Raw genomic sequence first — 71,494 nt, forward strand, 5'->3', positions numbered from 1 at the left:
CATGTTGGATCAGGCCAATGGCCCATCCAGTCCATCACTCTGTCACATAAGAGAAGCCATGTTGGATCAGGCCAGTGGCCCATCCAGTCCAACACTCTGTGTCACATAAGAACATAAGAGAAGCCATGTTGGATCAGGCCAATGGCCCATCCAGTCCAACACTCTGTGTCACAGAAGAACATAAGAGAAGCCATGTTGGATCAGGCCAATGGCTCCTCCAATCCAACACTCTGTGTCACATAAGAACATAAGAGGAGCCATGTTGGATCAGGCCAATGGACCATCCAGTCCAACACTCTGTCACATAGTGGCCAAAAAAGCCCCAAATGCTACCAGGAGGTCCACTAGTGGGGCCTGGACACTAGATGTCCTCCCACTGTTGTCCCCCCAAGCACAAGAATACATAGCATCAGTACCCCAGAGTTCCATCTATAACCCGTGGCTAATGGCCACTGATGGACCTCTGCTCCATATGCCTATCCAATCCCCTCTTGAAGCCATCTATGCTTGTAAAATTCCCCTGGGCCATTCCATCTTTAGTCTAAACTGCCTTACAGGAGTGTTGTGAAAACTGAAACGAGAGCCATGTACAGGCCCTTGGAAGGAGAGCTGTGGCAGAAACTGCTCTCGAGCAGAACAGCTCAGAGATTTGTGACTGACCCAAGGTCACTCCAGCTGATGCTTGTGGAGGAGTGTGGAATCAAACCCAGTTCTCTCAGATAAGAGTCCGCGCACTTAACCACTACTCCAAACTGGATCCAGTAGAGTTTCATGGAAACAGAGCTGGAAGGAACCCCGTGTGCGGTGCACACAGAACGCTTTCCTACTGAGGTGGTTCTTGTATCCTAGAGGTGGTTTCTTTTGCTTCTGTGCCATTTCTGAGCATGCCTTGTACTCTGTAATCTTCACCTAGTTCCTGCTTTTGCAGATGGACCGATCAGATCTTCAATGGCAACCACTGATTTATTAGACATCATACTTCCTTTATACTTCACTTTCCTCCCCAGTGGGCACCCAAAGCAGTTTATTTACGACGCCGATTTACGATTTACATTATCCTCACCCTTTATCCTCATACCAACCTGGTGAGGTAGGTTCAGCTTTGTGACTGGCCCCAGGTCACCCAGCCAGCTTCCCTAGAGTGGGGATTCAAATCCGTGTCTCCCAGACCAACGTCTAGCCGTTGCCCTATACTGGCTTTCACTGGTTTGCCTGGCTGAGCGGACGGCTTGGCTTTAGACTCCTCTGGCTGTTGCAAACTGGGAGCTCCCGTGATTGAATGTACCTCTGCATAAATTCCTTGCAATACTGAAACGCAAGCAGAGAGGAAAATCGGGTTTAGGCTTGCCTTCTGGGCAATACCAGTCCTTGCAAGAGTCTGCAGTGGCACAGTTCAAGTGCAGATGTATTTTTACTCGGGGACCCAAGGTGGCTTCCATAATTCTCCTCCCCTCCACGTTATCCTCACTACAACCCCGTGACTCCATCTTGATTAGTCCTCTGTGTGTGTGTGTGTGTTTTACCACACCTTCCTTCCAAAGGACTGTATATGGCTCTCCTCGTTTCAGTTTTCACAACACTCCACCCAAGAGTAGCACCCCAACCCGCTTCCCTAGAGCGGGGATTCAACTGCCTCACAGGGTGTCTGTTGTGGGGAGAAGCAGACTGCAGATTTATACCCCGCCCTTCTCTCTGAATCACTCAGAGCAGCTTAGTCTCCTATATCTTCTGCCACCACAACAGACACCATGTGAGGAGGGGGCAGATTTATACCCCGCCCTTCTCTCTGAATCAGACTCAGAGCAGCTTAGTCTCCTATATCTTCTGCCACCACAACAGACACCCTGTGAGGTGGGTGGGGCTGAGAGGGCTCTCACAGCAGCTGCCCTTTCAAGGACAGCTCTGTGAGAGCTATGGCTGACCCAAGGCCATTCCAGCAGCTGCACGTGGAGGAGTGGGGAATCAAACCTGGTTGAGGTAAGAGTCTGCACGCTGAACTGCTACACCAAACTGGGGAAAGGAGATTGTAAGCCACTCCGAGACTCCTTTGGGTAGTGAAGGGTGGGAGTACAAATCCAATCTCTTCTTCCTTCCCAGGAAATCCTAGTTCAATAGCGGCTAGCATGTTACTAAAAAAGACACGAATGGATGCTGACGTTAAAAGGTGCCACTGCAGTGTATGAAATAGAACAGCCCTATCTATGTCTGTGTCTTGGTGGAGTGTTGCCTTTGTCTGCTGAGCTAGGAAGATGCCAGAGCCAGCCAGGTAAGCAGGCTTGCCTGCCTAGGCCACCTGCAGCTCATACACTCTCACCCTCTACAGTTTGGTGTAGTGGTGACGTGTGTGGACTCTTATCTGGGAGAACCGGGTTTGATTCCCCACTCCTCCACTTGCACCTGCTGGAAGGGCCTTGGGTCAGCCAGAGCTCTGGCAGAGGTTGTCCTTGAAAGGGTGGTTTAAAGAGCCAGTTTGGTGTAGTGGTGAAGTGTGCGGACTCTTATCTGGGAGAACTGGGTTTGATTCGCCACTCTTTCACTTGCAGCTGCTGCAATGGCCTTGCAGCTGCTGCAATGGCCTTGGGTCAGCCATAGCTCTAGCAGAGGTTGTCCTTGAAAGGGCAGCTGCTGTGAGAGCCCTCTCAGCCCCACCCACCTCACAGGGTGTCTGTTGTGGGGGAGGAAGGTAAAGGAGATTGTGAGCCGCTCTGAGACTCGGAGTGGACGGTGGGATATAAATCCAATATCATCATCATCTTCTACAGTGGCACAGACTTCCACTGGTCATACTGTTTTGGACAAATGCCCCACAGGGCGGCCAAGCCTCTTATGTTCCCTAAACACAGCAAATCGCTATCAACTTTTCCCCTTTTGTTAATTTCACATAATGCTTGGCATCAGTGTTCCCTCTAAGTGCAGAGACTTGTGAGCAAAAAATTCTACTTGGTGAGCTCCTGGCATTCAAGTTGTGAGTTGCTGCATAAATTAGTGTGCTGAGGCCCTTTATCCTGAGCGGAGACAAAAACGTGTGAGCTGGAGGCTAAAAATCTGCAAGCTAGCTCCCGCTACCTCAGCTTAAGAGGGAACACTGCTTGGCATAGCAAGGGCCGACTGGGTACCAGAACAGGTGGATCAACCAGGAGCCGCAGGGCAGGGTGAAAGGCACAGAAACGATTTTAGGTCCCTTTGAGTCCCGAGTCAGTCCTTGTGCACACCTGCAGCTCTCTCTTGATTGAAATAGGCTGTCTCCGCTAGCCATCTCCTAGCACGTGGATCAGATTGCAGTGGGTTCTGTGTGGGTGTTTTGGAATTCTGTCGTTACATTTTAAGTTGTAAGGTGCCTTGGGCAGAGACCTGCCCCCTTGTGAGCTGCTGCCCCTGTGGAAATAAAATGGAGGCTTGTTTGGTGAGCTAAACCTTCAGCAAGATAATGATGGCATCTGTTCAGATGGACACATTGGCTTTTTTAAGGTAGAATATTTAGGGATAGAAAGTTTTGCTCTCAGAAAACGGGATTCTTTTGACATTACAGAGCATTTTGTGGGGAGAAGTTAAATATTATTTCATCCACACCCCACCTTTCTTTCTCATGGGGACCCAAGAAGGCTTACAGAGTTCTCTTTTATTCTCACAACCATGAGAATGAGGGAGGGTGGCTCAGTGGTAGAGCATCTGCATGGGAAGCAGAAGGTCCCTGGTTCAATCCCCGGCATCCCCAACTAAAAAGGGTCCAGGCAAGTAGGCTCGAAAAACCTCAGCTTGAGACCCTGGAGAGCCGCTGCCAGTCTGAGTAGACAATACTGACTTTGATGGACCGAAAGTCTGATTCAGATTAGATAATTTAGATAAGATTAGATAATTTTATTTGTATCCCGCCCTCCCCGCCGGAGCAGGCTCAGGGCGGCTATTCAGTATAAGGCAGCTTCATACATCCATATGAGGTAGGTTCGACTGAATGAATGACTGACCCAAGGTTACCCAGTGCAGAGTAGGGATTCAAACCTGGGCCTCCCCGGGGTGTCAACTGTCCATCCCGTGGGCTAGAACATCTTTAATATCTTTAATTTTGATCGTGTCCTTTATAAAGTTTATATCTTCGCTACCTCACATTACATTTTATGACGTGCAGAGCCCCATTTGCGGCAGATCCCGTCCCTCCTAACACGAGTTTGACACCCCTGCCCTAGATCCTAGTTTGACGCTGTAGTTCCTCCGGATCTCTGTCCTACGCTGTTCACTTAGGCAAAGGCTGGCTTACTGGGAAACAGGAAAGGGAAGAACTTCCACAGCCAGAGCGATCCCATTTTATTTACAGAGCAGCTGCACCACAGGCGGCGAGAGATGAACAAGCGCTTGAACATTTTGCTTGCAACGTAAAACCATTTTTATTTGTCGTCGTCACCGAGACAGGGTGCGTCAGCTGGGGCAGAACGGTCGTCCTGCGTGGAGTTTAGACCTTGAAGACCGGAGCGGGTAATGCAGGTCAGCTTCTATAGAAGCTTAGGCTGAGGCCCTAACGACAGAGAGGGCTGAGGTTGCTATCTTCCGGGCAGGCAAGCAGGGCCAACCCCCACCGCCGTGTATACATCATGCCTGCCCCTCTAGGGGTCACCGTCGAAAGTGAAGAGGAAGAGGGGGACCCCTTTCTGAATAGAAAAGTGTCACCTTTTGAGCAGGAGGGTGGGGGGGGGGAACCAGGGCAGCTTTAAGGCAAAGCCTCGAAGACAGGAAATGCTTCCTCTTAAAGAGGATCTGGATTGGCACCTCTTCACTGCAGAAAAACAGGCCGGGGAGAGAAGAGATCCCCCCCCCAACCGTTTCAAAGCTGGGTTTAGACTTTTGCCTCATCCCCTGGAGAAGCTGTCCCAGTGCGCAGCCCAGAGCTGCATTTACTCAGAAACCTTCTCTTTACTTCTTTGAACGCAGCGGCAGATTTCGTTCTACAACCAGGCTCACGGAAAGGAAAGGGATTGCTGGCAGCAGAGGTCCCACGCACCCCCTCCACTCAAGCAGCACCGGAACCCTTCCCGACCCTCTCTCTGCTGGTCCTTTGGCCCCTGCCCAGCAGAGACGTGGCACCGATCCAGCAGCAGGAAAGGGAGACTCGCTTTCCTCCTCCAAATCCCCTCTGCGCAACACCCCTCCCGGCAGAAGATGCTGGTTTCCAAGGGAAGGGTCCACCCGGCCGGGGATTGCACAGCTGATGTTCACGCGATGTAGGCAAAGTCCCCGCTGCGGCACCAGGTCGGACGAGGGCCGCCGCGCAGCCTGCTCTGCTCCCAGCCAGCTCACGCGTGCGCAGTCCGCGCAGCTGCTTTATAGAAAGCCCTCCTTCCGGAACTGCTCCTGCAGGATGTTTCTGTACTCGTCGAAGCCGCCGTCGATGCGCTGCACAGTGCCGTTGCCGCACACCCACAGCTCCTGGCACACCAGCCGGATGAAGCGCTCATCATGGGAAACGAGGATCAGGCCACCCTAGGACGAGACGGACAAAGGGCGCTTCAGGTTGGGGCTGGTGAACTTGGAGGGGTCAGCCCTGCATGTACTTCCGTCATTTCCCTGAAAGACTTTGTAACCCATCGGTCTCCCCTCCCTACCATGGGTACCAGCTGCTGGCTTCTTGTTTGACCCACTGTGCATTATAGAGCCCTAGTAATATAGGCCAGAGCTGGGAAATCTAAAGAAGAAGTAAGAAAATACTGGATGAAATTTTATGCTTGGTTAGACAACCAAGACTCTTAAGATTCTCTGATGTGAACTTATTTTTTTTCCTCCTTTCCCCCCCTGTATTTTATATTGCAAAATTTATCTTTACTGGAATTGTCAACATTACTAGATAATTTTAACAAAAGGGGTATGCGATAACATTTGAAAATGGATTCTGTGCAGTTCAGGCAAAATAATAGGGGACAATTTATGTAAAGAAACTATTGTAGAATTTAGCTTTTTGAAAGTATTCCTATGCAAAATAATACCGGAATGTATTGTGCTTTTTACTTGCCCATTCCCCATCCCTGTCTTTTTCTGAAACTAATAAAACTTGTTGAAAATGTAATACAGGCTAAGTCAGGGGTGGCCAAACTGTGGCTTGGGAGCCACATGGGGCTCTTTCACACATATTGTGTGGCTCTCCAAGCCCCCACTAACTACCCCACAGGCCAGCGTGGAGAAGGCGTTTCTCTCTTTAAATCACTTCTCCAAGCCAAGCCTCTCTTCGCTATCTGTTTGCCTGCCTTCCTGTCTTGCAGCTCTCAAACATCTGATGTTCATGTCTTGCGGCTCTTAAATAGCTGATGTTTATTCTATGTGGCTCGTACGTTAAGCATGTTTGGCCACCCCTAGGCCAGGTTCTGGGCTATCACGACAAAAATACACACGGTGTCACAACCAAGCTGTTAATATAAATTCCAAATATATTCAACAGGTCTTAAATATGATTGTAAGTTCACAAATTTCATGCCCCATCAAAATACCATTAGAGTCCCCTGTATAAGAGTGGTAAAGCAGCAGTACTGCAGTACTGTGGTCTGAACTCTGCTCACGACCTGAGTTCGATTCCGGCAGAAGCTGGATTCAGGTAGCCGGCCCAAGGCTGACTCAGCCTTCCATCTTTCCGAGGTCGGTAAAATGAGGACCCAGCTTGCTGAGGGGGAAGTGTAAAAGACTGGGAAAGGCAATGGCAAACCACCCCGTAAAAAAGTCTGCCCTGAAAATGTTGTGAGAGCAACGTCACCCCAGAGTCGGAAACAACTGGTGCTTGCACAGGGGACCTTTCCTTTCCTTTCCATTGCATAATGGAGATTCTCAAATAGGATCCAATCTCCCACAGTTTGAAACAGGGGTAGCCAAACTTGCTTAACATAAGAGTCACATAGAATAAGTATCAGATGTTTGAGAGCCACAAGACAGGGAAGAAAGGAGGCAGGCAACTAGATGGAGGAGGGAGGGAGAGGTGAAAAGAAAACAACTTTAACTTTAACTGCATTCGCCAAGCTGCCAGCTGGTTTGGCTTGGAAAAGTGATTTAAAGAGACAAATGCTTTATCTGAGCCGGGCAGTGGGGGCTTCTAGAGCCATACAGTAAGCATGAAAAAGCCACTTATGGCTCCCATGCCACAGTTTCGCCACCCCTGATTTATACCCTGCCTTTCACAGACTCTCAGAGCGGCTTACAATCTCCTTTCCCTTCCCCTGCCTACAACAGACAACCTCTGAGGTAGGTGGGGCTGAGAGAGCTCTGAGAGAACTGCGACTGACCCAAGGTTGCCCAGCTGGCTGCATGTGGAGGAGGAGTGGGGAATCAAACCTGGTTCTCCCGGATTAGAGTCCATGCTCTTAACCACCACACCAAACCGGCTCTCAGCCTTGTGTCAATCAGCCCTAATATTTCCAGATGCTGAAAAGGGGAAGGGAGGTGGTGTCCCTTCTTGCTGCATAGCCTAAAGAAGCAAAATGCTTTGCTCTCTCTACCATCACTGGGGGAGGGGCCCCCTTAAAAGCTCCGCAGGGTACAGGGCAGGGCAGGGCAGGGCAGAGCAGTGCAGAAGCTGTAGGAAGTGAGCCCCATCCGCACTGAGCTGAATGGGGGAAGATTTACCCGGAATTTATTGAGCGCCTTGGCCAAGGCCTCGATGGTCTCCATGTCGAGGTGGTTTGTCGGCTCGTCCAGAATGTAGAAGTTGGGGCTGAAAGGAAGACAGAGAGAGAACTCCTTGAACGTGGGGGTCTGCATGGAAGAATGCCGGACCCCATCTCGAAAGGCGCAGCTCGGCTCACAGATACTCAGCCTCTAGCACAGAGGCCCCCACCCTTTTTGAGCCTGTGGAAACTTTTGGCACTTTGACGCAGCTTGGTGGGCAGAGCCACAAAATGGCCGCTACAGATGGCAGAGCCGGCTGCAAGATGGCCGCCACAAACAGCGGAGCCAGCTGCAAGATGGCTGCCACTGGACACCTTCAGTCACAGAGCGAAGATCCTTCTGCTGCAAGGGCAGCTCCTGCCAAAGTGACGTTTTTAAAAAATCCGCACAGCCAATCAAATCTTTGACGGCCCATCAGAAGCCTTGCTGGCCAGAAGCTTCAGCCTGGGCCCTCCTACTTTCTAAAGTACAGCCTCGGCTGCAGGAACTGCACTGGCTGCCAATTGTGTTCCGAGTTCGCTACAAGGTGCTGGTTATTACCTTTAAAGCCCTATATGGCTGAGGACCTGCCTACCTTAGGGACCGCCTCTCTCCATATGTTCCTCAGAGAGCACTGAGATCTAGCTCTCAAAATCTTTTAAAAATCCCTGGACCAAGGGAGGCTGGATTGAAAACAACGAGGGAGCAAGCCTTCTCAACAATGGCTCCCCAATGGTGGAATCGACTACCAGAGGAGGTGCGAGCCCTGCGAGACCTAAACCAGTTTCGCAGGGCTTGCAAAACCGCCTTCCTTCAGCTCGCTTTTAAGATGAAACCCGGGATATGACAGCTAGCCATCCTATACATACTCTGAATTGTAGCACCTTAATTGATAAATCATAATGGTTTACTGTTGTATTTAATTTTTAGCTTAATCTATGAATGTAACTTAATCTATCTTAACTGTTTTATAGCAATGATTGTATTTTATTGTAACCATGGTACTTGCCATGCCTTGTTAACCGCCCTGAGCTTGCCTTTGGCAGGGGAGGGCGGGATACAAAAATAAATGTATTATTATTATTATTATTATTAAAATGCTTGGCGTGCACCAGGAATGGTGTTGCTGGGCCCCACTTTGGGGATCCCTGCTCTAGCAGTAACACATTGAAGTAACTGAACAAGACCATGAATAATTACTGGTGGCATTATCTTTAAATATTAATACTCAAGGTTTTGGTCAATATCAATGGTAAGTATGAACATATGAAGCTGCCTTATACTGAATCAGACCCTCAAAGGTCCATCAAAGTCAGTCTTGTCTACTCAGACTGGCAGTGGCTTTTCAGGGTCTCAAGCTGAGGTTTTTTATGCCTACTTGACTGGACCCTTTTTAGTTGGGAGATGCCGGGGATTGAACCTGGGACCTTCTGCTTACCAAGCAGATGCTCTACCGCTGAGCCACAGTCTGAAGTACAGAAATCTTAAAGCATATATATGCGTTGCTACATTACAAGAGATCTTTAAAGGTGATGAAGCTCACAGTGATCCAATACAAATAAGCGCTTGTGCAAAAAAAAAAAAAAAAAAAAGCCCACAAAGTGGCAAAAGTCAGAATCAATAGTTGGACCTCCAACGTAGCTTGCTAGCTGATTAGCTCGTTTCAATAACCTTCCTCATGGAGGGGTTAATAACAGTCCCCAATTTTCATGTTCCAAGCCACTTGCAAAAATTAACAGTATGAACAAGCACATAACATAAGAGAAGCCTCTCTTCCTTCTATTGGCCAAGGCTCCTCAGAGCAAGAGGTGTCAGTTATCAGAGACTGTTCAATAAACAAAATGCTGCAAGAGTGCTAATGTTTTAAGCATGTTTTATTTTAAGTTAAACAAAATCTTTGTGTTTGTCTGTGTCCTTTAAAAAGTTTATATCTCCGCTACGGCACACATGGCCTGGCCCCACAGTCATAAGAACATAAGAGAAACCATGTTGGATCAGGCCAGTGGCCCATCCAGTCCAACACTCTGTGTCACATAAGAACATAAGAGAAGCCCTGTTGGATCAGGCCAATGGCCCCTCCAGTCCAACATAAGAACATAAGAGAAGCCATGTTGGATCAGGCCAATGGCCCTTCCAGTCCAACACTCTGTGTCACATAAGAACACAAGAGAAGCCATGTTGGATCAGGCCAGTGGCCCATCCAGTCCAACACTGTGTCACATAAGAACATAAGAGAAGCCCTGTTGGATCAGGCCAATGGCCCATCCAGTCCAACACTCTGTGTCACATAAGAACATAAGAGAAGCCCTGTTGGATCAGGCCAATGGCCCATCCAGTCCAACACTCTGTGTCACATAAGAACATAAGAGAAGCCATGTTGGATCAGGCCAGTGGCCCCTCCAGTCCAACACTCTGTGTCACATAAGAACATAAGAGAAGCCCTGTTGGATCAGGCCAATGGCCCATCCAGTCCAACACTCTGTGTCACATAAGAGAAGCCATGTTGGATCAGGCCAATGGCCCATCCAGTCCAACACTCTGTGTCACATAAGAACATAAGAGAAGCCCTGCTGGATCAGGCCAATGGCCCATCCAGTCCAACACTCTGTGTCACATAAGAGAAGCCCTGTTGGATCAGGCCAATGGCCCATCCAGTCCAACACTCTGTGTCACATAAGAACATAAGAGAAGCCATGTTGGATCAGGCCAATGGCCCATCCAGTCCAACACTCTGTGTCACATAAGAACAGAAGAGAAGCCATGTTGGATCAGGCCAGTGGCCCATCCAGTCCAACACTCTGTGTCACAGAAGAACATAAGAGAAGCCCTGTTGGATCAGGCCAATGGCCCATCCAGTCCAACACTCTGTGTCACATAAGAACATAAGAGAAGCCCTGTTGGATCAGGCCAATGGCCCCTCCAGTCCAACACTCTGTGTCACAGAAGAAGCCCTGTTGGATCAGGCCAATGGCCCATCCAGTCCCAACACTCTGTGTCACATAAGAACATAGGAGAAGCCATGTTGGATCAGGCCAATGGCCCCTCCAGTCCAACACTCTGTGTCACATAAGAACATAAGAGAAGCCCTGATGGATCAGGCCAGTGGCCCATCCAGTCCAACACTCTGTGTCACATGAGAACATAAGAGAAGCCATGTTGGATCAGGCCAGTGGCCCATCCAGTCCAACACTCTGTGTCACATAAGAACATAAGAGAAGCCCTGTTGGATCAGGCCAATGGCCCATCCAGTCCAACACTCTGTGTCACAGAAGAACATAAGAGAAGCCCTTTTGGATCAGGCCAATGGCCCCTCCAGTTGGGATTGCCTGCTCCTAGTAGCTGGACCCAACCAGCTGTCCAGCTGCAGCGTTGAAGGGAAGCCCTAAGCACAGTGCACTGCAGTAATCCAGTCTGAATGTAAACGAAGGCATGGATTACTGTGGCAAGATCCGACTGAATCAAGGACTGATGCAGCTGATGCCACCACTGGGCAAAAGCACTCTAAACCACCACAGCCCTCTGTGCCAAGAAGATGACTGCAGATTTATACCCCACCCTTCTCTCTGAATCAGAGTGGCTTACAATCTCCTATATCTTCCTCCCCCACAACAGACACCCTGTGAGGTGGGTGGGGCTGGAGAGGGCTCTCACAGCAGCTGCCCTTTCAAGGACAACTCAGCCAGAGCTATCGCTGACCCAAGGCCATTCCGGCAGCTGTAAGTCGAGCAGTGGGGAAATCAAACCCGGTTCTCCCAGGTAAGAGTTCGCACACTTAACCACTACACCAAACTGGCTTGCACAAGCTGCCAATCTGGCTGTTCAAGGGAAGTATAACCCCCTACCCAGCTCTCCTGTCTGCCTTTCGGCTATCCCGGAGAACCTCTGTCTTGTCAGGATTACGTTTCAGCTTGTTCACCCCCATCCAGTGAGAAAAGAAGAGAAAGAACAGCACCATTACCAGGGCATGGTCATCTGGGCAAATGCCACCCTGCTCTTCTGGCCTCCCGAAAGGCTGACTACGGGACGAACCGCGAGCTCTCCAGACACTCCGTAGCATCCCAGCTGGTGACGGTACTCCTCCTCTGTCTTCCCTGGAACACAGAAAGAAGGCGTAAGAGCACCGCCCCGCTGCATCGGGGACTGGATTGCTACCCTAGCGCCCCTTGAGCTCAGTGGCCAGCTCAGTCTTGGCATGGCGGTGTGGCATTGAGACAAGAGCAAAGGGGATCACACATTACAAGACAGAGACAGGATACAGGATGATTCTGAAAGGCTGGAAAACTGGGCTGAAACCAATAAAATGAATTTTAACAGGGAGAAATGTAAAGTTCTGCTGGAACAGGTCCAGAGGAGGGCGATGAAGATGGCGAGGGATCTGGAGACCAAGTCCTATGAAAAAAGGCTGAAGGAGCTGGGCATGTTTAGCCTGGAGAGGAGGCCGAGAGGTGATATGATCACCATCTTCAAGTACTTAAAGGGCTGTCATATTGAGGATGGTGTGGAATTGTTTTCTATTGCCCCAGAAGGCTGGACCAGAACCAATAGGTTGAAATTAAATCAGAAGAGTTTCCAACTCAACATCCAGAAGAACTTCCTGACCGTTAGAGCGATTCCTCAGTGGAACAGGCTTTCTTGGGAGGTGGTGGGCTCTCCTTCCTTGTAGATTTTTAAGCAGAGGCTGAGTGGCCATCTGACAGCAATGAAGATCCTGCGAATTTAGGGGGAGGTATAGTCGGACTCGACTGTGTGATTGAACAACAAAATTTGTGAATTTCCTGCACTGGACAGGGGGTTGGACTAGATGACTCTGGTGGTCCCTTCCAACTCCTGAAGAAGGGTTTCATCAGAGTTTTTTTTGAGCAAGAACGCTAAAAAGAAAAGCACAGGAATGCAGTTCTAACTGGCTTGGTGTCAGGCGGTGTGGCCTAATATGCAAATGAGCTCCTGCTGGGGTTTTAATACAAAAAAAGGCCTGTGTGAAACAATGGTGATGGCAGGGGGTGTGGCCTACTATGCAAATCAGCCCCCTGCTGGGCTTTTTCTACAAAAAAAAAAAAAAGCCCTGGGTTTAATCCTGAAATGTTGAACTTACCTGGAAGTCACGTTGTGCGCTATATTTAATATTCATCTACAACTTTCTTCCTGGAATGGATCCTTCATTTCATGCACTACTTGCTTGGACTTTCATTTCCAAGACTGTATTGTTCATAAATAGGAGTCGTCTTAGTATACTTTAGTCTAATCGGGAATGCAGCAATGTGGTATGTGATTATGCGTTCAACCATTATCCAAATCTATTTGTAGCATCCCAGAACACAGGTTTGGTTTTTGTAACCGTTCAAAGGGCATGAAGGCTGCCTCGAAGCTCACCACCCAGCTTCTAGTTCTGCCAGAGAGCAGCCATGAAGTATGGGGCCTCCCTCACACAGGTGGCTCCGCCAAGCCACCTTGAGGTCTCTCACCCTGCATCCCCCACAGGAGCCCCCTGAAAGATCACCTGGGAACTTCTTGGCAAGTAACTCTGTGGCGCTGATGTCCAGGTCGAGCTGATCGACGTGGTGCTGGCTGAAATAGCCAATCTTGAGGTTCCTGCCAAGAGAGGGAGAGACAACTTCCTGTTGCTGACAATGCTGAGGGAGAAAACAGCCCTCCTCCTTTTCTTCTACAGCAGGACCAAGTGCCACGTCCCCCCTCCAGAACAAAAGGCAAATAGGGCCTGACTGATGAGGAAGAAGAGTTGGTTGTATACCCCGTCCTTCAGTACCCGAAGGAGTCTTGGGAGAGGCTTACAATCACCTTCTTTTTCTGCCCGCAACAGACACCCTGTGAGCAGTGTTCCCTCTAAGCTGAGTTAGCGCGAGCTAACTCACAGATTTTTTAGCTTCCAGCTCACACATTTTTGTGTTAGCTCAGGAAGGATGACCCCAGAGCACACTAATAGATGCAGTAGTTCACAACTTTAATGCCAGCCGCTCACAACTTTAATACCAGCAGCTCACAAAGTAGAATTTTTTGCTCACAGAACTCTGCAGCGTAGAGGGAACATTGCCTGTGAGGCAGGCGGGGCTCTGACAGAACTGTGACGGGCCCAAAGTCACCCAGCTGGCTGCATGTGGCGGAGAAGGGGATAGAACCCGGTTCTCCAGGTTAGAGTCCACCACTCTTAAGGACTACACCAAACTGGCTCTCAGCTGATGTGCCTCAGGATGCACGTTACACCCACAATTCACGCGTTTACTCTGCCTTGGACAACAAACCAAGTCTTGCCAGATCCTTCCCCCCACTCGGCACTGCTTGAGTCTCTTTCCTTTACTGCATGCTGGAACTCTCCAACCTTTTTTGAGTCTGTGGGCACCCTCGGAATTCTGACAAAGGGTGGTGGGCGGGAGATTACGCGAGGGAGGGCAGGAAGGGTTGCATCAGTGCTCCGTTTTCATGGCTGTTTCTTACATGCCCAGGGGTGTGAACTGGCAGAGACTGACCAAGAAAGAGATCTTGGGGTCGTGGTAGAGAACTCACTGAAAATGTCAAGACAGTGTGCGTTTGCAATAAAAAAGGCCAACGCCATGCTGGGAATTATTAGGAAGGGAATTGAAAACAAATCAGCCAGTATCATAATGCCCCTGTATAAATCGATGGTGCGGTCTCATTTGGAGTACTGTGTGCAGTTCTGGTCGCCACACCTCAAAAAGGATATTATAGCATTGGAGAAAGTCCAGAAAAGGGCAACTAGAATGATTAAAGGGCTGGAACACTTTCCCTATGAAGAAAGGTTGAAACGCTTGGGACTCTTTAGCTTGGAGAAACGTCGACTGCGGGGTGACATGATAGAGGTTTACAAGATAATACATGGGATGGAGAAAGTAGAGAAAGAGGTACTTTTCTCCCTTTCTCACAATACAAGAACTCGTGGGCATTCAATGAAATTGCTGAGCAGACAGGTTAGAACGGCTAAAAGGAAGTCCTTCTTCACCCGAAGGGTGATTAACATGTGGAATTCACTGCCACTGGAGGTGGCGGCAGCCACAAGCATGGCCACCTTCAAGAGGGGTTTAGATAAAAATATGGAGCAGAGGTCCATCAGTGGCTATTAGCCACAGTGTGTGTGTGTGTATTTTGGCCACTGTGTGACACAGAGTGTTGGACTGGATGGGCCATTGGCCTGATCCAACATGGCTTCTCTTATGTTCTTAAATGCCAATTACCACTTTGGGGTCAGGAATCAATTTTCTCCAGGCCAGTTTGGCCAGGGATCCTGCAGGGTTTTTTGCCATCTTCTGGGCTTCGAGCAAGGAATCACTTGTGGTGTGTGTGTGTTTGTGTGGTGGGGGGGAGGTATTTGTGAATTTCCTGTATTGTGCAAGAGATTGGACTAGATGACCCTGGAGGTAGGTCCCTTCCAACTGTAAGATTCTATGATCTGTTCCCTCAAGCAGAGGCTTATCTCTGCGCTTTAGCTATTGACACATGGGATGAAGTAGGGGCCTGGAATTATGCGTGACTGATCCCCAAGTACCATTAGGTCAATTTGGTACCTGGAATACACTGTGCAAAGTAGATATGGTTTTTCATATGCCTACTGAACTCCCCTACTGTGGTTCAGCTTCAGAATGATCAGGTTTTTGGTTCCAAAAATGGCCAGAGTAATGAAGGGAATTGGAGACGGGGGGGGGGGGGGGGGGGGGTGGTCATTACAAGTACAAGTCATTTAAGAAAATTTTAGGGCAGATGAAAAGGGAGGGTGCTTGGCAAAGCCCAGAAATTCTGACATTTGCCCTCCGACTGCTCTGCTAATCTCGAACTTTTAATGAAAAGCACCCACATTTTTGGAGGTGGTTTCCCCCTGCTCCCAAAAGGACTGGAAGCTTGTTTTCCTTAATTAAAGCCAAGAAATTCCTGCAATCCAAAACAGCAGCGTCAGAAGGAGCCTAATTCCGCCCTTCATACTTTCACTAGGGCCATGCTGGCAGCTTCTGCCAAGCAGATGAAGGACACATCTTGGATACCCATTAGGAATCAAGATTGTTTTCACAACTTAACAGCAAACCTACAGCTTTCCCCATCCCACCCCTCAACAGCTCCACCAAACCTCCCCCTCTTTGTACCTGTGGGCATGCCTAATGCCTTGGACAGGTGCCAGGTCTCCCATCAGGATCTTCAACATTGTGGACTTTCCCGCTCCATTCTCCCCTACCTAGATGAAAGATGATGATGATATTGGATTTATAGCCTACTCTTCACTCTGAATCTCAGAATGGCTTACAGTCTCCTTTACCTTCCTCCCCTGCAACAGACACCCTGTGAGGTAGGTGGGGCTGAGAGAGCTCTGACAGAAGCTGCCCTTTCAAGGACAACCTCTGTGAGAGCTATGGCTGACCCAAGGCCATTCCAGCAGCTGCAAGTGGAGGGGGGGGAGAATCAAACCTGGTTCTCCTAGATAAGAGTTCACGCACTTAACCATGAAGGAGACATCCCCAGAACTCCGTCACTGGCCTGAGAATTTTCGCAAGTGAGGGAGAAAGCAACCTGGGGTATACAGTGCATAGTTTTATTTGTATTCATTGTGGAGACAGATCAAGATAGGTAGCCATGTTAGTCTGTCTGTAGCAGCAGCAAACAGCGAGAGTCCAAAAGCATCTTAAAGACTGAAAACATCTGTGGCGAGGTATTACCTTTCATGAGTCACTGATCGCTTCTGAAGAATTGAGAGACTGCTGAATTGCAACTGATAATGAATGAAGCTTGAGACAATACATCTCTCTGGACTGAATCAAGACCTAGGTTTCCTTTCATTATGAAGGTTTCACAACCCCTCTGCGTATCACATGCCATCCAATCATACCTACTATTGTCATTCACCTGCTACTGTTAGCATCTGAAATCACCCACCTTCCAAAATGTAGGACAGATGGACTTCTAGCTGTATCAGAAGAAGCAAACGTAACTCATGAAAACTTATACCCTGTCGCACATTTTGTTAGGTTTTACAGGACTCTTGCTCCTTTCTATATTTATGGTATTTATTTATTCACCTTTCTCCCCAGTGAGCATCCAAAGCAGCTGATATCTTTCTCCACTCCTTCAATTTAACCTCATGACAACTGCTGAGCTAGATGAGGTTGAGAGCATGTGACTGGCCTAAGGTCACCCACTGATCTTCTCTGGCAGAGGGAGGATTCGAATCTGGGTCTCTTGAGACTGTAGTCCCACACTCTATCCACTACCCCACACTGGCTTTCACAGTGCATCAGCAGAGGTCAGCAATTCTCACCATATGGGACTGCTATTCTTCCCTGTCCAGCTATTGTAAAGTTAAGGCAATCGCCTTTTTCCTGTTGTATCTGAAGGAAATGAGCTCGGTTTCATGGAAGCTCAGGTAATAATAATAATTACTGTATAGCATTGTGTGTAGACTAGCCAGGAGATCCTGAGATTGTCTGGAAGCTGGAAGTGCTATGCACCGTTAGGTGGTGAGCAGTGTTCCCTCTAAGGTGAGTTAGCGTGAGCTAGCTCACAGATTTTTAGCCTCCAGAACCATTTTGAATCCCTGGAACTAAACCGGTATCCCAGCCCCATCCTATTCCATCAGCCTTCCAGTCCCACAGCTGAGTGCCATTTTTTTCAGCCCATTCCTGCCCCCAAACCCCATTTCTGTACCACGCAGATGCGGGACTCCAGGTCGGCGGAGACAGAGAGGCAGCGGAAGATGTAGTGACCGGGCTCATAGTAGAAGTCCACTTCATCCAGCTGCAAGATGGGAGGCGAAAACTTCTCAAAGCCATCAGGGAACCTGTCGGAGGAAGGAACACAGAAGCTGGGTGCAAGAGGGAGTGGCACAGAGAGTCCCAGCTCCTGGGCATAGAAAATTACAGCAATGCTATGTAGTGTACTTCAGCATTACACCTCAGCAGAATATTCAGCAGATCCAGGTGGGGCAGCCGTGTGGGCCTGAAGCAGCAGAACAAAGTTTGAGTCCAGCGGCACCTTTAAGACCAACAAAGGTTGTATTTAAGGCATAAGCTTTCCTGCGCGCGCGCACTTCTTCAGGTAACGGTGAAACGAGACTTCCTCAGTCCCCCCCACCGATATGAAATGGTGGAGGGCATCTCGTTTCGTTGTATCTGAACAAGCGTCCATGCACACAAAATATATATGGAATGAAACTGCGTTGGTCTTAAAGGTGCCACTGAAGAAGAAGAAGATGATATTTGATTTATATCCCGCCCTTCACTCCAAAGAGTCTCAGAGCGGCTCACAATCTCCTTTCCCTTCCCCTCCCCCCACAACAGACACCCTGTGAGGTAGATGAAGATATTGGATTTATATCCCGCCCTCCACTCCGAAGAGTCTCAGAGCGGCTCACAATCTCCTTTACCTTCCTCCCCCACAACAGACACCCTGTGAGGTAGATGAAGATATTGGATTTATATCCTGCTTTCCACTCCGAGGAGTCTCAGAGCGGCTTACAATCTCCTTTACCTTCCCCTCCCCCCACAACAGACACCCTGTGAGGTAGATGAAGATATTGGATTTATATCCCGCCCTCCACTCCGAAGAGTCTCAGAGCGGCTCACAATCTCCTTTCCCTTCCCCTCCCCCCACAACAGACACCCTGTGAGGTAGATGAAGATATTGGATTTATATCCCGCCCTCCACTCCGAAGAGTCTCAGAGCGGCTCACAATCTCCTTTACCTTCCTCCCCCACAACAGACACCCTGTGAGGTAGATGAAGATATTGGATTTATATCCCGCTTTCCACTCCGAGGAGTCTCAGAGCGGCTCACAATCTCCTTTACCTTCCCCTCCCCTCACAACAGACATCCTGTGAGGTAGATGAAGATATTGGATTTATATCCCACCCTCCACTCCGAAGAGTCTCAGAGCAGCTCACAATCTCCTTTCCCTTCCTCCCCCACAACAGACACCCTGTGAGGTGGGTGGGGCTGGAGAGGGCTCTCCCAGCAGCTGCCCTTTCAAGGACAACTTCTGCCAGAGCTATGGCTGACCCAAGGCCATTCCAGCAGGTGCAAGTGGAGGAGTGGGGAATCAAACCCGGTTCTCCCAGATAAGAGTCCGCACACTTAACCACTACACCAAACTGGCTCTCTATTAGAGCTATGGCTGAGCCAAGGCCACTGCAGCAGGTGCAAATGGAGGAGTGGGGAATCAAACCCGGTTCTCCCAGATAAGAGTCCGCACACTTAACCACTACACCAAACTGGCTCTCCTGGACTCAAAATATTCATCATTATAACAATTAGCACTCGTAGCACTTTCAGAAGGTCTGAGAGCCTGCATGCGTCCCTGCTGTAACCTTTTATCACAGTCTTGTAAAACAGGCTAGCTTTATTATCCCCGTGTTGCAGATGGGCGAACTGAGGCTGATTTTAAAAATCCCTGGGCCAAGAGAGGCTAGATTGAAAATAACGAGGGAGCAAGCCTTCTCAGCTATGGCCCCCCGATGGGGGAATCAACTTCCGGAGGTGGTGCGAGCCCTGCGGGACCTGAATCAGTTCCGCAGGGCTTGCAAAACCACCCTCTTTCAGCTCGCTTTCAAGATAGAACCCGGCTAAATTGATTTCTAGCCATCTCATATATGACTGTGAATTGTAGCACCTTAGCTATTAACATTTAACAGCCGTTTTATCTAATTTTAACCAAATTTACAACGGTAACTTAATTGTATTTTAATCTGTCTTTTGTATTGTTTGTATTTTATTGAAATCATGGTTGCTCCATGTCTGTGAGCCGCCCTGAGCCTGCCTTTGGCGGGGGAGGGCGGGATACAAAAATAAATTTACTTACTTACTAGACAACGTCAAAAAGGCACACCCAAGGCCTCCCCTACAGGGTGTGTAACAGACACCTGATGTGATCCAGGGACTTCCTGGATTGTTGCTACATCTTTTTAGCATTAACGCTACATTAACCCTCTCGTCACCAACAGTAGCCAGAGTCGGGCAGTGCACCGGAGATATACGTCTCCCTTCCCTCCCCCATCTCGGGCAAATGGAGAAGAGGACTGCTGTACAGTCCCAGAAATCATGCTGCTTTCATCCGACAGGTTGAAGAGAACCAGGAGATGCTTCACCGCAGGAAGTGGCGAATAAGAAGGGTGTGCAGGTTAATCTCTCTGTGTACTCAACCGCCAGTATAGCCGGTGCCGGCATCCAAGCACCTTTCTGTTTCAGAAATTCTCTGTATGCCCTGTGGGATTTTCAGAAGCAGGGGGTGATTGCTATAATGGGCGTGGCTAGTGAGCCAAGGCAAAATTTGTGGCCTCCTGGTCAATACTCCCTCTAAACTGTGGGGTCTTGTGCGGTGTTCCCTCTAAGCTGGGTTAGTGTGAGCTAGCTCACCGTTTTTTAGCTTCCAGCCCACCTATTTGTGTCTTAGCTCAGGAAAAATGGCTCAGAGCAAGCTAATTTATGCAGTAGTCCATACCTTTAACGCCAGCAGTTCACGAAGTAGAATTTCTGCTCACAAGACTCTACAGCTTAGAGGGAGTATTGGTCTTGCGAGCAAAAATTCTGCTTTGCAAGCTACTGGCATTACAGATGGGAGCCATGGCATAAATTAAGTTTGTTCCGGGGCCATTTTAGTTTAGTTTAGTTTATTTGCTTTATATCCCGCTTTCCTCGCCGAAGCAGGCTCAGGGCAGTTCATCCTGAGCTAAGACAAAAAAGTGTGAGCCGGGGGGGCTAAAAAACTGTGAGCTACTAACTCAGCTTAGAGGGAACGCTGCTCTGGATCTTGAACATGCCAATGTAAGCAATCCCACCAGTAACCCCATGCTTTGCGCTCAGATTTCAACTCTGGTCTACGTTCTAGATACACAAATGCGAACTGGCTCATTTGCTGAGCAAAACATGCAGCTGGCTAAAGCTGCTGCTTAAGCCTGCTGGTTTCCACCAACAAACACACGGGGCTTGCAAGAACAAACTGCCTCTTGAAATAGCTGCCAAGGAGCCAACAGTGTGTTTCCTCATCTCAAGACTGCAGAGCCGGAGAGGGGCGGGATCCAGGCAACAGTCTTAGTGGACACTTCCTATGTTTTTGAGTCACCCTCTCTAAGCTTTGACATACCCATCGCAAGGCATGGGAGTGAGAGGACCAGTTCTCTCCTCCATGTCCGCTTGGTGGGTGGGTGGGGGGGAGAGAGAGCGAGAGATGGAAGGTGCGCTTTCAGATTAAGAAACACTTACTTCATGATCACCTCGGATTCCTTGTCCACCGGCTTCAGCTTGGGACTGAGAAACAAAAGGCAGAAACAAATTAATCGCAAGAGGAAGGGATACTTCCTCCGAGGGCTGAGGGCCCCCTCTTCCCGCAGCCATTTAGACATGGAGAACAACCTCAGGCCAGGAGCCTCTCAAACCTCCCTGACAAATGGGAGGGACGGTGGCTCAGTGGTAAAGCATCTGCTTGGGAAGCAGAAGGTCCCAGGTTCAATCCCTGGCATCTCCAACAAAAAAGGGTCCAGGCAAATAGGCTTGAAAAACCTCAGCTTGAGATCCTGGAGAGCCGCTGCCAGTCTGAGTAGACAATACTGACTTTGATGGACCTTTGAGGGTCTGATTCAGTAGAAGGCAGCTTCATATGTTCATGTGTATGTTGAAACGTCTCCTGCTCAGGGCTTTTCTTTTGTAGCAGGAACTCCTTTGCCTATTAGGCCACACCCTCTGATGGAGCCAATCCTCCAAGAGCTTACAGGGCTTAGTACAGGGCCTCCTGTAAGCTTCAGGAGGATTGGCTCCATCAGGGGGTGTGGCCTAATAAGCAAAGAAGTTCCTGCTACAAAAAATAAAAAAAGCTCTGCTCCTGCCTTTCTGCAGCTGCTGAAAACAGCCGAGAATCTAAGCTCCCTCAGCCACCTTCAGAGCTCATTCAAGGCTTCAGGCTTGTGTTTTGAAGTGAGTGTGTGTGCCCCACGGTGACTGACCCCCACGGAGGGCCTGGAGGATATTCAGAGAGGTGGCTGAATAAAGCCCCTCCAGCTCTGGTCTTTTTTTGCCTACAACTCCCATCAGCCCCAGCCATTGGCCATGCTGTCTGGGGCTGATGGGAGTTGAAGGCAAAAAAACATCTGGAGAGCTACCGTTGGCCACCCCTGCCCTACACAATGCAGGAACGTCAAAACTGCCTCCCCCACACACATACATCCCAGTGACTCCTGCTTCATGCCCAGAAGATAGCAAAAAACCTCCAGGATCCCTCGCCAAACTGGCCTGGGGAAAAATTGCCAACTGACTCCAAAGTGGCAACCAGCATTTTCGTGGGTGTGTAAAAAGGGGCCGTGAGAACAAAGCACTGCACCATTCTATCTACCTCCACTGTGTGTATTCCAAGAGGGACCCAAAGCAGTTTACGGCGTTTCCTTCTCCAGTTTATCCTCCCAACTACCTTGCAGGGCAAGTCGGGCTGAGTGTGCGTGACTGACCCAAGCTCACTTAGTGAACTTCCAGGGGCAGACTGGGGATTGGGTCTCCCAGGTCCTTGTCAGACTCTGTAACCCCTGCAAAGCACTGGTTCTCTGGAGATGGAGGAAAAACCCAGCAGGATCTATACACTGACGTTGGTGACTTGCAGAGAGAGATAAAGCAACCGGAGGCCTGCACAGTGCAAAGAACCACTCATTTCTTCTGGCCACCCGATTCAAGTTGTAGATCCTACAATTAATTGTTTTTCCGTTTCCAGACAGACGTGCGCGAGCAAGCTCCAGCAGGACTGTCCCTTCTCTTCCCACCGCCCCCCCCCCCCCAAACACATAACCCAACTCACAGTTTTTCCAGCAGCTTGAGTTTGCTCTGGACTTGAGATGCCCGGTTGGCATTATAGCGGAAACGGTCGATGAAGACCTACGAGAAAAGAGGGGACCGGGGTTCTTCAAGCTGCGAGAACGTTTCCCGCAGGGGCTCGACTCCAAAGACACGTATTAAAAATAAACATGGTTACGATCACTGAGCGACCGAGTTCCCCTATCAGGAAAAGCTGAGAAGTTTGGGGCTTTCAGTTTAGACGAGAGACAACTAAGGGAAGGAGGACATGACAGAGGTTTATGAAATTATGCAGGGGGTGGAGAGAGTGGAAAAAGAAAAACGTATCCTCCCTCTCCCAAAATATTAGCGTTTGAGGGCATTCCTATGAATGGGTAGTAGGTTCAAGATGGACAAAAGGAAATACTGTTTTACACGAAATGTGACTCAAATGTGGAATTTGCTGCTGGAGGATATAGCGATGGGCACAGGAATAAACAGCTTTAAAAGAGGATTAGGTAAATTCATGGAGGATAAGTCTACTAATGGCTACTAGCCATGGGGACTGAGGGGAACCTTCACATTCAGTGGCACTAATCCTCTGAATCCCAGAGCCAGAAGGCAACATTATGGGAAGGCCTCGACCTCCATGCCGTTATTGGCCATCCAGAGGAACTGGTAGGCTGGACTAGGTGGACCCTCACTGGTCTAACCCAGCAGGGCTCTTCTGATGTTCTTATGAAAGCCTCAGCCTCTGTGCCCTGTTGCTGGCCCTCCAGAGGAACTGGTTGGCCTCTGTGTGAGACAGGAGGCTGGACTAGGTGGACCCTCACTGGTCTGACCCAGCAGGGCTCTTCTGATGTTCTTATGAAGGCCTCGGCCTCTCTGCCCTGTTGCTGGCCCTTCGGAGGAACTGGTTGGCCTCTGTGTGAGACAGGAGGCTGGACTAGGTGGACCCTCACTGATCTGACCCAGCAGGGCTCTTCTGATGTTCTTATGAAGGCCTCGGCCTCTCTGCCCTGTTGCTGGCCCTCCAGAGGAACTGGTTAGCCTCTGTGTGAGACAGGATGCTGGACTAGATAGACCCTCAGTGGTCTGATCCAGCAGGGCTCTTCCGATGTCCTTATGAAGGCCTCAGACTCTGTGCCCTGTTGTTGGCCCTCCAGAGGAACTGGTTGGCCGCTGTTTGGGACAGGATGCTGGACTGGATGGACCGCTGGTCTGATCCAGCAGGGCCCTTCTTATGTTCTTAGCTAATGGCCATTAAAGGAAAAAAATCCCCAGCACCTCAGACTCCAGGGGGAAAAAACCCAGGGCAAATATAAAGACACCCCTCCACTCTTCAGGTGGCTCATCAGATCTCCCTTCGATCCTGTTTCAATACAAAGATCAGTCCAATGGAGAAGATCGGATTGCGAAAGCTGCCCTAAAGAGGATTTCACAGCTAGTAGAAAGCATGCATGCGATGCCTATTGAAATCTCCAAAGAGCAAAGGGTGTCTTGTTGAATAAAACTAGGAATTAAGACTTCACCACTCTACACAGAACACTTTCAAAGTGTTTCACAACCAGATTAATCCGTAAATACGTCACTGTAAGGAAAGCTGGTTGCATCCAACGCAAATTTTTATATAATCCGCCCCCCGCACAGAGGAAGGAGGGTTTGACCACCGAAGAAAATGACTCTGAGGAGTCATTGGACCTGCATACTCAGAAGCCAAGTGGGTTGAGAGCTGTCATACAGAGGAGAAATGGCACAACTGAATGAAAAAAAACCTGGCTGGATCTACCTTATGCCACAGCTAGGTTCGAGTCCACTGGCTGGCGCCGTAGAAACCCACAAGATTTTCAAGGTATGAGTTCTTGGAAGTCAAAGCTGCCTTCGTCGAGACACAAACAGGAATGAAGGGCAGAGGCCTGTTCCTGTTGGCAGTTGAGGATAGGACTTGCAATAATGGATTTAGCTATGGGTGGATAGGTACAGCCGGATATTAGGGGAAAAAGTTTTTACAGTCAAGAGTAGTTCAGCAGTGGAATTGGCTGCCTAGAGAGGTGGGTGAGGTGATCCTTTGCTGGCAGTCTTCAAGCAGTGGCTAGATAAACACTTGTTAGCGATGCTTTAGGCCACGGGTGGCCAAAATGCGGCTTGGGAACCACATGTGGCTCTTTCACACAAATGGAGTGGCTCTCAAAGCCCCCACCACCCCGTCAGTTGGCTTGGAGAAGGCATTCGTCTCTCTAAATCACTGCTCCAAGCCAAGTCAGCCGGCAGCTTGGAGAATGCATTTTAAAGTTGCTTTCTTTCCACCTCCACCTCATCTATTTTCCTTCCTTCCTCTCCCTGCTCTCAAGCATTTGACATTCATGTCTTGTGGCTCTCAAACGTCTGATGTTTATTCTGTGTGGCTCTTACATTAAGCAAGTTTGGCCACCCCTGCCTTTAGGCTGATCCTGCATTGAGCGAGGGGATTGACTAGATGACCTCTACGACCTCTTCAAACTCTATGATTCTCTATGAATATTTTCTTATTCTTTTAAATTGTTTTATGAATGTGTTTCCTACTGTTGCACCCACCCTGAGCCTTATTTGCACTGGGGAGGCAGTCTAGAAGTTTAATTTATAAGCAAACATACATAAATATAAGGGCTGAGGGTTCTTCATTCCTGCTTGTATCCCATGAAAGTTTGAATCTCAAAAGCTCATACGCACAAAATCAAGATCTCCAAAGTGCACTGGACTCAAATCCAGCTCTTCTTCTGATAGCCAACACGGCTACTCTCTGAAAGCCGCTTACCACACAGATTCCCTTCGTTTGCCTAATTTATAGCAGCCGTAAGACAGATCCTTTTCTAAGCCCAGAATCGTGTCTACCCTCATGCAGAATTTCATTTATTCAGTGCACCCCGTGCAGTTTTGGATTAAACCCTGTGGAGGCCCCTAGGCAGTCAAAATCTCGGGCTCTCCCTTGCAAATATATCTCAGAGTTGGAGCGCCCACCCTGCCGCCCAGGGCCCCCACTGCAGCCTGCAGGCCCCTTCTCAAAAGCCCCTTGGACAAAGCTGCGGGGGAGAGGCACAGAGAGGCAAACTTTGTGATGACGCCAGCAACAGCCGCGCCAGGCAAGTCGGGCAAAGAACGGCTCAGTTGCTAGTTGCAGGCTGGGAGGGCTGCAAGCAGGGGGGGAACCTGGCCTGGGGCCCCTAAAGGCACGGGGGCCCATAGGCCAGCGCCTACTTGGCCTAACTGTTAATCCAGCCCTGCGCGCAGAGGATGTCTACAACCCAACTGAAATCCATCAGACGCATTCTTCACATCTGCTCACCTGGATGTGCTCGCGGTACTGCAGCTGAGCCTCATACTCGCGCTGTTGGTTCTTCAGCCTCTCCTCCTTGATCTTGATGAAGTTCTCAAAGTCGCCGCGGTAACTGTCGAGCCGCTGAGAGTGCAGGTGGATGACGTCAGTGGCCACGGCGTTCAGGAAGTTTCGGTCGTGGGACACCACCAGGATGGTAGATTGCCAAGTCTGGCAAGAAAAGAGAACTTTTGGGCCGGAGCGCAGCTCAGAAGACCCAAGCGAACTTCCAAAGAAAGCTGCAGCTCAGCCTCGTTAGTTCATTGGACTCTTATTTATTGCTTTAAAACATTTGCTGGCCGCCTTTCTACCTTGCAGAACTCAAGGTGGCTTAAAATGGAAATAAAATGAGGTATACAAAAGCACATAAATGATCACAGTTTGAAACCTCAGAACTGCTCGTCAATGTTCCATCTAAGCTGCAGAGCAGGGGCGGCCAACGGTAGCTCTCCAGATGTTTTTTTTGCCTACAATTCCCATCAGCCCCAGCCAGCATGGCCAATGGCTGGGGCTGATGGGAGTTGTAGGCAAAAAAAACCCCCATCTGGAGAGCTACCGTTGGCCACCCCTGCTGTAGAGTCTTCTGAGCAAAGGTTCTACTTTGTGAGTTACTGGCATTAAAGTTGAGAGCTACTGCATAAATTATTGTGCTCTGGGGTCATCCTTCCTGAGCTAAGACAAAAATGTGTGAGCTGGAGGCTAAAAATCTGTGAGCTAGCTCATGCTAACTCAGCTTAGAGGGAACACTGCTGCTCATAAACAAAGATCACATTAATCAAATGCAGTCCTAAATTAAATTGTCTTCAGCTGCCTCCTAAAGATCAAGAGCGAGGGGGGGGGGGGTCAGGTGCATCTCCTTGGGGAGGTTGGTGGGGCCACAACCAAAAAGGCCCGCTCTCATGTCCCCACCAGACAAGCTTCTCTGATCGGTGGGAATGTCAGGAGGGCCCCCTCCATACAATCTGAATTCCCTGTGAGGAACATACAGGAGAAGGCAGTGCTTCAGAGACCCCAGTCCCAAGCCATGTCAGGCTTTACAGGACAAAACCACACATTAAATTGGGCTGAAATTTGGAGGGGGGGGGACGGCCTTCCTATGAGCTCAGAAATTGTAACTTTCTGCTTCCCACTGCTGCACAGACCTGCAGATAGTTCTCCAGCCAGATGATCGCCTTCACGTCCAGCATGTTGGTCGGCTCTGGAAGTGAACAAAACAAGACACTCTTGGACAAGGGATTTGGTAGTTAAGAAAAGATGGCAATTAAAACCACCGAAGAGGAGTGGGGGGCATTTGGCAGTGGGGCTCGTAAAGTGTATGGAATGCATTCAGAGATCCTGGAATGGAAACCCAAATGACCCTCCATTGAAAGGAACTTAACACCCTGGGGAGCCGCTGCTGGGCTGCATAGGCCAGGCTGGGCTAGATGGACCAATGAATTGAAAGTTTGACGGATGGGGATGCTTGCCTTTCAGGCCTCATTGATTGCCGTACGTGGGGCCAGAGTGGGATTTCACTGCAATGTACTTAGGCTGGGCTGCCAGGTAGGAGGAGCAGAAAATCAACAGCTTTTTTTAGGCTCAGCCAATGCGCGCAAGGCCACGTCGAAGTTTTGGAGTTGAATACTCAACTGGGTGGGGGAGGCTGGCTCAAGACTCAACTGGCATTTCCACCGATTCCCCCCTTCCAGCTGGAGACCCTCCTCATTTAATTCCTCGGGGACCCCTCTTCCCCAGGAGTAGTGTTTCACAGGGATCAGTGGGCTGCGGCAGGAGAGAGGAAAGTTCCATTCTGCCATGGAAAAAATTCAGCGGGGATCCGACCCGAAGGCTCTGCACCTAACACAGTGAATATCACTTCGGGTTGACCAAGGGAATTTACTGACCAATGAGCTAAAACCACAGGTTGAATTATATGTTCCACAAAGCCCCTAAAATCGCTGTAAACGTTTTGCGTGCGTTAATATACCGTGGAGCTCATACAAGCAGGATAACCCCTGCCGGCTTTCAATGGTACTCTTAAAGCGTTTCCCTGGGATGCTCATTTGTAACATGACAGACGATTATGTACAAATGGAACCGAGGGGTCAAATACTCTTGACAGTTTCAGTTCAGACCCCCTGCTAGGCAACGGAGGATCAGCCACCTGCTGATGGGGTGTCTCCGTCCCCTGCTCGGTGCAGATTCCCTTCTTTATTACTAGGGCGCCCTTGCCAGAAATTCCCATGGTGACAGAAATTCCAAACATGGTTTGCTCAATTCAGACACTGCAGCAAATTCTGCATAGAACTGCCCAGGGCTTTTTTTTTGTAGCAGGAACCCCTTTGCATATTAGGCCACACGCACCTTGATGTAGCCAATCCTGCTGGAGCTGACAGTAGGCCCTGAAAGAAGAGCCCTGTAAGCTCCAGGATGATTGGCTACATCGGGGGGGGGTGTGGCCTAATATGCAGAGGAGCAGAGGGTGGAATTCTAGCAGGAGCTCCTCTGCATTAGGCCACGCCCCCCTGATGTAGTCAATCCTCCTGGAGCTGACAGTAGGCCCTGTAAGCTCCAGGAGGATTGGCTACATCGGGGGGGGCGTGGCCTAATATGCAGAGGAGCAGAGGGTGGAATTCTAGCAGGAGCTCCTCTGCATTAGGCCACGCCCCCCTGATGTAGTCAATCCTCCTGGAGCTGACAGTAGGCCCTATAAGAAGAAGAGCCCTGTAAGCTCCAGGAGGATTGGCTACATCAGGGTTGTGTGGCCTAATATGCAAAGGAGTTCCTGCTACCAAAAAAAAAAAAAAAGCCCTGGAGCTGCCTGCAAATGGCAGGGAACGTGCATGGGGGAGAAAGGCAGTGCAAACCATCAGCAGGCTCCTCGTCCTCCAAATCTGGGTTGGAGAACCTTCAGCAATGAGCCCGTAGGCTACTGCTCTCCCCCCTTACTCCCTCGTGACCCGGAAAGACTTACCATCAAGCAGTAAGAGGTCAGGCCTGATGATGTTGCAGCCGGCCGGAGGAGGGGTGGAGGAGAGGAAGATGAGACAAACGTTAATATGGAGCCTCAGGATGAAGCCTGCTAGAAAAAGCTACCTTGATACTATTCGTTTCTACGGTGGCCCCTGCGAGTCCACAGATGGGGCAATATGTCGACTCTTTCCCAAAGAGGAGGCTGACCCACCACCCATCCAACGTCAGCCAATTCCGCTGGAAGATTTAAAAAGCTACCGGTCTTCCCACCTCAGCTAAACGGTTCCTCAGCGGAACTGGCTTCCTCGGGAGGTGGGGGGCTCTCCTCCTTGGGAGGCTTTTAAACAGAGGCTAGAGGGCCACTGGACAGCAATGCTGATTCTGTGGAATTAGGCAGATCGTGAGAAGGAGGGCAGGAAGGGCTGCACCAGTGCTGAGTTCTCGTGGCCCTTTCTTACACGCCCAGGGAAATGCTGATCGCCACCTTGGGGCCAGGCAGCAATTTTCCTCCAGGCCAGTTTGGCCAGGGATCCTGGAGCTTCTTTTGCCATCTTCTGGGCATGGAGGAGGGGTCACTGGGGGTGTGCTGGGGAAGGTATTTGTGAATTCCCTGCATTGTGCAGGGAGTCGGACCCTGGATGTCCCTTCCAAATCCAGGATTCTAAGCATTTATGTAGTTTTGTCACCAGAAGTTCTAGAATTTGCTGGTTAAGAAATGCCAAATTCAGTAACCCGGGCCCTGGAATTAAAATTACGCCAATTGGAAATAAACGCCCTCCTCCTTCCTTACGCATGTATTTTATTGCACTTTGAAACCCCCACACCGCCCTCAATGTAATTCTTGGATACCACCGTAACGCGGCAAAATCAACAAGACGCACCTGGCAAAGAGGGCACGCGCTAACGCCAGCCTCATTCTCCAGCCTCCTGAGAACTCTCTGGGGAGAAAGAAACAAACCCTGGCGGCATCAGATACCCCATGTTGAGCGCACCCCAATGAGCCTACAGGTACGGCAGGCGACCTTATGGTTCAAGGTTTGCCATTCCGGCTGCTCCACGAGGTAATAGGTAGCGAGAAGAGTCCAAATGGCTTCTCAGCTGGGCAGCATCGCCCACCCGCCCTCCCTCGATCGCAGCTGGGAAGGTTCAGCCTAAAGCAAAACGCCACCTACTTGGTTGTCTGCTGCTGCATCTTTGCACTGAATCCCAGCCCAGCCAGAATGACAGATGCTCTGCAGGAGGGAAGGAAGGAGAAGGGAGATCAGTGAAGGAAGGACGTGCTGGAAGAAAGAGGTAGCGAGCCACTCCCACTGTTGGACAGGGGCTGTGCTGAACCCGGCTGCGTCACTTAAAAGACACTTCCAAGAAACGTCACCAGGCGGGTCTCTCCCTGCTTCTGAAAATCATAGCTCAGGGTCCCCAACGTGGTGCCCACGGGTGCCATGGTGCCACCCAGCACCTTTCCTGGTGCCTGCTGAGCGTTCTTAGAAAGTGAGCGGGGCCACAGAGCTGTCACTGGGGATCAGTCTGGTTCTATAAATGGGGGGGGGGGGGGAAGGAAAGCTGCTTTGGCAGCAGCTGCCACTATCACACTGGGATCTTTGCTGGGTAATCCAAGACAATACGTTCATTTTAAAAAGGCATTCTGTCAAATAGAGCTTGAAATGTTGAGGATTTAGAAGAAAAAAATATTGGATTTATATCCTGCCCTTCGCTCTGAGAGCGGCTTACAATCTCCTTTCCCTTCCTCCCCTTCAACAGACACCCTGTGAGGTGAGTGGGGCTGAGAGGGCTCTCACAGCAGCTGCCCTTTCACGGACAACTCCTACAGCTACGGCTGACCCAAGGCCATTCCAGCAGGTGCAAGTGGAGGAGTGGCGAATCAAACCCGGTTCTCCCAGATAAGAGTTCACACACTTAACCACGACACCAAACTGGCTCTCTAGGTGGCAAAAGGTGAAGTGAGCAGCTAGGCAGAGGCCCCGGTGTTCTCACCACGTACATTTTGCTACTCCCGGAATCCCTTAAGTGACCTTGGGACTGCAATCATGTGCAAATGCTGCATCAAAAATTGATCAGCCGCGTTAACTTTAGAACTGGGACTCGGTTCGTAGAAGCCTAAAACGCAACCATAGAAGAGGCTTTTTGTCAGGCGCCAATTACAGTGACACCCCATGTGATGACGTTCATACTTCATGTGATGATCAATGCAGCAATTCTTCTCCTTCTTTGGCCACACTTTTCATTAAAAAAAAAAGGAAAAGAAATCAGCCTGAGAGACAACTAGCCTGTGCAGAGATGCTGGGAGGGGGGAGTGAGGGGCTGTACTGAATCCTGCCCATTCCTGCCATTGTCTCAGGTCCAGGAAATAAAAAAAATACTCTCTGTGTACAAAACAATTATTCAAATATAACTGAAGATTTCAACATTTCATGTGCAAATTACAACAGGACAGCGAAACAACCATCCTGTGCACAAAACTATGCTACTGTCCGTGATAACCTTCGTAAAATAAAGTCCAACGATGAAAAAAAAAACTGGTCCAATCTTGTTTCCGATCTTGATCATCCTTCTTCGGGGACTGTCTTTCTCATGCGATGGTGCCACAGTTCATTTATAAATCACTGCATTCCAGGCTTTCTCTAATTTCTATTCTCCGAACGAAGGGAACGCCGCTGACAATTTCCTATCTGTCAGCATTTGGTCGCGTCCCTATTTTATGAATGATATCGTGGACAGTGGCGTAGCTGCGTATATAGGACGGTTGTTTAGTTGTAGAAGAAGAAGAAGATATTGGATTTATATCCCGCCCTCCACTCTGAAGAGTCTCAGAGCGGCTCACAATCTCCTTTACCTTCCTCCCCCTCAACAGACACCCTGTGAGGTGGGTGGGGCTGGAGAGGGCTTTCACAGCAGCTGCCCTTTCAAGGACAACCTCTGCCACAGCTATGGCTGACCCAAGGCCATGCTAGCAGGTACAAGTGGAGGAGTGGGGAATCAAACCCGGTTCTCCCAGATAAGAGTCTGCACACTTAACCACTACACCAAACTGGCTCTATTGTACTACTGTAATTTGCACATGAAGTGTTGAAATCTATTACATTTGAATAATTGTTTTGTACACGGAGAATGTTGCGGGAAAAATTGAAAATTGGTTCACTTACTTCACAATTTATGTCTTTATATTGCTTAGATATTTAGAGAAGCACTAATGCTTAGAAGCTTCTAGATTTTAGCTGAGAATTAGGTCAGTAAAAGGGAAGTTACTTTAGGACAAGACCTTGTTGAGCACATATTTGTTAGAGAAGCTGAGAAATGCAAATGGAAGGATAAGTTTCTCACAGGAATTATCTAGAGTTTGGTCTGAGATATCCAGATTTCTGTTATTTCCTGGTTGTGTACCTTCGTGGCCCCGCTACCTGCTGACTGTCTCAGATCCAGCCAAGTATTTCACCACACAAGGATTCCTGCCTGTGGAGTGCAGCTTTCTCGTTTGCTCCTTCACTCTGCGGTCGACAGGAGGGAGGGGCACAAACTGCCGGACAAACTACAGTTTGTCACGAATTTCGGCCGGCTCATGAAACGAAGCTTGCAAGCTGAAGAACCGCAGCAAACTCCCGCAGATTTTGCCACAATTCATGGTGGCTCGTGGCAGAGCAGAAAACGGGTTTCCAACGTGGTTTCGTGGGGAGCAAAAAGCAAGGGCTTAAACTTTAAATGGGTAATGAACCTATACCGGGGTGGCCAACAGTAGCTCTCCAGATGTTTCTCGCCTACAACTCCCATCAGCCCCATGGTCCATCCAGTCCAACACTCTGTGTTACAAAGCAGCCAAAAAACCCCAAGTGCCATCAAGAGGTCCACCAGTGGGGTCAGAACTCCAGAAGCCCTCACCCTGTTGCCCCTGGCTGGGGCTGATGGGAGTTGTAGGCAAAAAAACATCTGCAGAGCTACCGTTGGCCACCCCTGACCTATACGAACTGGTTCAGTTTGCGAACCAGCATGCCATCTGAGGCTTGGGAGCCACATGTGGCTCTTTCACACACATTGTGAGGCTCTCGAAGCCCCCATCGGCCAGCTCGGAGAAGGCATTTCTCTCTTTAAAACGCTTCTCCAAGCCAAGCCGCCTGTTAGTTGCTTTCTTTCCATCTCCACTTCCCCATCTATTTGCTTTCCTCCCTCCCTCCCTGTCTTGCAGCTCTTAAACATCTGACGTGGCTCATACGTCAAGCAAGTCTGGCCGCCCCTGTTATAATCCATCAAAGCTGGGGCCCAACTCTAAAGGAAGAAGAGAAATAGCTCTTCCCATCTTGCGTTTGTGACACACAGGAAATCCCACACATTGTCACATGGATGCCGTGTAGTGGGTTGTCTCCAAATAAGAATTTTGGATCATCTCTCCATTCCAAGACCACAATGGGAGAACAAGATTCAAGCCCAGGAGCACCCCAAAGACCAACATTTCCAGTGTGTAAGCTTTCAAGAACGTAAGAAAATAAGAGAAGCCATGTTGGATCAGTCCAATGGTCCATCCAGTCCAACACTCTGCGTCACAAAGTGGCCAAAAAACCCCAAGTGCCATCAAGAGGTCCACCAGTGGGGTTAGAACTCCAGAAGCCCTCACCCTGTTGCCCCTCCCAAGTCAGGTTCAATCCCTGGCATTTCCAAAAAAGGGTCCAGGCAAATAGGTGTGAAAAACCTCAGCTTGAGACCCTGGAGAGCCGCTGCCAGTCTGAGTAGACAATACTGACTTTGACGGACCAAGGGTCTGATTCAGTATAAGGCAGCTTCATATGTCCACCAAGAATACAGAGCATCACTTGCCCCAGACAGAGAGTTCCAACAATACGCTGTGGCTAATAACCACTGATGGACCTCTGCTCCATATGTTGATCCGGTCCCCACTTGAAGCTGTCTGTGCTTGTAGCCACAGCCACCTCCTGTGGCAGTGAATTCCATGTGCTAATCACATGGATCCAATCACAGGTAACAACTGCTTAGGTTTTCTGGTAGAACTGCCATGAGTTTCCTGTGAGGCAGAAAAGAGTCATTGTCCCTGACTAAGGGAATTCTGATGCTCGAAAAACTTATATACTGAAAATCTTGTTGGTCTTTAAGGCACTCCGGGACTCAAGTCTTGCTTTTCTCCTGCAGAACAACACAGCGACCCCTTCAAGACCATAATGGACTCTGCCAAAGTGTCAGGATTTGGAGAACGGAGCGGTTGAAATCCTGGTGCAGTGCAAACCCATTTTTTCATTCAAAGGGGGAGGGGCCATGGGTCAGCAGCAGGGCATCTGATTAGCGTGCAGAAGATCCCAGGTTCAATTCCTAGCATCTCCAAGGATTTGATTCAACATAAGGCAGCCTCGTGTATGTTTGTGCCATTTTTACAAGAAGAAGAAGAATTGCAGGTTTATACCCCACCCTTCTCTCTGAAACAGAGACAGAGCATCTTACAATCTCCTATATCTTCTCCCCCCACAACAGACACCCTGTGAGGTGGGTGGGGCTGAGAGGGCTCTCACAGCAGCTGCCCTTTCAAGGACAACCTCTGCCAGAGCTATGGCTGACCCAAGGCCATGCCAGCAGGTGCAAGTGGAGGAGTGGGGAATCAAACCCGGTTCTCCCAGATAAGAGTCTGCACACTTAACTGCTACATCAAACTGGCTCCCCCTTCTCAGAGCAGCTGAAGATACTCATCTCTCTCTACCGAAGGGAACCTCATCTTACCTTGCTGGGGCCTTGTCTGCCTCAATTTCTTCCAGTCGGGCATAGATTTCGGACAGCCTGGAGCCTTCGGTACCATCTCCCCTGAAACAGGACACAAGAACAGCATGCCAGCAGGTTGTCGGCGAGGACAGGTCTGCTCTCCATCGGACGCCTGGGGACCAAAGTTTTACCTTCCAGAGTTGACCTGGGCTGTCAGCGCCTTCTCTTCCTTCAGCAGGTTTTCCCGGGTGGTGTCGCACTCCAGCACGCTCTGCAGGGCTGGCGTGTCATCGCCCGCCACCTCCTGCTCCACGTGGAGGATGCTGATGTGCGAAGGGATCCGCAGGTTGCGGCTGGCGATCATCTTCAGCAAGGTGGTCTTGCCCAGCCCGTTCCGGCCCACTAGCCCGTATCGCCGCCCGTAGGCCAGGTTCAGCTCTGCGCCTGTGAGGAGGACACTGAAATGAGAGAAAGGGGGGTCTCAGCTGCCAGCCTGACCTGAAAATACGCCACCCTCCCACCTCGCTGTAAACTCATTTGTAATGAGGGCCGAAGTAGACATAAATGAGACCTTATCGGGCTGGGCCATGGATGTCATAAAATGGAATGCCAAGTAGTGGTTAGGTAAACTTTATAACTTTGTCCATTTCACTCCAATGCATAACTTTCAAAGTCCATTCCCACATTTCTGGTATTTTGTCTTGTTTCCACATTTGCGCATAGAATGTGCCGCTGAAAGCATTTACCAAATTATCGTTCTATCTTGCTTTTGGAATGTTTCCATTTGTAATCCCAACAAAAAGATGTCGGGTGTCTTTTTAATATTATATCCCCAAACTTTCGTAATCTCTTGCTGAATCATTTGCCTTATAACAAATTAAATAAAATAGTAATAGGGAGTTGTTTGTTGAGAGGGGTTGGCACTGCCGGGGGTCACCAAAAGGGGGGTGGGGGGGGAGAAAATGTTATATATGTGTATTAAGTTTTCATAACAATTGATAACATGCTACTACAATATATTACATTATAATAAATTGTTTTAAACCGGAAGGACACAGACAAGCACAATTAAAGTTTTCTTTTTTTAAAAAAACTTAAAACGTGCTTAAAAGATTAGCACTCTTGCAACTCCTCCCAGAGAACCAGTGCGGCTTCAGAGCTAACAGGAGCACCACCGACATGGTATTTGTTTTCAGGCAGCTCCAAGAGAAATGCAGGGAACAGAACAAGGCTCTGTATGTGACTTTTGTCGACCTTACCAAAGCTTTCGATACTGTTAGCAGGAAAGGCCTGTGGCAAATCTTGGAACATTTAGGATGTCCCCCAAGGTTCCTCAGCATGATCATCCAGCTACACGAAGACCAGCGAGGCCAAGTCAGACACTGTAACGACCTCTCGGAGCCCTTCCCAATAGGCACAGGTGTAAAGCAAGGCTGCGTTCTCGCGCCAACTCTCTTTACGATCTTCTTTAGCATGATGCTTCAAAGAGCCGCAGTAGATCTAGATGATGATGATGGTGTCTACATCCGCTATCGCACCGATGGCAGCCTGTTCAACCTGAGGCGACTAAAGGCCCACTCCAAGACAATGGAAAAACTCATCCGAGAGCTACTGTTTGCTGATGATGCTGCACTCGTCTCCCACTCGGTATCAGCTCTGCAGCATATGACGTCCTGCTTTGCAGAGGCTGCCAAGCTATTCGGCCTAGAAGTTAGTCTGAAGAAGACAGAAGTTCTCCACCAGCCTGCACTCCAGGAAGATTATCACCCTCCCTGCATCACTGTGGGTGAATCAGTTCTGAAGACAGTCCAGCAGTTCAGCTGGGGTGCATCATCTCCTCAGATGCCAAGATCGACAAGGAGATTGACAACAGGCTGGCAAAGGCAAACCGTGCATTTGGCCGACTGCACAAAAGAGTGTGGAGCAACAAGCATCTGAAAAAAGGCACAAAGATCAATGTTTACAAAGCGATTGTGATGACAACCCTCATCTACGGCTCCGAATCGTGGGTTTTATACCGTCATCACCTGCGACTCCTCGAGCGCTTTCATCAGCGCTGCCTTCGCACCATCCTCAACATCCACTGGAGTGACTTTATGACCAACACTGAAGTCCTCAAGCGGGCGGAGGTTACCAGCATCGAGGCACTGCTGCTGAAGACGCAGCTGCGCTGGGCAGGGCATATTTCTAGGATGGAAAACCACCGCCTTCCCAAGATTGCCCTGTATGGCGAACTCTCCACTGGCCATCGAAATAGAGGGGCACCAAAGAAGAGGTACAAGGACTCCTTGAAGAAATCCCTTGGCACCTGTCGCATCAACCATCACCAGTGGTCTGACCTAGCCTCAGATCGCAAAGCATGGAGGCACACCATCCACCAGGCTGTCTCTTCCTTTGAGAACGCACGCATAGCTGGTCTTGAGGACAAAAGGAGATTGAGGAAGAATCGCACTGCTACAGCACCAACCCTAAATCAGACTTTTCCCTGCAGCCACTGTGGCCGGACCTGCCTGTCACGCATTGGTCTTGTCAGCCACCAGCGAGCCTGCAGCAGACGTGGACTATTGCACCCTTCTTAAATCTTCGTTCGCGAAGCCAAGCCGAGAGAGAGAGAGAACTCTTGCAATATTACGTTTATTTAACAGTTCTGGATAACTGACACCTCTTGAGCTGAATTACTGCATCAAAATCTGGAGACGTCTGTACTGTAGCAATCCTGAGTAGGCTGTTCAGGCGTTGATCAGGTGGGTATCTGTTAAGTTGTAAACTTACTTTTGATTTACTGGATATTCATTACAGAACTCTCACGGTCAATGCTTTGAGCCTAAGATCCAGGGGAAAAGATGAAATGGCTGGGCATTGAGAGCTTTTGGACATAAGTTGCTTTGTGTGCTGGCCAGCTGATGGAGAAAACAGAGGCTTTGCTCTGTAGCTCCTGTGCGATTGAGCAAGCCTGGCAAAGCAAGCAGTGATACAGAAAGAAGCGAGAGAGTGAGAAGGAAGCAGATGACAGTGAGTTGCTTGCGGGCCTCATAGAAGCCCTCCAGGGGCCTGATCCAACCCTTGGGCTGCATGTTCGACACCCCTGTGCAGCGGCTCAGTGGGCAAGCACCCGCTTGGCACGCAGAAGGTCCTGACTCCTGGGTTCTCTCCTTGGGATCTGCAACAGTTGGGGAAAGATCTTGCTGTACTCAAGATCCCGGAGAGCTGCTACTGGTCAGAGCAGACAGCACTGAGCTAGGTGTACCACTGATCTGGCTCAGGATAAAGCATCTTTGTACATGATGGGTGGTAAACTAAGGACGGACAAAAGAAAATACTTCTTTAAACAGCGAGCGATTAAAGTGAGGAGTTTGCTGCCAGAGGATGTAGTGATGGCCATGGACCTGGACAGCTTTAGAAGGGGATTAGGACGATTCATGGAGGAGAGTTCTATCAGCGGCTATGAGCCATGGTGACTTGAGGGGAGCCTCCACATTCAGAGGCACTAAGTCAGGAGGCAACACCAACGGAGGGCCTCGGCTTCTATGACCTGTTATTGTCCCTCTGGAGGAACTGGTTGGCCCCTGAGTGAGACAGGATGCTGGACTACATGGACCACTGGTCTCATCTAGTGGGGCACTTCTCATGTTTACTTAAAAACCAACGGAGGGTAGCCCACGCCACTGAAGAAGAAGATATTGGATTTATATCCTGCCCTCCCCTCCGAATCTCAGAGTGGCCCACAATCTCCTTTATCTTCCTCCCCCGCAATAGGCACCCTGTGAGGTGGGTGGGGCTGAGAGGGCTCTCACAGCAGCTGCCCTTTCAAGGACAACCTCTGCCAGAGCTATGGCTGACCCAAGGCCATTCCAGCAGCTGCAAGTGGAGGAGTGGGGAATCAAACCTGGTTCTCCCAGATAAGAGCCCGCACACTTAACCACTGCACCGAACTGGCCCGGAGTCTTGTTGAAGCTGTGTGTCCCAAGGTACTTTGGGGGTAGATTATGGCTCAGCGACCATGGAACAGCTTGCCTAAGAAGACTCTCTTCCACTTTCTCATCCAGCTCACAAGCAGCAAGGGGTTTAAGAGCTGAATGCAGCCCCCGGGCTCCTCCTTCGCACGTGGACCCAACTGCCTCGTCACAAAACCACTTCGCACATAGCCCAGTAGCAAGTCTCTCCTCCTCCACCAGCCTGGCAAAGGACTCACCGCTCACCGAAGGACACGTCAAAGTTCTCGATGCGGACATCGTAGGACTTGTTCTTGCCCGAGGTTTCCAGGCGGCTCTCCTTCTTGCTGGCGGCTTGGCTGGCGGATGCCTCCTCAAGCACTCTGCCGCCCGGGGGAGAGAACACAGAGGAGACCATTACCACAGAAGGAAGCCCAAAACATCTTCCCCAACCCACGGAGGAATGCAGCTTCCCAATGCAAAGGAATATTTAAGTGAGGTCTAGTTCTCACGGAGGTGGTAAACCAGAATCTGAGATGTATCATTTTAAGGGCATGCATGACCAGGGAGGCTTGCTGTTTGCCCCCTAGCAGTGGGCAATGCCCGACCTTCAATAATTTGAGGAGCTAAACGGGGGGGGGGGGGGCTGGTAATGATGATGATGTTCTAGGAATTTCCCCAGTCTCTATGGTCTTTACCACAGAGGTTAGGGGAAACTTCCAGCGTCTCCCAGAAAAGACAGCACAAACACCTCCCCCTAAATTCACAGGATCGGCATTGCTGTCAGATGGCCATATAGCCTCTGTTGAAAAACCTCCAAGGAAGGAGAGCCCACCGACTCCCAAGGAGCTCACATAATTATCTTCTCCGTTTAATCCTCACAACAACCCTGCAAAGGAGGTCAGGCTCAGTGTGCATGGCTGGCCCACGGCTCCCCAGCAGCCTTCCATGGCAGAACAGGGATTTGAACCCAAGTCTCCCAAATTCCAGTCCAGCACTCTTAAACACTACACTATATTGGTGCCAGGTTTCAGATGAAAGCAGATTGTCAATTACATCCTCCTCCCCGCAAAACCCCCTATAACTTGTTCTAGACAATACAAGCTTGCCCCAGGGTTCGGTGTGAAAAAGGACCACAGAATAGCAGAAGTCTTTGTAATGTTTTGCTTTCAGGTTTTGCTTTACTACCACTGCATCTTTCATGGCAAGATAATCTAGTCCGGCAGTTACATTCTTGCAAATGATGGCTGGAGCATTCTGTTCACAGAACTGGATGTACCTCATTGCCAGCCTCTCAGGAAGCACAAGCACCGCCCCCTTCCCTCCCCCGCCCCGACTATAAGAAGCAGAAATCACTGACGCTTGACGGCCCTTCACTCAAGAAGACGAAGACGACATTGGATTTATATCCCGCCCTCTACTCTGGACCTCAGAGCGGCTCACAATCTCCGTTACCTCCCTCTCCCTCACAACAGACACCCTGTGAGGTAGGTGGGGCTGAGAGAGCTCTCCCAGAAGCTGCCCTTTCAAGGACAACCCTGCAAGAGCGACAGCTGACCCAAGGCCATCCCAGCAGCTGCACGTGAAGGACTCACAATGGGTTGCAGGACTTCACAGAATCTCGCTCCTGCTTCTTGCTCTGCTTGGCCTTCAGGCGAGCCTCCGCCTTCTCCAGTTTTTTGGTATTCACATTCTGCGGGGCAGAAAAGAGAGGTCAGGCTAGAGCAGGGGGCGAGGCTGCCGCTCGGCGGCAGAGCAGCTGCTCGGCACGCGGAAGGTCCCAGGTACAATCTCCAGCATCTCTAGTTTGAAAGATACTGTAATAAGATGATGTGGAAGACTGCCACTTGAGACCCTGGAGAGCTGCTATCAGTGTTAGCAATGAGCCCAGCGTGGGGGTTTCTGAATAGGGATGGGTGATAACTGGATCGTGAGTCAAAATTCAGCACAAACTTTGGCCGGTTCAGAGCCCCTGAACCAATGTATGAGGAAGGTGCCTTCCCTGAATATTTACTGCTGTCTGGTTCAATACAGCTGTTTGGGGCACTGAAACCTGCCGCCCTGAGCCTGCTTCGGCGGGGAGGGCGGGGTCTAAATAATTTTTATTATTATTATTAACCTAACAGCTGAGTGGTGAGGAGTCTACAGCTGCGAGCCATTTCACTGGTTGGTTTTGCTTTGAAGTGGGGGAGGAGAGTGACACAGACCACTGAAAGAGCTGCCAGCTATTTCAACCCAACAGCTGATGGGCGGACCCGCCCCACTGTTGGGTTTAAATGGCTGCAAGCCATTTCAGCAGTTGATTTTGCTCTGCCCCCCCCCCCCCCCGCTTTGAAGCTGGGAGAAGTGAAACAGAAACTGATCTCCAGAATTCATCATCGTTGGTCTTAAGGGCGCCACTGGACTCAAACTTGGTTCTGTTTTTTTGTACAGCGTAGTTCAGCAGTGGAACCGGTTCCCTAGGGAGGTGGTGAGCTCCCCATCACTGGCAGCCTTCAAGCAGTGGCCAGACGAATGCTGGTCAGGGATGCTGTAGGCTGATCCTGCACTGAGCAGGGCGTTGGACTAGACAGCCTCTCTATGGCCCCTTCTAGCGCTACGATCCTAAATCCTGCCTGTGAAATCTCAGGCAAGAGGGTGGGCTTGGGGGCGGGGTGCCCTCTGGGCATGGTAGGAAAATGCTCCGAACGGGTTTGCTGTTGCTGGTTGCGGCCCCTCCTTGGACAATCAGTTCACTTTGCATTCAATAAACCCGGCTAGGCTCTCAGACCGAGAGGGCTCTCTGTTACGCCAGGGAAGGGCTAAGGTCCAGTTGCCACTTGACAGACACAAAGAAGACGACTGTAGTTTTATACCCCACCTTTCTCTCTGAATCAGAGTCTCAGAGAGGAAGGAGAAAGAGGTTTGTGTGTGTGGGGTGGGGGGTACATGGTTACTACTTGGTCCTTTCCAACGTGATAGAAGCAGCACCCCCACCAACATAACTGTGCTGCCTGTCAGAAGAGAAGAACCCCGGCGAGCAGCTGAGATTCAGCTCTCGCAGCAGTAAGAGTTAAAGCTTGTCACGTATTTAGTAAAGCATTTCTATCCTGACTTTCCACTGGCTTCAAGGCCGTGGCGTAACTCGCTGTGGAAAGGGAAGAGAAAGGAAGCCGGCATGACGCTCGTTACCCTAGAGAGGCCGTAAGAAGTTCAGAAGCAAGAGTAGCGGAACCCTCCGGAGCACTTACTGAGGCCTGATCTCTCTTCAGCCACAGCCCCGGAAGCAGGTCCAAACCGGAATCTGCAATCAGCAAGACGGGAAGTGAATGCATAGCCATACGGGGAGCACCAGAGACCAACAGAGATCGGGACTGGTGCTCCTGGACTGGGAAAAAGCATCACGTTATGTGTACAACCAAAGATATAGTAGGGTTTTTTTTTTCTGTAGCAGGAACTCCTTTGCATATTAGGCCATGCACCCCTGATGTAGCCAATCGTCCAAGAGCTTACAGGGCTCTTCGTACAGGGCTTACTGTAGGATTGGCTACATCAGGGGTGTTGTGGCCTAATAAGCAGAGGAGTTCCTGCTACAAAAAAGGCCCTGGGCATAGTGCTTATTGATACAGCTGGTGCCCATCACACACCAGTTATCCGAGTAAAATTATGTAACAGATTTCCACCGCACCCTGAAAAAGCATCCAGAGTTATTCTCTGCGTGTTCTCACCAACATACAGAAATGACAGCATGGCAGACATTAAAACAGCCAATCCACTAGAGCAGGGGTGGCCAATGGTAGCTCTCCAGATGTTTTTTGCCTACAACTCCCATCAGCCTCAGCCAGCATGGCCAATGGCTAGGGCTGATGGGAGTTGTAGGCAAAAAAACATCTGGAGAGCTACTGTTGGCTACCCCTGCACTAGAATAAGGCTGTGTCATAGAAAGGGAGGTAAAATATTTCGGTGGTCAGCATTCACTTTCCACCAACCACAAGCTTCTGCACCCATTCTATGGACAAAAAAGAGGACAAGAAGAGACTGGATTTATACCCCGCCTTTTACTACTCAAAGGAGTCTCAGAGCGGCTTACAATCTTTCTCTTCCCCTTCCCACAACTGACACCCTGTGAGCAATACTCGCTCTAAGCTGTGGAGTCTTGTGAGCAAAAATTCTACCTTGTGAGCTACTGGCATTAAAGTTACCGCATAAATAAGCTTGCTCTGGGGCCATTTTTTCCTGAGCTAAGACAAAAATGTGTGAGCCAGAGGCTAAAAAACTGTGTGCTAACTCAGTTTAGAGGGAACACTGCCTGTGAGGTAGGTGGGGCTGAGAGAGCTCTGACAGAAATTGCTCTAGAAAGGAAAGTTCTGTGAGAACTTGTGATTGGCTCAAGGTTACATCAGTAGGTGCATGTGCAGGAGTGGGGAATCAAACCCGGTTCTCCCAGATAAGAGTCTGCACACTTAACCACTACACCAAACTGGCTCTCAAAACTAAAAGCAGACAAAGGATGAAGACTCTGAAGCCATGCTAGGTGTGAGGTGGTGCAGGGAAGACTGCATTTCCTCACTGGATCTGTATTCTTTCCTTCCTCCAAGGAGCTCAGAGCAGAACACATGGCTAATGAAGTAGGGCCTTGCCTAAAGTCACCCAGTGAACTGCAGGCTTGAACAGAGAGTTGAAGCGATGCATTGGCCAACAGTCCACTACACTGCAGTGTATCACTGGGTTGCAGCTCAGTTGTAAAGTATCAGTTTTGCATGCAGACTGTCCTGCGTTCAATCCCCAATCACCTTCAGTGAAAAGGATCTGGTAATAGGTGATGCTGAAGACCTTAACTGGAGACCTTCTGCTAGTCTAAGTAGGGGCTGTGGCTCAGTGGTAGAATATCTGCTTGGCGTGTAGAAGGTCCCAGGTTCAATTCTTGACATCTCCAGGGGAAAAGGATCAGGTAGTAGAGGATGAAGACCTTAACCTGAGACCTTGGAGAGCTTCCGCCAGTCCAAGTAAGGGCCGTGGCTCCGTGTCTGGCAGGCAGAAGGTCCTAGGTTTACAGAGATGGCCATTAGCTCCACAGAGGTAGCTTTCCACAGGGGAGTGGATGTGGCTCAGTGACATCCAGAAGGTCTCAGGTTTAAACCTTGGCTTCTCTAGCTCAGAGGTCCTCGACCTTTTTGGCACCAGGGACCGGTTTTGCGGAAGACAATTTTCCCAGGGTCCAGGGGATGGTTTCAGGATGATACAAGTGTGCACTTTATTTCTGTGAGTTTGGCGTGGTGGTTAAGTGCTCGGACTCTTATCTGTGAGAACCAGGTTTGATTCCCCACTCCTCCACTTGAAGCTGCTGGAATGGCCTTGGGTCAGCCATAGCTCTGGCAGGAGTTGTCCTTGAAAGGGCAGCTTCTGGGAGAGCTCTCTCAGCCCCACTCACCTCACAGGGTGTCTGTTGTGCGGGAGGAAGGTAAAGGTGATCTTGAGGCACTCTGAAACTTGGTGTGGAGGGCAGGCTATAAATCCAATGTCTTATTATTATTACTATTTCTACATTGTAATATATAATGAAAGAATTATAGGACTCACGGCCCGGTTGCTAACAGGCCACGGACCAGGGGTTGGGGAGCCCTGCTCTAGCTGAAAGGATTAATTAGTAGGTGACAGAAAAGACCTTAACCTGAGACCCTGTTGCCAGCCACAGTAGACAATGCTGATCTTGCTCTGATTCAGTATAAGGCCGCTTCATGTGTGTTTATCGGCTCTCACATCCCACTGTTGCTGTTCTGGGCTGGAGTGCCGGTGCCCTCCAAGGTCCATGAAGCCTGCCCACAATGGGGACACTACTTGCTCGTGAGCCAAAATTCGGCATGAACTTACAGTTGTCACCACCTGCTCTACCAAGAACAGGAGTGGCCGAAGTGCGGCTTGGGAGAATGCATTTAAGGTTAAAGTTGCTTTCTTCCCACCTCTCCCTCCCCCATGCCTTCCTGCTTTCAAACTGCTTTCTCTTCACACTTATTGTGCGGGTCTTGAAGCCCCCACCGCCCTTTCAGCTGGCTTGGAGAAGGCGTTTGTCTCTTTCAATCATTTCTCCAAGCCAAGCCAGCCAGCGGCTTGGAGAATGCATTTAAGGTTAAAGTTGCTTTATTCCCACCTCTCCCTCCTCCCTCCCCCATGCCTTCCTGCTTTCAAACATGTGACGTTCATGTCTTGTGGCTCTCAAACATCTGATGTTTATTCTAGGTAGGTCTTACGTTAAACGAGTTTGGCCACCCCTGACCAAGAGGCACTACTCACCATAATTATCTGTGATCTTAGAAAGCTGGATTGGAGTATCCAGGAGTACCTGTCGGTCCCCTTGTGAGTTCTCGTCCCTGCCAGACAGAATGGAATGCATTAGAAGAGGTCCCCCTGTTTTCACCCCCGTGAACTCTAGGTTCCTCTCACACAGTGGTGGAGCCTCTCTTCATCAGAGCCGTGGGTCATTCAGTCCCGGATCCTGCCTCAAAGGGAATTACAAAGGACGGACACCAAAGTACAGAGCTGCTGGCGTCATGCAGTTCTACCTGTGTAGAAATCCATGCGGGCTTTCACTCCAAGGAATTCACTCCGAGCATCTTCGAGACCAACAAGATTTTTTTGAGATATGAGCTTTCGAGCATCAAGGCTCTCTCTCAGATACAAGTTGGAATGGAGATCCCCAAATCTTTACATCCTAGGTCAGAAGGTGGAAGGGGTGTTGCAAAAAAGGAACTCAGGATGCAAAGGTGCAATGCAGCATCCACCGAATGGCCACTGATGGACCTCTGCTCCGTGTTTATCCGATCCCCTCAAAGCTGTCTATGCTTGCAGCTACCAGCACTTTCTGCATCAGTGAATTCCATGTGTTAATTGCTATTTGGATGAAGAAGTACTTTTTTTTAATCTGTTCCAAGCTTACTGCTCAAAAATTTCACTGAGTGCCCATGAGTTCATGTATTGTGAGAAAGGGAGAAATGTACTTGCACCTTTTCCAATGCTATAATATCTTTTTTTGAAGTGCAGTGACTGGAACTGTACACAGTATTCCAAATGAGGCCGCACCATCGATTTGTACAGGGGCATTGTGATACCGGCTGATTTGTTTTCAATCCCCTTCCTAATAATCCCCAGGGTTTGCTTTTTTTGGTTTCCATCACACATTTCCAGTGAGTTATCTGTCACTAACAGATCTCTCTCCAGGTCAGTTTCTGCCCATCAATGTATATTTATAGTTAGGGTTTGGCTCTGATGTGCATTACTTTGCACTTGACCATGTAGAACCTCATTTTCCAAGCTAACGCCCATGCCCTCAGCCTTGACCGATCTCTTTGGAGCGCCTCACAGTCCTCCTGGGTTCTTATCACCCTGAATGACTTCGTGTCATTCACGAACTTAGCCGCTTCACTGCTTATTCCCAACTCCAAATCATTAATGAACAATCATTAATGAACATGGAGACCAAGCCCTACAAGGAAAGGCTGAGGGACTTGGGAATCTGCAGTCTGAAGAAGAGACAGTTGACGGGGGGAAATGATTGTTCTCTTGAAGTACCTGACGGGCTGTCACTTAGAGGAGGGCAGGGAGCTGTTCCTGTTGGCAGAGCAGGAGAGGACTCGGCATAATGGATCTAAATTAAAGGTGGAAAGGTACTGGCTGGATGTTAGGAAAATTTTTTTACAGTGAGAGTTGTTCAACAGTGGAATCAGCTACAAAGAGAGGCAATGAGACCCCCCTCACTGGCGGTCTTTAAGCAGCGGCTGGACAAACACTTGTCAGGGATGCTCTAGGCTGATCCTGCATTGAGCAGGGCGTTGGACTAGACGGCCTGTCTGGCCCCTTCCAACTCTGTGATTCTGGTATCCTAATGCGGTGCCACTGGACTTGAATCTAGCTGTTCCACTGCAGACCGACACGGCCGTGTCTCTGAAACTCACCCCAACAAGCCACTTTACTCATTTCTGGGTTCAATTCCCTGCGGCCCTTTTACAGTCCCCCTCAGTTAGCACGTCAAGCTTCCTCCTTTATCCTGGTATCGGTCAAAGGAAACTTACAGGTGAAGGGTGTTGTACATCTGCTGACAGATAGCGCGGATGTCTTCGTCGTCTTTGGAGTCTCTAGACACATCCTGCAAGAGCTCCCCAACCGCTTCAAACAGATCATCCACTGATTCGAAGTCCGAGCTGCCGCTATGGAGGACTCCTGCCAAAGAGATATCATTTGCATACGGTGGACAAGCTCTTGGATTTTCACAAAACTCTGGACAAAGTTCCAATTCAAAGGTTCCTGTGCAAACTTAGAACCCTGAGAAGACAGGACGGACTTCATTTAAAATATCTGTATCCTTCTTCCCTTCCCAATTAAGTCCCCCAAGGCAAAGAACACTCAAAAAGCCATTAAAATCAACTTTAAACTACTACGTACATGTGCGTCCTGAGTTCTGGTTGCCGTAGTGAATTGGACAGCAGGAAAACGTTGCCGAAAATGGAAACCAAAAAAAACCAAAACAATCAAGGGATTGGCAAGCGTCTTCCCTGCACAGAAAAGTGAAGTCTCTGGGGATTTCAGTTTAGCAAAAAAGGGCAGGCAAGGAAGACATGACAAGAGTTTTATAAAACTGCACAGAGGAGAGATATTTCCCCTCCATTTTCCATGATACTAAAACTCAGGATCATCCAAAGAGGTGGATGATCAGAAGGGGACAGACAGAAAAAGAGGAGCCCCTTCTCACAGTGCATTTGTGGAATTCACTGCAGTAGGAAGATCGTGAAAAGGAGGGTTGCAACAGTGCTTAGTTCTCATGGCCCCTTCTCCCGCGTCCAGGGAAATGCCATTTGCCACTTTGAGGTCAGGCAAGAATTCTTCTCCAGGCCAGTTTTGCCATCTTCTGGGCTTGAAGAAGAGGTCACTGTGTGTGTGTGTGTGCAGGGGGGAAGGCCTTTTCTGTTATGGCCCCTTCCTGGTGGAACCAGCTGCCTGAAGAGGTGAGGGCCCTGCGGGACCTTGCTCAGTTCCGCAGGGCCTGTAAGACAACCCTCTTCCGGCTGGCCTATGACTAACTGGCACAAGAAACTAAGTGTGGTTTTACTAAACTTCAGCTGTTCTTAATGTTTAAATGTTTTAAATGTTTTAACTATTTTACTGTTTAAATGTTTAAACCCTATTTATGTTATATTCTACGTTGTAAGCCGCCCTGAGCCACTCGCTGGGAAGGGCGGGATATAAATCATTAAATAAATAAATAAATAAATAAAGGAACTTGTGAATGTCCTGCATTTTGCAGGGGGTTGAACTAGATGACCCTGGAGGTCCCTTCCAACTCTTATGATTCTAGGATGCAGCAAAGGCCACCAGCTCAGAAATGGGACTGTACCGTAATGAAAGGGTCAGAAAGCTGCATTGGCAAAAGGGACAGGGACTGTTGGCCTAACATGCAAAGGAGTTCCTGCTGCAAAAAAAGCCCTGGCAATAACAAGCGCCGCCACCTAACTATGCTTCAAAATGGTTTCTTAGAATCCAAGGCAGGCCTTGGAAGGGTGGTGGAGGCGGGGAGGACAAAGAAGAAACAGAACTTGTATTGTTCTTGCGGAGGCAGGCAGAGGATGGAATCCAAGACTCCAGAGACGGGGCAAATGTCAAGCATCTTTCTCTGCAAGTAAACGCCGGAGAAAAATTGCTTCCAAGGTAACACAAGCAGGAAGCAACGAGGCCGAGAGATACTTCATCAGAGGTGGGCAAAGCTAGGGGACAAAGCAGGAGCTAATGGCAACCGCACAAGAATGCGAATTCAGCCCACGAGAAATCGAAATGATTTTTTTTTTAAACATACGGCACGATGATAAACGCTCAGGGGGAAATTAAATCTTGGCAAAATAGTCAAGACCGAGGGGCAATCACTCAATTGCTGCTCTATTATCCATCAGTCTGAAGGCTAAAGGAGATTGTGAGCACTGAGGGCAGGATTTTGAGAGATGCGACTGAATTTGAACAGCTGATTAGAAAACAAAAAGGATTGGTTACGAAGGGTATATAAGATTTTACTCCAATTAGAAACAGAAGACCAACAAGTAAAAAAAAAAAAGCATGATTAAGCGGGTGCAAAACTTTAAAGAACAAATACCAATGCAATGATGGGAACTATTATGGAGAAAAGGCATCAAATTAACAGTCAGACAGACACTAAGAGAAAAGGGATACAACATGTTTTTCAAATGGTATATAACTCCAAAGGACACTAAGGAAGCAAATGAAAACTACAAAGTAAAATGCTGGAAATGTCAAGACGTAGCTGGAACTTTCTTTCACGTGCGGTGGACTTGTCAAAAAGCAAAAAGGTATTGGTAAGAAATGTACCAAAAATACAGAACATATTAAAGCTTAAATTCCCAATGGAAGCCAAGAGTGTGCTATTAAGTGTTGTCCCTAACATTTTAGAAAAGATATTAAAATACATGGTGACAGAGGCTAGAATTATTTATCCTTCAAAATGGAAACTAGACACTTGTCCACATTTAGAAAAATGGGAAAATAAACTTGCTGAATATGCAGCAAAGGTAAAATTAATTTATTTGAGAAACAGGTCTATTACAAAATTTGAGGAGAAATGGAGTGTGTATTATGCTAGAAGGAGGCAAACTTAAAAGTAAGAAAATATATTAAAATGTATGGTAAAGAAACAGAAGCAGAATTAACATCTGTTCTAAATGTAATAACTTGAATATAAATAGGTTCTCGAGATGATGTATTAGCCTTTCTTTTGCAACTTGATATTACTTACCTTTTAAATGTTCTAATGAATATACAGAAGCGGTGAAAATATATTACACTGAATATGTAGTAATGATGAAACTAATGTTGTGGTCAAAATAGATTAGTTATGAAGTTTGAAATTTAAATGTTGAATACAATTGTATCCCAACAGAATTAAGAACTATTGTACTTTATAGCAAATACCTTAAACATTATAATGACGGGAACTGTAAGGGAAAATATCTTTTGTCTTATACATTTTGTCTTTGACAAATGCAATTATATTGTAAAAAGGTGCAAGCACCAGTCATTTTCGACTCTGGGGTGACGTTTTCACGGCAAACTTTTTACGGTGTGGTTTGCCATTGCCTTCCCCAGTCATCTACACTTGACCCCCAGCAAGCTGGGTACTCATTTTACCGACCTTGGAAGGATGGAAGGCTGAGTCAACCTGGAGCCGGCTACCCGAACCCAGCTTCTGATGGAATTGAACTCAGGTCATGAGCAGAGGGCTCCGACTGCAGTACTGCAGCTTTACCACTCTGCACCACAGGGCTCTTTATTGTATAATCCTCCCCTTTTTTCTTTTCTGTATCTAAATTTAAAAAAAAAAAATTAAAAAAGAATATGAGTACAACCCCACCTATTTGTATGTCTGTTCAGAGACAAACTGCATGTCTATGTATTTCTCGGGGTCTACCCCTTTCAAAATACATGTAAGAAAACAGCCTACTTCCATCACCCCATCAGCAACAGTATGCTGTGATTACAGAAAATCCCAGGTTCAATCCCTGGCATCCCCAGGTCAAAAAGGACCAGGTAGTAGGTGATGAGAAAGACCTTTGCCAGAGACCCCGGGGAGCTGCTGCCCGTCCGAGTGGACAGTATCGGCCTTGGCAAGCCAATGGCCTGACTCAATAGCCCTGTTCACATATTATAGGGAACACAGAGGGTTTTATCTTATCAGTTTTTAAACTGTCTGCTTCCGTTTTGTGAATAATTTTTAGACTACTGACGTGCAATGGCTTGTTTTTTAATGGTTTATGTTTTAATATTGTGCTTTTCGGTTGTAAGATGCCTCCAGCAGAACTCTGAAGAGGTGGCATAGAAATATTCTAAATAAAGATACACCAGTTTTGAAAGAGCAGTTTAATGTGCATCCACTTTCAAAACCAGGTTGTCAGTGCTGGCTTGGGAAATTCCTGGAGATTGGAGCTACTTCTTGGAGAGGGACCTCCTCTAGTGTCAATGGTATGCCATGTTCTCTGAAGCTACCGTCTTTTCCAGGGATGTGATCTCTGTCATCTGGGGTTCTAATTCCGGGAGAACACCAATCCTCACCTGGAAGTTGGCAGCTCAGCCTTCAGAATGAAACGGAGAACCTATATCTGGGTAAATGGTGCGATTTAAACCCCACATTCGGCCATCCACATGTAATGCACACTGTAAAAGTTACTCCTGGCACACACAAGGAAAAGTCCCATGTTCCCTGCATGCAGCTTTCATGCACATTCTCCGTAATGCGGGTAGAGGGCTAATACACGTGTTTGACTTGTTTAGAAAACCTGCTGGTTTCTGCTAAACAACCCCACTCACTGGGGATATATTCAGGCGGGTAGCCCTGTTGGTCGGAAGCAACAGAACAAAGTTTGAGTCCAGCGGTGCCTTTAAGACCAACGAAGTTTAATTCTGGGTATAAACGTTTGTGTGCGTCTGAATTAGTGTGCATGAACATGAAAGCTCATACCTCAGCTAAAACTTCGTTGGCCTTAAAGGCAGCGGTGGACTCAAACTTTGTGTTATTACTTCAGACCAACAGGGGTACCTGCCTGAATCTGCTCTCATGAAAGGTGCTACATTAAGCCACCTGGGATGGAGTATCTGAATAAAGTCTGATTGCACACAAAAGCTTATGCCCAGAAACAAAGGCCGTCTTCCCACTGACCTTACTCCGGAGCGACGTCCCTCTTCACCGCGCAGCGTCTGTTCCGGATTTCCCACCAACTGCTGCGCACAACCAGGAAGAGCCGCGGCTTTTGCGTCGCAGATGTAAACTGGTTTTAGCGGTTTCCATTTGCGACGCAATAGGTCGGGAACTTCCTGGTTCCTCGGAGCAGCCTCGGAGCAGTTGGTGGGAAATCCGCGCAGACACTGCGCGGTGAAGAGGGACGTCGCTCCGAGGTAAGCTCAGTGGGAAAACTTTTAAACTTTGCTGGTCTTAAAGGTGCTACTAGACTCCAGTTTTGTACTATTTCAGTTAACACATTCATCTTCCTTCCGTCAACACATTCATCTTCCTTTATTAAAAAAACTGTTTCTAAAGCATTTCGTTCTGCTAATCCAAATCCTGAGGGTGACACTTCATACCCCAGGAAACCTTAAAGCAGGGGTGGCCAAACTGTAGCTCGGGAGCCACGTGTGGCTCTTTCACACATATTGCGTGGCTCTCAAAGCCACCACCACTGTGTCAGCCGGTTATGGAGAAGGCCAGTCTGATGTAGTGGTTAAGTGCGCGGACTCTTACCTGGGAGAACTGGGTTTGATTCCCCACTCCTCCACTTGTACCTGCTGGAATGGCCTTGGGTAAGTCATAGCTTTCGTAGGAGTTGTCCTTGAAAGGGCAGCTGCTGTAAGAGAGCTCTCTTAGCCCCACCCACCTCACAGGGTGTCTGTTGTGTGTGTGTGTGGGGGGGAAGGTAAAGGATATTGTGACCACTCTGAGTTTCAGAGTACAGGGCAGGATATAAATCCAATATCATCACCATCTTCTTTAAATCACTTCGCTAAGCCAGCTGGTGGCTTGGAGAATACATTTAAAATTAATGTTGCTTTCTTTCCCCCACTCCCTCTCTCCTTCATCTCCCTATCTATTTGCCTGTCTGCCTACTCTCAAACATCTGACATTCATGTCTTGTGGATCTCAAACATCTGATGTTTGTTCTATGTGGCTCTTACATTGGCCACCTTTGCCTTCAAGCTGGCAGCTTGGAGAATGCATTTAAAGTTGCTTTCTTTCCGCCTTTCCCTCCCTCTCCCCATCTATTTGCCTGCCTGCCTGCCTTCCCTCCAAAATCTGTCGTTCACGTCCTGCGGCTCTCAAATATCTGATGTTTGTTCTATGTGCTCTTACGTTAAGCAAGTTTGGCCACCCCAGCCTTCAAGCTGGCAGCTTGGAGAATGCATTTAAAGTTGCCTTCCTTCCACCTCTCCCTCCCTCCATCTATTTGCCTGCCTTTCCTCCAACATCTGACCTTCGTGTCTTGAGACTCTCAAACATCTGATGTTTGTTCTATGTGCTCTTATGTTAAGCAAGTTTGGCCACCCCTGCCTTCAAACTGGAAGCTTGGAGAATGCATTTAAAGTTGCCTTCCTTCCACCTCTCCCTCCCTCCATCTATTTGCCTGCCTTTCCTCCAACATCTGACCTTCGTGTCTTGAGACTCTCAAACATCTGATGTTTGTTCTATGTGCTCTTATGTTAAGCAAGTTTGGCCACCCCTGCCTTCAAGCTGGCAGCTTGGAGAATGCATTTAAAGTTGCCTTCCTTCCACCTCTCCCTCCATGTATTTGCCTGCCTTTCCTCCAACATCTGACCTTCATATCTCGAGACTCTCAAACATCTGATGTTTGTTCTACGTGCTCTTACGTTAAGCGAGTTTGGCCACCCCTGCCTTCAAGCTGGCAGCTTGGAGAATGCATTTAAAGTTGCCTTCCTTCCTTCCACCTCTCTCTCCCTCCATCTATTTGCCTGCCTTTCCTCCAACATCTGACCTTCATGTCTTGAGACTCTCAAACATCTGATGCTTGTTCTATGTGCTCTTATGTTGAGCAAGTTTGGCCACCCCTGCCTTCAAGCTGGCAGCTTGGAGAATGCATTTAAAGTTGCCTTCCTTCCACCTCTCTCTCCCTCCATCTATTTGCCTGCCTTTCCTCCAACATCTGACCTTCGTGTCTTGAGACTCTCAAACATCTGATGCTTGTTCTACGTGCTCTTACGTTAAGCGAGTTTGGCCACCCCTGCCTTTAAGGGCATCTGGCTCCGAAAAGACAGGAGGTTTCCTCCGATCCGAAGAGACTGAGGAATAACGGTGGTGGCGAAAAGGGATTAAACTCTCGCGACTGCCTGAGCGACTCGCGCGATTGGGGCCCCCGAAGCCGGCGCCTTTCCCTGCCGTCCAAGCCCGGTCCGCCCGCCCGCCCGCTCAGCCCACTGCCGGCTCCTTGGCCGCCTCAGGAGCGGGACGAGAGGGCCCCCAAGGCCTCTCCCAGGCCAGGCCGCCTGCCGCCTCGCCTCACCGGTCACGTAGTCGAACATCTCCCCGTCGAGTTCCGGGAACTCCCTCCGCAGGATCTCGCCGCAGGACGCCGCCATCGCCGCCCGGCCTCCTCGGGGCCTGCCTCAGTCACCGGCTCTAGCCTCGGCCGCGCCGCGGCGCTTGCTGGGAAATGTAGTCCCTGCGGAGGGGGGGGAAGGCCGGAGACAGAGAGCGCAGGCGCCTGGGGGCGTTACTTGCGCGAGGGACGATGGGAAAGGGAGGCTCAGTCCCTGTGGCCGGAGGAACGTTGGGGAGTGATAGCCACGTGGACGCAAAAGAAAAGTCGAGGGGGGGGGGGTAACTGAAAGGTTAACAGTTAGGGCTGCCAACCTCCAGGTAACGGCTGGCGTCCCCTCCCCGGACTACTAACAGCTCTCCTGACTAGAGAGATTACTTCCCCTGGAGGAAATGGCAGCTCCAGAGGGTGAATGCTGTAGAATCAAACATAGGGTTGCCAGCCTCCAGGTGCGGCCTGGAGATCTCCCGCTTAACTGATCTCCAGCTGGCAAACTCCCCCAGAGAAAATGGCTGCTTTGAAGGCTGGGCTCTATGGCAGGGGTGGCCAAGGGTAGCTCTCCAGACTTTTTTTTTTTAACTACAACTCCCAACAGCCCCACCCATTGGCCATGCTGGCTGGGGCTGATGGGAGTTGTAGGCAAAAATCATCGGGAGAGCTACCTTTGGCCACACCTGCTTTATGGCATTGGACCATGCTGAGGCCCCTCCCCTCCCCTCCCCTCCCCAAAGCCCACCCTCTCCTGGATGCGCCCCCAAAGTCTCCAGGTATTTTCCAACACAGACCTGGCCACCCTATTGCCAAGTCCATGCAGACCTGGAGATTTTGGGGGTGGAGCCCAAGGAGGGCTTGGGGAGGGGACGGACTTCAATGGACTCTAACGCCATAGCTTTCACCTTCAAAGTGGCCATTTTTCTCTAGGTGAACCATAAAACTTTCCTCCAGCACCCCCTTTCAAAGGAATCCACTTCCTTCCTGTCAGCTTTCCAACTTTCACACCCATACATAGTAATGGGGAAGCTACGGCATGAATTATATTGATCTTGGTCATCGCTGACTAGGGTTGGACAGATGCAAAAACAGTGGGAACAGAGGAAAAATATATTCTGACTACTTTGTATTCCACATGTCAAGGTAAAAGAATTATGAACTATTTCACTGGTGTATACCCAACCAGGACATAATTCAAGAAATATCTGGGGACTTCGGGGGTGGAGCCAGGAGACTTTGGAGGTGGAGCCAGGGGCAAGGTTGTGACAAGGAGTTCACATTGAACCCATCACATTGAAAGGGACCTTGTGACTTTTACACGACTTCCCTCAATTTAGAAACAATGAAGGATAGGGGCACCTTCTTTGGGGGCTCATAGAATTGGACCCCCTGGTCCAACCTTTTTGAAACTTGGAGGGTGTTTTGAGGAGAGGCACTGGATGCTATGCTGCAAATTTGGTGCCTCTACCCCCCAAAACAACCCCCCCAGAGCCCAAAATACCTGCAGATCAATTCTTCATTATACCCTATGGGAATCAGTCTCTATAGGGAATAATGGAGTGCCCAGCAGATATTTCCCTCCTCCCCCTGCCTTCTAATAAGCCTGAAGCGGGGGGAGGGCCTCCAAACTGGGGGATCCCCTATCCTCACCTGGGGTCTGGCAACCCTACTACTGACACATCTTTACACTTTAGAATCTTTTCAAGCTCCTTCCAGGCTGCCCTTCCCAGTCTCAGTCTTTCTTGCTTGCAGTCTCCCTTTTGGTTGATGACAGAGCTGTGTAGGTCATCAGGAGTCATCACTTTTGTCTTCTTGATGTTCAGCAGTAATGCTGCTTTGGCCCTTGCTGCTTTCACCTTTATCAGTAGCCATGTGTGCACTATATCACAGGGGTGGCTGAACTTGCTTAACATAAGAGCCACACAGAAAAAACATCAGATTTTTGAGAGCTGAAAGACAGGAAGGAAGGAAGGAAGGAAGGAAGGAAGGAAGGAAGGAAGGAAGGAAGGAAGGAAGGAAGGAAGGAACGGGAGGGACAGTGGCTCAGTGGTAGAGCATCTGCTTGGGAAGCAGAAGGTCCCAGGTTCAATCCCCAGCATCTCCAACTAAAAAGGGCCCAGGCAAGTAGACTTGTTACCATTTCCTAGAGCCTGTAAGATGGAGCTATTCCGCCAGGTTTTCGGTTGAGGCAAGTGGGCATCCTTTATTTTCACTGTCTACGCCATCTTTATCCTCCCCCACAATGATGTACCATCTGAACTATTATATTCGGGCTGATTACACTATTCTGCTTCAATCTGAGCCCTTGCTATATTTACTGAGTTGTGTTGTTTAATAGTATTTTATTAATTCATCGCTGTATTTTAACTGGTTTTATTATGCTGTAATCTGCCCTGAGCTCCCTTGGGAAAGGGTGGAATATAAATCCACCAAATATGTAAATACCTCAGCTTGAGACCCTGGAGAGCCGCTGCCAGTCTGAGTAGACAAGACTGACTTTGATGGACCGAGGGTCTGATTCAGCTTGGAGAAGTGATTCAAAGAGACAAATGCCTTCTCCAAACTGGCCAATGGGCCAGTGGGGGCTTTGAGAGCCACACAATATGTGTGAAAGAGCCACATGTTTGGCCAACCTTGCTCTATCACACAGAAAAGTTCCCCTACCTGGCCCAGACTTACCTGCTCTCAGAAGCTAAGCAGGCCCACATCTGGTAGGTGCTTGGATGGGAGACCAAGCACAGAAGCAGGCAACGACAAACCAACTCTGCTCATCTTGAGCCTTGAAAATACTACGGGTTTGCCATGAATCGGTGGCCGATTGACAGCACTTTCCACCAAAGTCCCTGTCAATAGAGCTGTCACAGCATACTTAGGTCGTTTTCGCACTCACCTCCAGCCGGCGCGACCCCCCTCTTCACCGCGCAGGATCTGCGCGGATTTCGCACTAAATGCCGCGGAGCAGCCTTTTGCGCCGGAAACTCCCATCGCAAAAGCCGCGCAAACGCCAAACTGCTTTTTGGCGATTTACGTTTGAGCGGCTTTTGCGCCGGGAGTTTCCGGCGCAAAAGGCTGCTCCGCGGCATTTAGTGCGAAATCCGCGCAGATCCTGCGCGGTGAAGAGGGGGTTGCGCCGGCTGGAGGTGAGTGCGAAAACGACCTTAGAGAACTTCCTGGCTTTGCAGAGTAACTAAAATAAAAAGGCTCACCCTCCTCAAAGAATGGCCTGATGAGGACTGAGGATGTTCTAGGAGTCATGAGATGCTGAGAGCAATAGTGAATCAGTTAAAAGGAAGGGGGGGGGGATTCACCTGCTTTTTATCCTGAGAGCCAGGCCGTGAATTCAGCAGGAGCTCAGCTTCTGAACCTTTCTGAGGGTCCCCCCTCCTCCCCCTCCCCCCACCCACCTTGTCCATTGAATAGTAGGTGCAGCTGCATAACAATCCCTGGATTAGAAGAGCGGCAGCCAGCCAGCCACCAGGGGCTTTGCCATGCCCCCAGCAGCCTTCATTAACCCCTGGAGAAGCCTACCCTTTCTCCACTTCTTATGCTTTTGGCTGGTGAGTGGCTTGCTGGCCTTTTGACCGTGGTGGGTGGTGGTGGTGGCCAAGGAGATCCCCAGACGAGCAAGGCCTGCTTGGGCTGACTGGATCTCGAGCCAGCCCAAGCAGGCCTCACTCACCCAGGGCTCTCCTTTCTTGTGTCCAGTTGCTTTTGGCTGGTGGAGGGTGGCACATGCTAATGAGCTATGCTAATGAGCTCCACCATCATTTTTCTACAAAACGACCCCTGCTGAGGGCATTTCTAATTCTCTTCCTCCTCTGAGAGTTCATGTGAGTCCATAGGTTGTGACCAATAAGCTGCAAAATAAGTAAGGCAAAGTAGGGTTCCCAAATCCCCCGCTAGGCCTGGAGACTTCCGATTTGGAGCCTCCTCCCCCCGCTGGCCATAAAAGGGAAAGCGGGGGGGAGGGGAGGGGGGAGAACGGCAGCCCTTCCCACCCAGCCCCGATCGCAGCAGCCAGAGCTCTTCCGTTTTCTCAGGCTGCTTCCCACCCCCAGTCAGCTGGCCGGTGAAGGGAGGGGAGCCCAGCCACGCCCCCAAAGGACCATGTGCCTTTGCACCTCCGGAGGTGAGTTCTGTTCTCCTGCATCAGATTTCCCAGAAACGGGGGGGGGGGGGGGGTGGAGAGGGAAATGTCTTCTCATAGGGTATAATGGGGAATTGATCTGGAGGTTTCGGTGGCTCTGGGGGAGCTGTTTTTTGAGGTAGAGGCACCAAATTTTCAATATAGTATCTAGAGCCTCTTCCCAAAGTATACCCCAAATTTCAAAACGATTGGACCAGGGGGTCCAATTCTATGAGCCCCAAAAGAAGGTGCCCTTATCCTTCATTATTTCCTATGGAAGGAAGACATTTAAAAAGGTGTGCTGTCCCTTTAAATGTGATGGCCAGTACTCTCTTGGAGTTCAGTTATGCTTGTCATACTCTTGTTCCTGGCTCCGCCCCAATGTCTCCTGGCTCCACCCCCAAAGTCTCCTGGCTCCACCCCCAAAGTCCCCAGATATTTCTTGAATTGGACTTGGCAACCCTAAGGCAAAGAAATGAAATGAAATTTACAAATAGGCAGTTTAGCCATATTCAGCAGTGGCTACCACTAGATGGCAATATAGAATTAGGTAGGATCATAGATTTGCCTTTTCAGCCAGTGGACTGGAAACTCTTTCCAGCAAAGTTTATTTTTATAAAGGAAATTTGTCTTTTGAGTTTTTAAAAACTCAAAAAAATTCTATTAATGTTTTATTATATTTACTGAAGATTGGTATTAAACATTTCTTTGTTTTATAGCTTTGATTGCAATATATATATATATATATATATATATATATATATATAAACTAGTTGATTCAGAGGCCTGTGGAAAGAAAAATTCTTTTTATTTACAGATAAAACAGGCCTGTGCAAAATTTTAGGACAGGGACCAGTCTTTTCAGCAACATGTTGATATCGTAATGTCACTTCCAGTGTGACTTGGAAATGACATCATCCTGTTGTATTGCTGCTCTACTATTCACCTTAAACGCTTATGGTTTACTTCTGGGTAAATGCTAGAGAATCGCCTGATACAGTGACATCACTTACAGATTGCATCAGAAATGATGTCGTAGTGTCAGCGTGATCTCAATGTCTCCACGGATTTTCCCTGGCATTTTTACCTTGCCACCCAGCTGACTGGCAACAGGTAGAGCAGGTGGAGGGTGGGAGGTCTGCGTAGGTGGAATTGATATTTAATGTGTGATAAGAACATAAGAGAAGCCATGTTGGATCAGGCCAATGGCCCGTCCAGTCCAACACACTGTGTCACACAGTGGCAAAAAAAAAAATTATATCTGTCTGTCTGTCTGTTTATACACACTGCGGCTAATAGCCACTGATGGACCTCTGCTCTATATTTTTATCCAATCCCCTCTTGAAGCTGGCTGTGCTTTTAGCCACCACCACCTCCTGTGGCAGTGAATTCCACATGTTAATCACCTTTTGGGTGAAGAAGTACTTCCTTTTATCCGTTTTAACCTGACTGCTCAGCAATTTAATCGAATGCCCATGAGTTCTTATATTGTGAGAAAGGGAGAAAAGTACTTCTTTCTCTACTTCTCCATCCCATGCGTTATCTTGTCACCGCGCAGGCGACGTTTCTCCAAGCTAAAGAGCCCCAAGCGTTTCAACCTTTCTTCATAGGGAAAGTGTTCCAACCCTTTAATCATTCTAGTTGCCCTTTTCTGGACTTTCTCCAATGCTATAATATCCTTTTTGAGGTGCAGCGACCAGAACTGCACACAGTACTCCAAATGAGACCGCACCATCGATTTATACAGGGGCATTATGATACTGGCTGATTTGTTATCAATTCCCTTCCTAATAATTCCTAGCATGGCATTGGCCTTTTTTATTGCAATTGCACACTGTCTTGACATTTTCAGTGAGTTATCTACCATGACCCCAAGATCTCTCTCTTGGTCAGTCTCTGCCAGTTCACACCCCATCAACTTGTATTTGCAGCTGGGATTCTTGGCCCCAATGTGCATTACTTTGCACTTGGCCACATTGAACCTCATCTGCCACATTGACGCCCACTCACCCAGCCTCAACAGATGCCTTTGGAGTGCCTCACAATCCTCTCAGGTTCTCACCACCCTGAACAATTTAGTGTCATCTGCAAACTTGGCCACTTCACTGCTCACTCCCAACTCCAAAGCATTTATGAACAAGTTAAAGAGCATGGGACCCAGTACCGAGCCCTGCGGCACCTCATTGCTTACCGTCCTCCACTGCGAAGACTGCCCATTTATACTCACTCTCTGCTTCCTATTAATCAGCCAGTTTTTGATCCACAAGAGGACCTGTTCTTTTACTCCATGACTCTCGAACTTTCTAAGGAGCCTTTGATGAGGAACTTTATTAAAAGCTTTCTGGAAGTCAAGATAAACAACATCTATTGGGTCTCCTTTGTCCACATGTTTGTTCACCCCCTCAAAGAAATGTAACAGGTTAGTGAGGCAAGATCTTCCCTTACAGAACCCATGCTGAGTCTTTCTCAATAACCCATGTTCATCAATGTGCCTACTCAGTCTGTCCTTGATAATGGTTTCTACCAACTTTCCCGGTATTGAAGTCAGACTGACTGGCCTGTAATTTCCCGGATCTCCTTTGGAACCCTTTTTAAAGATGGGGGTGACATTTGCTAACTTCCAGTCCTCAGGAACGGAGGCAGATTTCAATGAAAGATTACAAATTTTTGTCAGAAGAACCACAAGTTCAACTTTCTTTCAGAACTCTTGAATGTATGCCATCCGGACCTGGTGACTTATTAGTTTTTAATTCGTCTATCAGTTGTAGGACCTCCTCTCTTGTCACCTCAATCTGACTCAAGTCTTTCAACACCCCTTCCAAAATTAGTGGTTCTGGAGCGGGCAAACACTTCTCATCTTCCACAGTGAAGATGGAGGCAAAAAATGCATTCAGCTTCTCAGCCATTTCCCTATCCTCCTTCAGTAATCCTTTGACCCCATGGTCATCCAAGGGCCCCACTGCCTCCCTGGCTGGTTTCCTGCTTCTAATATATTTGAAGAAATTTTTATTGTTGGTCTTTATGTTTTTTGCAATATGCTCCTCATAGTCCCTTTTTGCCTGCCTGATCACAGTCTTGCATTTGATTTGCCACAGCCTGTGTTCCCTTTTATTAATCTCACTTGGACTGGTTTTCCACCGCTTAAAGGAGTCCTTCTTACCTTTTACAACTTCCATTACTTTGTTTGTTAACCATGCAGGCCTTTTCTTATACCTGTTTGTGCCTTTCCTAACTTGTGGTATATATTTTATCTAAGCTTCTAGTTTTAAATAGCCTCCAAGCTTCCCCAAGGGTTTTGACCGTATTTACCTTTCCTTTCAGTTTCCTCTTCACATGCCTCCTCATCTCAGAGAATTTACCCCTTTTAAAGTTAAATGTGGTTGTGCCAGTCTTTTGAGGCAACTCTCTATTTATACAAATAGTGAAATCAATAACGTTATGGTCACTGCTCCCAAGCGGTGCGATCACTTTTACATCTCTCACCAAGTCTTGGGGATTACTTAGGACCAAATCCAGGATCTCTCCACCCCTGGTAGGTTCTGAGACTATCTGCTCCATAGCACAATCATTGAGAGCATCAAGAAACTCAATCTCTTTCTCTCGAGCAGAACACATTGACCCAATCAATCTGCGGGTAGTTAAAATCACCTATTACGACACAGTTTTTACTGTGTCATAATAGGTTATATGTTGTATTGTGCTTGTGCTGTGGAAATCTCTGGCGCCAATTATTTAGTCATCTCTGATAGAATGGAATGTTTGCCAGCATTCCAGATTCTCAGGGAATGACAATTTCAGGATGTTGCCAGTTCAGTTTCTGTGAGGGAACAGGAAGTTTGGCTGTGATTAAAAACTTGTGAAGACTGAAGGGATGGTATTTTTGAAGAGCAGGATGAACTGGAAGGAAATCTTGTCTGTTATTGGGTGGCATGCATATTTGTGGTATCAAAGACTTGAAGGCCACTCCTATTTTAAGAATCATTGGTTTCGAAAATCCTTGTATCATACGTGGTCATGGTTAAAGACTAGAATTTACCAAAAAATTCCAAGATGGGTAGAAGCATTTACCCATCCAAATCTTCTAAAACCAAATCAGAATTATAGGTATGATGACTTGTTGGGAAAAGACAACCAATTGAAAACCAAAGAAGAACTGGAAAATGTGGGTATCAAAATGAATTGGTGGTTGAGAATGCAAGTAGAATCTAGATATGCCAAAGATAAGGTGACAGGTTTTAATACAGAACAATATGTATTTGACCAAAAAATTTTGGGCCCACAAGAAAAGTTAATCTCCAAATTATATGCATATCTACTCCAAATGAAGACACAAGATGAAGTTCTAAAGGATTGTATGGTCCAATGGGCAAAAAAACATTGGTTACAATATTGCATTAGAAGACTGGGAGAGACTGTGGAAGCTTAATGTTAAATTAACTAGGTCAGTAACTTTCAAAGAAAATCTATATAAGATGTTTTATAGATGGTACCTGACCCCACAGAAATTGTGTAAGATTTATACCAATATGTCCAAAAAGTGTTGGAAGTGTACTAAACAGATTGGTTCCTTTTACCATATGTGGTGGACATGTGAGATTGTGAAAGACTATTGGAAAATAGTGCTTGAAATGCTCCAGAAGATTATGAAGACACAGATCCATTTCAAACCAGAACTATTTTTATTGAACATATTTCCTGAGGACTATTCCAAAGAAATGAGACACTTCTTGGCGCACATTAACAAGCAGCTAGGATTCTTTTGGCACAGAGATGGAAATCTTAGGAAATCCCCACGAAAATGGACTTGGTGGGAAAAGTTCTGGAAACAGCAGAGCTGGACTTTTTATCCCAGCTGTTGGCTGGGAAATCTAAAGAAGAAGCAAGAAAATATTGGATGCAATTTTATGCCTGGTTAGACAATTAAGACTCTTAAGATTCTCTGGTGTGAGATCATTTTTTTTCTTCTTTTTTCCTGTATTTTATATTATAAAATTTACCTTTACTGGATTTGTCAAAATTACTAGATAATTTCAACAAAAGGTGTATACTATAAAATTTGAAAATGGATTATGTACAGTTGAGACAAAATAATAGGAGACAATTTATGTAAAGAAAATATTGTAGAATTAAACTTTTTGAAAGTATTCTTATGCAAAATAATACCAGAATGTATTGTGCCTTTTATTTTCCTATTCCCTATCCCTATCATTTCCTGAAACTAATACAACTTTTTGAAAATTGTAAGTCTTGTCTGTTATCAAGTGCTTTAAGATAATAAAGCCACTAAATTAATACTAGAAAGCAGATAGGGGAGGGATTTCTGATCCATACACATCTCCCCAGAATCTGTTTCCAGTCCCCCATTTATATCAGTGTGCCCCTCAAAAGATTCTTTGACCTGACAGAAGTTAAAGGAATGGGGATAGATTGTTAGATATGGTGTCAGATTGAGAGGAAAACACACTGTTCCCACTCAAAGGGAGAACTATGGATCAAAGCAGAAAAGTGGATTAAATGCTATACATTTGCTACATAAGTCTCCAGGCTAGCTCAAACTCATCAGATCTCAGAACTTGCAGGGTTGGCCCTGGTTAATAGTTGGATGGGAGACCACCAAGGAATACTGGGGTCACAATGGTAACCGGAAAAAAGCCCACAGGAAGAAAGCTCACAGAAAAAACTCACGCTCATAAATGCCCACATGGAGGGGGAAAGCCCTCATAGAAAAATGCCCACATGGAAAGAAGCCCACATGGAAAAATACCATGTAAAGCATCATAGATATTTATAATTGTGGATAACTACTCACCTCCATTTATGAGAATGAACAGGTATTACCATGCCTCATTTTGGACAGGAGCTCACAGGAACGGAGCTCTGGAACCTCTAAATCTTTCTTTCTTTCTTTCTTTCTTTCTTTCTTTCTTTCTTTCTTTCTTTCTTTCTTTCTTTCTTTCTTTCTTTCTTTCTTTCTTTCTTTCTTTCTTTCTTTCTTTCTTTCTTTCTTTCTTTCTTTCTTCTTCCTTCCTTCCTTCCTTCCTTCCTTCCTTCCTTCCTTCCTTCCTTCCTTCCTTCCTTCCCTCCCTCCCTCCCTCCCTCCCTCCCTCCCTCCCTCCTTCCCTCCTTCCTCCTCGCCCCCCCCCCAAAAAAAAAACTTGCTTCTGGGCTCCATTGTTCAGTCCCTCTGTGAGAATTTTGCTGAAATCAAAGGTCTGACAAACTTTCCAATATTTTCCTCCACAAGGAATGGAAAAATAACCAAAACATATAAAGCAGACAGATGGAAATCTTCATCATGCCACTGTGGCCACATAGGAGAAAGTAAATTTAAAAAGTATAATAGGAGTAAGGTTTTGTTGTGAAAATTATAATTCAAGAAGCATTTTAAGATAGATGCTGAGCTGATATAATCTAGTACATCTTCCAGTGATGTCAGGAGTGTGTGGCATATGCAAATGAACTGTGCTAATGGCCTCCGGCACCTCTTTATCTAGGAAATGACCCCTGGGTATTTTTATGTAGAAGAGGCCCAGCAGGAACTCATTTGCATATTGGGCCAAACCCCCTGATATCACCATTGTTTCGCACAGGGCTTTTTTGTGGGAAAAGCCGAGCAGGAATTCATTTACATATTAAGCCACACCCCTTGACACCAAGCTAGCAGAAACTGTGCATTCCTGCTAAAAAAAAGAGCCCTGCCTATATTTTATGTTGTTATTTTAGGATTATAATATGTCATATCCACATGCAGCAATTTGTGTTGTGATTTTATCAAGTATAATTAAATAGGTGACTGGCACATGGGAGCAGACGAGGGAGGCAGCCGCCTGGGGTGCCACATTGCCTAAAGGGACCTGTGGGTGCCCCTCCCCCCGCTGCTCTCAGCTTCCCAGGTCACAGACCCGGGAAGCTTAGAGCAGCAGGATGGTGCATTGGCGTGTGCTCTTCTCCAAGCCAGGCTTCCCTTCTGTGAAGTTGTCTATGCTTGTAGTGGCCACCAATTCACTGCCGTAGCAGGTGGTGGCAGCTGCAAGCATAGACAGCTTCAAGAGGGGATTGGATAAACATATGGTGCAGAGGTCCATCAGTGGCTACTAGCCACAGCATAGTGTTGGAACTCTGTCTGGTGTATTGGTGCTTGGGGGGGGGGGCACAGTGGGAAGGTTTCTAGTGTCCTGGCTCCACTGATGGACCTCCTGGTGGCGCCTGGTATTTTTGGCCACTGTGTGACACAGGGTGTTGGACTGGATGGGCCATTGGCCTGATCAAACATGGCTTCTCTTATGTGACACAGAGTGTTGGACTGGATAGGCCATTGGCCTGATCCAACATGGCTCCTCTTATGTTCTTATGTAATACAGAGTGTTGGACTGGATGGGCCATTGGCCTGATCCAACAGGGCTTCTCTTATGTGACACAGAGTGTTGGACTGGATGGGCCATTGGGTTGATCCAACATGGCTTCTCTTATGTTCTTCTGTGACACAGAGTGCTGGACCGGATGGGCCATTGGGTTGATCCAGCATGGCTTCTCTTATGTTCTTCTGTGACACAGAGTGCTGGACCGGATGGGCCATTGGCCTGATCCAACATGGCTCCTCTTATGTTCTTATGTGACAGAGAGTGTTGGATTGGATGGGCCATTGGCCTGATCCAACATGGCTTCTCTTATGTTCTTCTGTGACACAGAGTGTTGGACTGGAGGGGCCATTGGCCTGATCCAACATGGCTCCTCTTATGTTCTTATGAGACACAGAGTGTTAGACTGGATGGGCCATTGGCCTGATCCAACATGGCTTCTCTTATGTTCTTATGTGACACAGAGTGTTGGACTGGAGGGGCCATTGGCCTGAACCAATAGGGCTTCTCTTATGTTCTTATGAGACACAGAGTGTTGGACTGGAGGGGCCATTGGCCTGATCCAACATGGCTCCTCTTATGTTCTTATGTGACACAGAGTGTTGGACTGGAGGGGCCACTGGCCTGATCCAACATGGCTCCTCTTATGTTCTTATGAGACACAGAGTGCTGGACTGGATGGGCCATTGGCCTGATCCAACAGGGCTTCTCTTATGTTCTTATGTGACACAGAGTGTTGGACTGGAGGGGCCATTGGCCTGAACCAACAGGGCTTCTCTTATGTTCTTATGAGACACAGAGTGTTAGACTGGATGGGCCATTGGCCTGATCCAACATGGCTTCTCTTATGTTCTTATGAAGCCTGTCTAGGGAGAGACTGTCTCTGCAGTGCACTCTCAGAGGCGCTTTGCACCTCCAAGAGCGCACTGCACAGGTCCAGCTTGGCCGGAGCCCATCCAGTCCTCCTTCTACGCCTCCGTGCCTGCTCTCCCCATGGGTGCTGCAGCGGGGCAGGCGCAAATGGGGGGGGGCATCAGGCAGGTGATGGCCTGGGGTGCCCTAGTGCATGGCGTGATTAAATAATTTTTCTACGTTATTAGTATATTTGATGAACTGCAAAGGGACCTGGCTTGACACATGGCTTGACAGAAACTAACACTGGCTTATGCACAGGCAGGATGCCTAGAGGTGAAAAAGAGGAAATATGGTTGCCACTTCTGTGCAACAATATGAGCAGGTGGAAGATAAACTTATTTACTTAAGGAGACTGGCTAATTTGCAATGAAAAATTCTATCTGTGTTATTGTTGTTGCTATCGTTCTTAAATAATTGTTGCTTTTACTATTAGGATTAGGTAGTCTTTAGTCATGGTCACTGGGTATACCACAATGTATTTGTTAAAATACAAGTAAAGAGAAACTGAGCTAGGAAATCGACTTATTTTAATGTTAACTTATGGTTTTGTTATCTTATGATTTTAATTTGAATAACAAAACAAGTAAATAATATGAATTGTTTGAAAAATTTTAAGCTATATAGTTGTTCAAAAGCTCTGAATACTTGACAGTACTTAAAAAGGTTGACAAATTGTAAATTAATAAATCAAAAGGTAAAGGTAATCCCCTGTGCAAGCACCAGTTGTTTCCGACTCTGGGGTGACGTTGCTTTCACAACGTTTTCATGGCAGACTTTTTACGGGGTGGTTTGCCATTGCCTTCCCCTGTCATCTACACTTTCCCATCAGCAAGCTGGGTCCTCATTTTACCAACCTCGGAAGGATGGAAGGCTGAGTCAACCTGAGCCGGCTACCTGAAACCGGCTTCCACTGGGATCGAACTCAGGTTGTGAGCAGAGAGTTCAGACTGCAGTACTGCAGCCTTACCACTCTGTGCCACGATATGATAACTGCAATATATACACAGTTTAATTTCTATTATTGTTTTTCCTTCTTAACAAAGTTCATTGATAACAAAAGGGTCACTTTTATTTCCTGTATTTTCCCTTCCAAGCCCTTACACTCAAGAGCATTAAAGCCCTCTTCATACAGGCCAGTTTTGTATAGTAATGAATTAATATACTAATAACATAGCAAAATTATTATTTAATTATACTAGATAAAATCACAACTCAGATTGTTGCATGTGGATATGGCATATTTTAATCCTAAAATAACAACAAAAATATAGGTAATACCTGTTCATTCTCATAAATGGAGATGAATGGTTATCCACAATTATAAATATCAGTGGGTGCTTTAAATTATACTTTCCCATGTGGGATTTTTTCTGTGTGTGTTTTTTCCTGTATGGGCTTTTTTCCATGTGGGCATTTTTCTGCATGGGCATTTCTCTATGTGGGCTTTTTTCCTGTTAGCATTTATTACCGTGGTTTTTTTTTAATGTGAGCTTTTTTTGTGGGCTTTTTCCTGTGGGCTTTTTTCATGGAACTGGTCACAACTCAGAGGCAGGCAATGGCAAACCATATCAGAACATCTCTTGCCTTAAGAACCCAAACTATGTGATCACCATGAGTCAGCTGCAACTTGACGGCAATAACAATAACTTAACCATAGGCTGAAGCATACAAGCAGGTTTAAGCCATTATAAGGTAGGGTTCCCAAATCCCCCGCTAGGCCTGGAGACTCCAGATTTGGAGCCTCCTCCCCCCGCTGGCCATAAAAGGGAAAGCGGGGGGAGGGGAGGGAGGAGAACGGCAGCCAGAGCTCTTCCGTTTTCTCAGGCTGCTTCCCGTCCCCAGTCAGCTGGCCGGTGAAGGGAGGGGAGCCCAGCCACGCCCCCAAAGGACCATGTGCCTTTGCACCTCCGGAGGTGAGTGAGTTCTGTCCCCTGCATCAGATTTCCCAGAAACGGGGGGGGGGGGGTGGAGGGGGTGGAGAGGGAAACGTCTTCTCATAGGGTATAATGGGGAATTGATCTGGAGGTTTCGGGGGCTCTGGGGGAGCTGTTTTTTGAGGTAGAGGCACCAAATTTTCAATATAGTATCTAGTGCCTCTCCCCAAAGTATCCCCCAAATTTCAAAACGATTGGACCAGGGGGTCCAATTCTATGAGCCCCAAAAGAAGGTGCCCTTATCCTTCATTATTTCCTATGGAAGGAAGACATTTAAAAAGGTGTGCTGTCCCTTTAAATGTGATGGCCAGAACTCTCTTGGAGTTCAGTTATGCTTGTCACACTCTTGTTCCTGGCTCCGCCCCAATGTCTCCTGGTCCACCCCCAAAGTCTCCTGGCTCCACCCCCAAAGTCCCCAGATATTTCTTGAATTGGACTTGGCAACCCTATTATAAGGCCAACTGGGTGCTTTGAATACATCTCTGTATGTTCCTTGTCCGTCACTCTTGGCATAGCAGAAGTTTCCAGAAACTTAGCAGAGAAGTAGCAGGCCTACAGGGAGAAGAATTAGTAGTTGTTTCACGTCTTCACTTTTTTTCTGCCGATAATGCGTTATCGGCATATTGCAAATTGTTAATGGTTGGTCCTTTCACCAATTTTCTTTCAACCCCCATTTCAATCTAATCCAGTTTTCTTTATGATACGTTCTGCATACAGATTGAAGATATGGGCAGATCAAATGCATCCTTGTCTGACAACTTCGCTCATTGGAAACCATTCTCTTTCTCTATATTCTGACCTAACAGTGGCTTCTTCTCTGGAGTACAGGTTGTGCTTAAACAATTAGATTAAATAGTTCAATTAAATTAAAACTTAAATAGGTCATTCAAAACAAAATGTTGTGAGAATGGGCCAGAGTGTGGGTGGGAGTGATAATAGTATAGAATCAATTACAGAGATAATTTTTTTCTAATTAAATCTAATGATTATAGGTTTATTATACAATTAATTCATATTTTAAGGCTGGGAAATAATTTAGTGTGAGTCCTAGGTAAAAGGTTGGATCGATAAATTGAGTGAGAGAGTGTGAGTGGGTTAAGAATGTGTGGTGCAAAAAGACATAGAGGTTAACAGAGGAAAGGAAAGGGGGATTTGTTATAGTTGGAATATAATAGAGGTAGCTATGATACTAAATCTGAAGTTACTCTTCCTTAAAGAGTCCTAATGCTCAAGAGGACATTTAAATAATTTATTTAGCTGTATTGATAAAAATGGTTATTGGTCTGATTGTTTTGTAACTATTCTACTACTATTATACACATATACTCAGTACAACTGTTAATAAGCTGCTTAATGCATAAAATGGTTGTTTTTTATATGATATACAGTTAAACAGTAAAAGGTATGAAGTGTAAGATTATGGTTGACGGGTAATAAGGAAAGGAAAATAAAGCAAGCACTAGATTTAATAAGTGGTATCCGAATTAGAATAAAGAGCAAGGAGGGGGGAGTGCTGGAAATATACCTAAGTGTACTTATATTGAAGTAGTGCCTCCCAGGTATTTAATAGTTTCTGGCTAGGGACAGTGGGAAGTTTTTGTCCCTATTAACTCTTCCTAAGGGAAGAAGGTGGAAGCTTCCCCTTTGGTGCGTGGAGGGGGGAGTTGAGGGTTTTTTTCTTTTGCTTTTTTTCTGTTCATACTTGGAGATTTTTAAGGTTATAGTTGTTGGTTACTTTGGTGAAGAAAGGGATGTCTGGTACCTACAAGGTGTTTTCTTGGAACTGTGGGAGCTTTCAAAACCCAGTTAAGCAAAAAAGAATTGCTAATTTGTTAAAGAGGGAGAAACCTCACATTATTTGTTTGCAAGAAACGCATGTTAAAAAGGTTAAGACAAAACTGTTGAATTTGAATTGGATTTCACAATCTTACTATGTAAAGGGCTCATCCAAAGCTAGGGGAGTGGCTATTCTGTTTTCTAGATTAACTCCATTTCAATGCCTAGCTACAAAAATTGACCCAAATTGGAGATATGTTTTTGCATGTGGAAATATGGTCAACTGATAACAGTGACTTCAATTTATGCTCCTAACGTAGGACAAACTCAATTTGTAAAAGCAACATTGCAGGAACTTCAATCATTTCAAAAGGGAGAACTTCTTATTGGCTGTGATTTAAATAGTATTACTAACTTATCTCTTGACACAACTTCTAGAAAGTATAAGGACAGCAAGAAAACACAAGTATCAGAACTAGGAGATCTGCTAGCTGCCTTTAACCTAACAGACGTTTGGAGAGAGCAGAATCAGGGAGTCTGTGAGTATACTTTTTATTCACCAGTCCATGGCACATATACCAGAATTGATTTCATTCTGGCATCAACTTCTTTTATAAAACACAATCAGACTTTTCCCTGCAGCCACTGTGGCCGGATCTGCCTGTCCCGCATTGGTTTTGTCAGCCACCAGCGAGCCTGCAGCAGACGTGGACTACTGCACCCTTCTTAAATCTTTGTTCGCGAAGTCAAGCCGAGAGAGAGAGAGAGGGAGAGAGGGCCCAGTTGAAATTGGGTCTAGGACCATTTCAGATCATTCATGGATTACAGGGTCCTTTCAGGTATCTCCTAGTTCGGAAGAAAAGCCCTCATGGACATTAAATAAAATTTTACTGAGTAAAGAAACAATCTGCCAGTCAATTGAGAAAGATATTAAAGAATATTTTTTATTTAATAAAGATTGCGGAGTATCAAGTGAGAAGGTATGGGAAGCATTTAAAGCTACATTGAGAGGTAGTCTAATTTCATTAGCGTCGGCCTGCAAAAAAGAAAAAGACAGAAAACAATTAGAACTTACTTTGGAAATCCAACGGTTAGAAAAAAAGTATATGAAACATGGAGGTAAAAGAACTCTTCAGAAATTAAGCATGGCTAGATCTAAATTGGAACTTTTAGACACTACCACTATCCAAAAAGATGCTTTAAATAATAAACAAAGGTTTATAACCAAAACACCAAAATTTTTAAAACTGCTAAAATATAGAACTCAGAATTCTCGCCATTAAAAAACAACATAATGGTTTAGAAAATTCCACTAAAGGAATAGTAGGGGTGTTTGTAGAATATTATAGACACCTATACTCTTCTACCAACCCTAATCCTAAGGATATAAAGGAATACTTAGAAACAATTAATTGTAATACTAAATTATCAAATGAGCACCAGAATTTATTAGATTGACCCATCACATCCATAGAGATGGAGAAAAGCTGTCATCCATAAAAAATAATAAAGCATCAGAAAGGGATGGATATCCTATAGAATTTTACAAAAAATTCAAATCAATAATAACTCAACCACTTGTGGATACCTGCAATCATGTAATGAATACTGGTAAAATCCCCCCTTCCTTGTTGGAAGCTAGGATGAAAGTTCTGCCAAAGCCAGGTAAAGACAAGAAGCTCCCAGCATCCTACAGACCCATATCGGTAATCAATCATGATTTAAAAATATTTGCAACACTACTAGCTAATAGATTGAGTACAGTTATAGCTCAGTATGTGCATAGGGACCAGACCGGTTTTATTCCAGGTCGCTCACTTTCTGATAAAGTAAGGAAAACATTAAACCTTATCACTCATTGTAGACAAAAAAGAATACCCTCTGTTATATTATCATTAGACGCCGACAAGGTGTTTGATAGAGTGGAGCCTATATATTTGAAAACCCTTTTGGAAACTATGAATTTTGGACCTAAATTTTTGCAGTCTCTGGCAGCAATTTGCA

General features: G+C 47.7%; 1 protein-coding gene across 1 annotated transcript; it reads right to left on the reverse strand.

The window, feature by feature from the left end:
- Window positions 1-4,357: 4,357 nt before the first annotated feature.
- Window positions 4,358-53,519, reverse strand: ABCF3 (ATP binding cassette subfamily F member 3). Its single transcript, XM_060242806.1, has 21 exons — window positions 53,355-53,519; window positions 46,365-46,512; window positions 44,590-44,666; window positions 41,550-41,602; window positions 39,915-40,012; window positions 38,580-38,702; window positions 34,579-34,845; window positions 34,409-34,489; window positions 29,848-29,907; window positions 29,557-29,613; window positions 28,677-28,699; window positions 26,866-26,921; window positions 25,694-25,894; window positions 22,397-22,473; window positions 20,821-20,865; window positions 17,272-17,404; window positions 15,720-15,808; window positions 13,112-13,203; window positions 11,573-11,705; window positions 7,594-7,681; window positions 4,358-5,472 (listed from the first exon to the last, which is right to left on the reverse strand). Exons 1-21 carry the CDS (start codon window positions 53,428-53,430, stop codon window positions 5,314-5,316), a joined length of 2,136 nt encoding a protein of 711 aa, XP_060098789.1. The 5' UTR covers window positions 53,431-53,519; the 3' UTR covers window positions 4,358-5,313.
- Between the last annotated feature and the right edge of the window lie 17,975 nt (window positions 53,520-71,494).

This window comes from Heteronotia binoei, chromosome 6 (genome assembly GCF_032191835.1).
Source record: "Heteronotia binoei isolate CCM8104 ecotype False Entrance Well chromosome 6, APGP_CSIRO_Hbin_v1, whole genome shotgun sequence".
Classification (NCBI taxonomy): Eukaryota; Metazoa; Chordata; class Lepidosauria; order Squamata; family Gekkonidae; genus Heteronotia; species Heteronotia binoei.

What these genes read in the sequence shown, in the direction of transcription:
- ABCF3 (XM_060242806.1), bottom strand. Translation starts at nt 53,430, where the DNA reads ATGGCGGCGTCCTGCGGCGAGATCCTGCGGAGGGAGTTCCCGGAACTC. An exon ending in GACGTGTCCTTCGGTGAGCG is followed by an intron (nt 34,846 to 38,579) that starts GTGAGTCCTTTG and finishes CTCTCATTTCAG; the next exon opens with TGTCCTCCTCACAGGCGCAG. An exon ending in GGCATTAGGCATGCCCACAG is followed by an intron (nt 13,204 to 15,719) that starts GTACAAAGAGGG and finishes CTCTCTTGGCAG; the next exon opens with GAACCTCAAGATTGGCTATT.